The 59,194-nt window shown below is 46.4% G+C and overlaps 3 protein-coding genes and 1 long non-coding RNA gene across 5 annotated transcripts in view; 1 reads left to right on the top strand and 3 right to left on the bottom strand.

Annotated features, from left to right (window-relative positions):
- Positions 1-7,896, top strand: part of TCAF2 (TRPM8 channel associated factor 2) — a 15,116-nt gene extending 7,220 nt beyond the window's left edge. Inside the window, exons 5-9 of the mRNA XM_066177368.1 lie at positions 811-1,024; positions 2,703-2,942; positions 4,797-5,134; positions 6,677-6,799; positions 7,685-7,896. Coding sequence (XP_066033465.1) covers positions 811-1,024; positions 2,703-2,942; positions 4,797-5,134; positions 6,677-6,799; positions 7,685-7,696 — 927 coding nt within the window. The 3' untranslated portion in view covers positions 7,697-7,896. The remainder of the gene's footprint in view (positions 1-810; positions 1,025-2,702; positions 2,943-4,796; positions 5,135-6,676; positions 6,800-7,684) is intronic.
- A 3,000-nt stretch (positions 7,897-10,896) lies between these two features.
- On the bottom strand, positions 10,897-13,513 carry LOC136285858 (uncharacterized). The gene is made up of 3 exons (XR_010719577.1): positions 13,361-13,513; positions 11,708-11,750; positions 10,897-11,050 (listed from the first exon to the last, which is right to left on the bottom strand). It is a non-coding gene; the product is annotated as an uncharacterized lncRNA (long non-coding RNA).
- A 2,651-nt stretch (positions 13,514-16,164) lies between these two features.
- LOC136285857 (C-type lectin domain family 4 member E-like) lies at positions 16,165-20,114 on the bottom strand. The gene is made up of 6 exons (XM_066177367.1): positions 20,064-20,114; positions 19,048-19,143; positions 18,497-18,589; positions 17,342-17,493; positions 16,987-17,117; positions 16,165-16,712 (listed from the first exon to the last, which is right to left on the bottom strand). Exons 1-6 carry the CDS (start codon positions 20,101-20,103, stop codon positions 16,553-16,555), a joined length of 672 nt encoding a protein of 223 aa, XP_066033464.1. The 5' UTR covers positions 20,104-20,114; the 3' UTR covers positions 16,165-16,552.
- Positions 20,115-49,239: 29,125 nt separating this feature from the next.
- LOC136284877 (terminal nucleotidyltransferase 5C) lies at positions 49,240-58,795 on the bottom strand. 2 transcript variants are annotated; one of them, XM_066175344.1, is made up of 2 exons: positions 58,775-58,795; positions 49,240-56,222 (listed from the first exon to the last, which is right to left on the bottom strand). In XM_066175344.1, exon 2 carries the CDS (start codon positions 56,194-56,196, stop codon positions 55,021-55,023), a length of 1,176 nt encoding a protein of 391 aa, XP_066031441.1. In that variant the 5' UTR covers positions 56,197-56,222; positions 58,775-58,795; the 3' UTR covers positions 49,240-55,020. The 2 variants fall into 2 exon arrangements, with proteins under 2 accessions (XP_066031441.1, XP_066031442.1); XM_066175345.1 differs by lacking the exon at positions 58,775-58,795 and adding an exon at positions 58,014-58,076.
- Between the last annotated feature and the right edge of the window lie 399 nt (positions 58,796-59,194).

Below are 59,194 nucleotides of genomic sequence, written 5' to 3'. Positions count from 1 at the left end.
GGATAATTGAGTGTGGCTGCTGCTTGAGGGCTATTGGGTTTTGTTTTGCTACAGTGCAAAAAAAAAAACCAACCAAACTGATCAAGGTGATTTTCAGGTCCAAGATAAGCACTTGGGCCCTTCTGTGAACCAAACTTGATTCCATCTCTCCAGATCTCTCATAAATTCCTTTGACCGTGCTGTCACTACTGCTCATTTAGATGTCTCCAGATGAGACAGGCACTGTTACTTGGGATCCTGTTCTCTGCAAAATACAAACACAAGAAGCAAATGCTTACCTGCTTGGATATTTTTTGCAGTGACCTCCCTGCAGCTGAAATGCAAAGTTAACTCTGGTGCTTCTGTCTGATCCTGCAGCCACATGGTGTCAGTTTTATTATAAGAGCTCTAAGAAAGAGGCACAATAAAATAAGCCAGTCATGACCACATCTCTCCAAATCATGTTATAGGAAGTGACTCTGACGCTGGGCAAGGGTGGAGGAATCATCAATGCAAGTGCAGTGCAGTGGAAGAAGTAACTGTAGTACTCTGACCTGCTGGTGATGATGCAGTTGAGCCAGGAATACTGGGAGTAGAGCTGTAAGACTGAGATAGGGACAGCATGAACTTTACCTTTGTTTTTTACTGTATTTACTGCCTCTGGTCACCACAGACTCAAAACCTGAACTAGGCTGGAGTCAGAAGGCTGCTTCTGTGTGCGTGCTCTGCAGGGACAGTGCTGCAGTGGGGAGCTCAGTGAGTGCCGAGGTCAGTCTGTCGGGTCACACTGGCACAAGTTTGACCAGCTGTTCCTACACTTGTTCTTGCCAGGTGCAGGTTGGGTGTCACACGGATGACCTCTCTAAAGCCAAGGAGCTGAAACGGGCGCCAGTGGTGATACGCACCTGTGATGTTGCCTGCCAGAAACAATCCGTTTCCTGCCTCTGGGGTGGCCTCATTTACATCATAGTGCCAGCAAAGAGTGTCCTGGGGAACGTGCCCATCACGGTGGAAGGGGCAGTCAGAGCTCCTTTCTTCAAGCTTGGTAGGTTTTTTTTACCTTGCTGCTTTTTGTCTGAGGGCTGCTCGCAGATGGAGTTGTCCCAGTGACTGAAAGGAAATAAGGTCCTGTGCTTAGGAAGGTCTTAGAAATGCTTGGATTTGGGAATACCCAGATTTATTTTCCTTACTATGTTGTCCTCTGGGATTCCCATTTTTCTACTGATTTTTTAAAAAGGGTGGAAGGGAGGTCCCCAGGAATCACCGTCCTGTCAGCCTCAGCTCTGTGTCTGGGAAGATCATGGAACAAACTCTCCTAGACGCTGTGCTAAGGCATGTAGAGGACAGGGGGGTGATTTGGAACAGCCAGCACAGCTTCACCAAGGATAAGTCCAAGAAAGATAGGAACAAACCCTTTAGCAGGACCTGTTGCAGTAGGACAAGGGGCAATGGTTTTAAACTAAAACAGGATCAATTCAGATTATGTAAAAGGAAGAAGTTTTTTTACAATAAGGATGGTGGAACACTGAAACAACTTTCCCAAAGAGGTGATGGAAGCTTCATTCCTGGAAACATTCAAGGTGAAATTGGGCAAGGCTCTGAACAACCTGATCTAGTTGAAGATGCTCCCCCTGCTCATAGCAAGAGGGTTGAAACACATGACCTTTAAGATCCCTTCATCCAAACTATTCTACAATTCTATGAATCTTTGCATCTGGTAAGTCACTTAGTCGCTCTGAGCCTGCTGTGTGGCTGGGAGTAAGTGAAAGAGCTTTCACAAAATTGGAAGGGTTTGTCCACACCAACATTCTTGGAGGCTGGAGTTGTTATTTCTGATGGAAACGGTTGTGCTGGGGAGGAGACTGATCTCTGACAAGGCAAAGCATGCTTTGTGCTCTGCCTGGTTTACTGTGCCCTCATATGGCCATCTCTAGATCCTACAAGACATCACTGCTGAATTTCCCGTGTTTCCAGCATTCTCTTCTCTTTTTTCCCCTTTTTTTCCCTTTTCTTCCTCCTTTTTTCTTCTCTTCTCTTCTCTTCTCTTCTCTTCTCTTCTCTTCTCTTCTCTTCTCTTCTCTTCTCTTCTCTTCTCTTCTCTTCTCCTTCTCTTCTCTTCTCTTCCTCTTCTCTTCTCTTCTCTTCTCTTCTCTTCTCTTCTCTTCTCTTCTCTTCTCTTCTCTTCTCTTCTCTTCTCTTCTCTTCTCTTCTCTTCTCTTCTCTTCTCTTCTCTTCTCTTCTCTTCTCTTCTCTTCTCTTCTCTTCTCTTCTCTTCTCATCGCTTCGCCTCGCCTCGCCTCGCCTCGCCTCGCCTCGCCTCGCCTCGCCTCGCCTCGCCTCGCCTCTTCTTTCTTCCTGCTCTCTGTCAAACTGAACAGAACCAGCATTGCTATGTGAAACAGTAACTCTGCTGGACAAAAAGAAATGAGACACTGGAGAAACTTGATGCTTCTTGTTCTCTGATATGAAACAGGGATCTGTTCTTGCTATGCTACTCTGTTATAGGTCAGTCCTTTTCTGTTTCCTGCCTATCAAAGAGCCTGAGGAGGCTTCCCAAGAACAGATTGAGGACTGGCTATTTAACAGCCACCACCTGTGGTCATGCAACTACCACAGACTGTTTTCCAAGAAATTTTCATGACCCGGTCTCTGAGCTTGACCTCTGTGAGCATGCTCAACAATCAGAATTGTGCTTTGACTGATTTTCTGTGTTGTTGCTGTAGGGGAGACCTGTGAAAGGCAGTGGAAGGCCTGCATCCGGCACTACCCTGCTCCCTGGGCAGAGCTGGCTGTTGAGAATCTCATCCTGACTGTGCCTTCGGACAGCATCCGCCACATGGAGGACCCTCGGCCGCTGCTGGCCTTGTGGAACAAGATCATGGTGGCCATCAGCAAGCTGGCAGCCGTACCAGCAAAATTCCCAAGGCCAGAGAGGATTGTCACAGATGTCCAGATCTCATGCGGTAGGTGCACTGCCATATGGCCTTCTCCAGGGCTAAGAGGCAAGTGGCCTCTAGCAGCAGTGTCTGTTCCTTCAAGGTTATTTTGCTAAAAGCAGACTGGGAACATATGGGACGTGTTCAATGACCGTGACCCTTGCATAATTGTGAGCTACTCCGTCAGGGTGGAAATGTGGTAAGGCAGGGCTTGAAAAACATACTGATCTTTCCAGATGCCTCCCTGCTCTCAAAACTGCTGGTGTCTCCTCAGCTGCTCTCCTGTTGGGGTGTGTTAAGATGCAGAGCTGCTGACTGCAGTGGCTTTAGCTCACATGTAGTTATTCATTCTCCCTCCTGAATGCACTGCATAGCCAGTACAGCTGGGAAGCAGTGACCTGATTTCTATTTTTTCTCTGGCTCAGCCCACAGGACTGTTCTCATGTGTTCAGTGACAACTTTTAAATCTCTGTGTGCCTACTTCCTGGAGGTGGGCTCCACAAAGGTTATTGTGGGCAAAGTTTAGCCTGAAAAGATGTGTGCCTGAGATCATGGCAGTGTGGAAGCAGATCCAGTATTGCTGTCAAAGCCCAAGAGTATTTTTGCAGCTCATGTTCCCCCAGTCCAGCTTTTCCAGTCATGAACTGAGTGCCTTTGATCAAGAATCAATTTATATAGTAAACATGGAACTTTGCAATAAAAATTTTGCTCAGTTGCTTTTCAGAATAAACTGGTTAAATTCATCATCCCACAATGAGACAAGGGCTTGGCATGAACCCTGATGCTCTAAACTTTTGCTAAGCTACAATGGAAAGAAATTGTGGCACATCTTGGGAGTGTTAGGTTCTGCTGTGCTGAGCAAATGCCAGTTTAAAATATCATAGTCTACAGAATAAAATTTCTTTTGGCTTGGGTGGACTAAACGGTTTCACTCAATTTATGGATCTGAATTTTTTGGGTGCTAGTGATTGCTAATTGCATATATCCCTCTTATTAAAAAAGAGTAAGCTCAAGATCTTCACTAGTTCCTGCAGAAACTAGTTCCAGGCCATTCATGTTCATTTCACCAGTTCCTGCAGGAAGGGGATTGGCATTCCTGTTCATTCACCAGGCTCCCTCTGTGTAAAGGGCTGCTTATCCCCTGCTACAACAGGTGTTTGAAGTTTGGGGCATTGCTCTTGCATGAAGCTTTGGGAATCATGAAGGAGGAGCAATTAGGGAAGAAGACACCAAGGAGGCATGAGTAAAATCCCTTGCAGTGCATGTTTCTTGCCTAACAGCCTGCTGGAGAGTTGTTTGTGGAATAGCCATCCTGCTATTAAGAACAGGCTTAAGTATGACAGGCTTTGTAGGCCTTAAGCATGACAAACTGTGTTTTCCATGTGTCTCATCCACACCAGTGACCACTGGAGTGCAGGCCTGCAGTATCCACACTCTGCACAGGAGCACTCAAGGAGTGCCATGGTGCTGAATCACATTATTGCATGGTTGGTGTTGACTGTGCTCAGCCTGTGGGAGTTTGGGTGTGTTCTGGGCAATGGTCAGGCTTTTCTCCTCATCCTAAAACCTCAACCTCAGTCCAACCATGAGTGTACATTCATATATAAAAAGGGAGAGCAGGCAAAACTGCACTTAACTGATGGTTCAGTCCTACCTTTATTGTTTGACTGTTGTAAGGGTGACTATCTGTTAGTGTAAAACTTGATGTATTTCCTTACATCACACTGGGAAAAGTTGGTCGTTCATGGTAATAAATAGTGTTATTTGTGAGATGGATGGAAGGCACTAGAGAAATGAAAAAAAAATACAGTAATCATTTACATCTAACAAGCACTGAGGTGAGCACTTAATGACGTGTGTTGTTACCTGTCTCTCCTGCAGGCTGGATGCATTCTGGCTACCCCATCATGGGCCACCTGGATTCAGTGAAGGAGATGATAAATGTGGAGCACATGCAAACTACTGGTGTTTGGGGTCCCATCCATGAGCTGGGACACAATCAACAGCAGCAGGCATGGGAGTTTCCCCCTCACACCACAGAGGCCACGTGCAACCTCTGGTCTGTCTATGTTCATGAGGAGGTGCTGGGCATTCCCAGACATCAGGCCCATCAGGCCCTCAAACCACAGTGCCGGCAGGGAAGGATAAAAGACTATCTGAAGAAAGGTGCTCAGCTAAAGAACTGGAATATGTGGACTGCTCTGGAGACATACCTGCAGGTAACAGGGAAAAGTGTGTGTGTGTTCTTAGTGCAGTCACTGAAGCCTGTGTCAGAGGGATGTCTGCAGCCTGGTGACTGTGAAGCCTTGTAAGAGTTTCATTACTGTCAGGGTTTATCTTGGGCCCAGAAAGCACCTGAGAGGTAAACAGGCAGAATGCCTAAAGTTGGTGTCTCCTGAAAACCTTCCTTTGCCAGACTTGGGCTTAGCCACTCAGGGAGATAGCTCAGTGCAATATTTCCCCCTGGAAGAGAAACAGGAACTGCTGCTTTTTATACAACACGGGAAATGGAGGCTCAAACTTGGGCATAGCTCTTTAATCCACAGCAGATTTCCTGTGGGACAGTGGGCTAGTTGTCAAAAAAACCTTGGCACTGTAAAGTGTCCAGAAGAGCCAGGATTTGAACAGTCTCCTGGTGAGTTACATGGCCTTTAAAAAATGCACAGAGAGGAGGGTGTTCATATCATCCAGTGCACTGAGTGAAGTCAGTGTAGTCCATCAAGTGGCAAGAGGATGGGCTCAGCCTATCCTCCTCCACTCAGAACTGGATCCCTCACTGTGGTTGAGACTCTAAAACATGAACCTTGTCCTAGATTAAAGTGCATTCTCTTGGGAAGCATGAAAGAGAGATTTTCCCCTTCTCTTAATCCTCCTAGAAACTGTTAGCCTAATGGAGAGAGCACTCAACCTGATTATAACTGGGGACTGCAAAGCAGATGTCCATTATGATGGCTTAAACTACTGACTGTTGTGAGGTCAGTATCCCTCAGCTCCCTTGTCTGAGAGCTCTCACACTTGATATGAGGAAAAGAATATTTACTGGAGGAGTATTGATCCTGACTTTTCCACATCCCAGAGTAGCATCTGAATTGTCCAGCTGAATAGTCATCCTCTGGGGTTTTTTGATGCAATGAATAACAAAATATTTATACAGAGGGGAACAGTTTTAAGAGGAGAAATTTTCCCACAATACCTTACCAGTTTGGCCACTGCCTCACTGCCTCACCCACGCTTGTAGGCTGGGATGTCTCATCTCTTGTCTGGTTACTAACAGGACTGCTGGAATAAATGCGGCATGAAAGAACAGTTCTAATTCTGTAGCAGCAATCTTTCTGTATGAACTCCTTTTGTTCTTATTCTTAGGTAAAGCATGCCCGGTTCATAATCTCTCCTTCCCATTTTCTCAATACTTGTTCTCCTGCGCTCCTTCTTTCTAGCTATTCTGTCAGTGTCCCCTCTGATACTGTTTTCACTGTCTCCAAAGCAGCAGCTTATATAATAGGTTGCTGACACTTCTGGCTATCAATGTATCTTTGATCTCTGTTTGTTTTGGGATACCAGTGTAATGGGGAGGTATTTTTCTGTACTTTAGTGCTGTTAGTTATGCTCTGAAGCCTGAAAGTTGGATGCTTTCATCTAAATTTACATTCATTCTAAAAGATACTGCAGAGACCTGAGGAATTTTCTATTGTGTGTAACACAGGAATAATGCCAGTGAAATGACAGCTTAATTGTTTTCACACTGTATTCTTTTTCATCAGTTGCAAGAAGGGTTTGGTTGGGACCCCTTCACCCACCTCTTCTCTGACTACCAGAAAATGTCCAGGATCCCAAAAGACAACACTTCTAAGATGAACTTGTGGGCGCAGAAGTTTTCTCAGCAGGTGAATAAGAATTTGGCTCCATTCTTTACAGCCTGGGGATGGCCTATCAAGAAAGAGCTCTCTGTGGAACTTTCCTCTCTACCCAGCTGGGAACAGGATCCAATGAAATCCTATAGACCATAAAGGAAAACTACCTAAAATTTGGGGTTTGTACTAGCTATGGCCTATCTTTTTCTCCTTGTGTGCTACATGATAGCTCACTATGTGCTTGGATTTATCCTGGTTTCTTCAGCTTCTTGCTGCCAGTGGAGGCCAACCCCAACAGAAATTCATCAGGGATGAGCAGATCTGCAACCACCTAAGCTATCTTCTGAGGGGTTAAATAATCAATGAGCTTTGTTCCAGGTTCTTCACCTCAGGAAGAATGTAATTCTGAGTTGAATTAGTTCCTACAGAACCTTTCTCTGATGAAACTGAAGTTTTCTGGGTGGAGCAGTCCCTGGATCAGTTTCAAGGACTTTACCATGGGAACAGAGGTCTTTAAAGCAAATAGTAGCCTCCACAATGTTGTATTCTTACGTTACAATCTCAGTAACATGAGATTCTCACAATTATTTTTGTTACCCTAAAATTTCTAATTTTTAATTCCTCTAATTATGCAGAACTTCCACACTTGTTGTGAAAGTGGCCTTACAATGCTTATATACAGGCTATATAATGCATAGTTATACTGAAGTGCTGTAGATTTCTTCCTACATTCTGTTCTGTGTGTGACCCAAGGTCCATCTTTATATGAATAACTCAGTTATAAGTTGTAGCTGTCCTTCAACCATAGCCTGACAGGAAGATACATGCCAATGAAGATGAGAGAGTGGAAACAGAGAGGTGACTTGATGGTAGTCAGTAATGGTTTAACTCATGGACTCATCAAACGTTAAAATACAGGCACTGACCTGACAGCCTGAGGAAGCAGAGAAGGAAGACAACAGTTCATCAGGACAGAGGACCAGCCTTTTCAAGGTGCAACAAAAGTTCATGTTACTCCCAGCTCTTTCATAAATGCTCAGCCATTATGAGTCCTGGAAAGCATGTTAATGCTTAGCGTAAGAGCTCACTAGTCCCAGCCTATTCCTTACGTATCAGTAATAAATAAAAAATATCACTGTAGACTTGCAGGTTTTGTATGTGGTCCTATTTTCATGCCTCCATGCCCAGTAAAAAAAGGCCTAAATAGAAGTGACCTTCTATTTAGGTAAAGTTGTTCGAAGCTGAAAAAAACCACCATGGAAGCCTCTAGTCTGTGGTGTGGCCATCATATATATATATCATAGTGCCAAAGGAGAGCACATTAGGCCAAATATCAGTCACAGTTAAAGAGGTTGTGCAGCCTCCATTCTTCAGGCTTGGTAAGTGGTCCCAAAACCTAACTGGAGCAGGGGAATAAAGAGGCAATTCTGCATTTACGTTTTACCCATATTTTCCTGATTTTCTGGGGGTTTTCTTTTTGTGGTCATGTGTGTAGAAAATGTCAAAATATGTAATGTCCCAGAAAAGTATTTGCATTTAGCTTTACATTTCTTAGCCCAGAAAGTATATTGATATTCTTTCAATATACATTCAATAAGTATATTGATTCCTTCAATTAGGAATTAGTCTCTTTCCATGTTCCCAGTATAAGCATGTCTGTCACTTTAAAGTGGCTTGATATTAAAAACTGAATCATCAACTTGCAGCAGCAGCAGTTGTGGAGTCACCAGAGACAACTAGAGCCCTTGCCAGCATCCCAGGATCTCCCTGTGATACAAGAAAACACAGTTCCATCCAGATTAATTTATTGTTTCTGAGGCCATGCAAAGGGGTTTACCTGTGGTGATTCTCCTCTTTCTTCACATTTAAAAGTTCTTTTTAAATTGGCTGCCTTTTTTGGCCTGAATTCTGGATTAGGGGGAGCTGACATCTCTGCCTGGTGCTGGACCATCTGTCAGGACCAGCCCCCCGGGCTGAGCTGGCCACTAGGATGTCATCCTGACAGTGCCAGCTGCTGATGTACGCCACATGGGCAACCCAGAGAGTCTGCTTCCTGTCTGCACCAAGAGGACAAATGCAATTGCCAGGCCAGCAGCCATCCCAGCAACTTTTCCAAGGACAGAAAGGATGGTGGCAGATGTCCAGATAGCTCACGGCAAGTATAACTAGGATGTTTTATCTGTATCTGTGATGGATATTTGTAAGGGAAATACAGAAGGCAGTAAGGCCATCACAAGACCACGCAGATCCTCAAATCAGCAGATCAATTCCACCATATCCAAGAAGACTGCTGGAGACAGTAAGAATCTTCTGTGAATGTCAAGAGCTTGTATGTAAAAGTAACATACTCTGCTGCTGAATTTGACACTGCAAAATAAAACCCAGTGAAGGGAGGCTGGCCACCACATGAGATGTGTACTCTGTCATGTTGATCTTGTTGCTGTGGGAGTGAATTTATGCCAATTGCAGCAGAAAGAAGGGAAGCACAGGTAGCTGGTTTAGGTGAGACAAAGGAGATTTTGAAACTTGAATTAAGGCATGCAACAGACACACAGGTGGCTGACTATGTAATAAGACCCTGGTGTTAGCATGCATAGGATTGCTTCCATCAGTGGGGAAGTGAGGGCAGTGGTAGGGGGAAGAGTTGGTTGTAAGCAGCATTTTTCTGTCTGTCATTTAAGAAATCTGCTGTTGAAAGACAATTCACTAGGCCAGTGGAACTGAAGTTTGTTATGGGTGATGAGGAAGCTCCTAAAGGCCAAGTCTCAGCATTATTTTCAATTAATCTTTGTTCAAGTATTGCACTTTTCTCAGTAGGACTGGCAGGTTCTTTCAGCTCTACTTAACTGCAGCACTAGAGGTGCTTTCTACCACTTGAATTGATAAATTTGTCAGCTGCCCGCCACTACCCAATAATTCACATCTCTAGCAGCTTGATTCACGTGGTGTATCTGCTGTCAGCCAAGTAGAACTGATTTAAGAGAGGCTGGTCCAAGTGTAAACACTGGCACAGGTTGCCCAGAGCCAGAGGTGGTTGATGCCCCATCCCTGGCAACATTGAAGATCAAGGTGCATGGGACTCTGAACAACCTGATGTGATGAAGACGTTCCTGCTCAATGCAGGGGAGTTGGACTAGATGACACTGAAGGTCCCTTTCAACCCAAACCATCCCATGATTCCATGAAAAGTGGGTGTTGTGTTCCCATACTGCATTTGCTCCTCCAAGCATGTCTTAGTGTCAGAAGGATTTTATTAATCACTCATTACATCTGGCCTCATACAACTCTGAATCCAACAGCGAAGTTGTAATCTGTCAGTGGCTCTGCAACAATTGTGTTGAGATTACCTATCAGTTGCTTCTGGATTGATTTACATGGCTCCTTCTCATAAGATAACCAGCCCACTGCACAGACACTGCAGATCCTGTGCACAGATCCAGGCAGCACTGTCCACCAGAGGCCACACTGGTGGAACCCAACAAATAAAAGTCTTCCTGCTTCTCTCAGCTCTGCTAAAACAAGGGGAATGTAGCACCATTTCAAAGATGGGAATGGCTCTGTATCCCTCCTGCACTACTTTGGAGCGGTAAGGAACCAGTTCAGCCTGTTGAATTCTTCCTGAAGGAAAAAGAACCAAAGATATGAAAAGCTACTGGAACATGACCTTTAAAGCTGGTTGTGATTGTCAGCAATACTGAGAAGCTCATGGAAGATAAGGAGTACAGTAAGTTTGTCTTTTCTGAAAAATGAGGCCTTTTACAAACAGCATGAAAAACAGTAAAAATGGAACCAAAGCAATGACAAATACAGTGAAGAAGTAATGGTGGTCATCAGCAGCAAATTCTGCCCAAAGCTGAAGTGAGGTGTGGAATAATCCTCAATAGTAAAGAGCTACTTTACTAAAACAAACCGACAAGAATCTGCCTTCCCAAAGAAACTGACAAAATAAAATAAATCCCAGTTCACTATTTGCTTTGTGGTGCACCAGACACTGTCAGGGCACAGTGGAGACGTCTGCTCCAGGAGGGTCAGTGGCCAGGAGCTAGCTGCAGTAACAGAGCCAGCAGGACAGCTGGGGACCAGCCACAACACCTGGGTGAGGAAAGCAGGTCACACCTGGCACAACATCCAGGGTCCAGATTGCTAGGCAAGTCTTCAGGGATGAGGAAGGTCTGAGGTCAAGCATGGAAATCAGTCCTCAGGTCATTTTTGGGTCCAGTGATGGTGACCAAGTTCAGACATATTCCAGAGGTTGCCAGGCAAGCCCATTGTGATGAGGCACATCTGAAATTGAGTGATGAAGTCAGACCATGGATCTGCAGGCAAATTAAGCTTGCAACACATTTACAAATTCATTATTTTAATCCAGGGAAGCTTCTTTGCTTTCCTCATTTCCTGAAACCATTCAATCCCTACCCCAGATCATCTCACTCTGTTGACTCTTAGTTCCAGCACTGCGAACGTGTGCCAGCTCACAGGATTCCACAAATCAACATGAGTCAGTTCTGACCTGTCTCCAAATAGCACACTTTAGCAAGAGAACCAGAGCTTCAGGGAAAATATTTTGAGGCAGTCCTCAGAAAAATGTGCTTATTTTGAATCATTTGTGATCTCAGCACAGTGCAAGGCCCATTGGTCTGTGGAATGCACCAGTTTAAGATGTCATAGTGAACCACAGCCTTTGGGCAGTACCAAAGTTGACTTCTGATCACTGAAAATCGTTCTTTTTCTTTCTCTTTCTCTTTTTCTTTTTTTCCCTAATACTACATTCAAGCCAGTATTTGAGTGTTGTGGTGCAATACTCCATTCAGCAGCAACCAGGGTTAATTTACAGTTCAAATATCAACTGTGCAGAGTATCTAGGCAGGGACCCTGAATTTTGTGCTGTGAGAGTCTTATGTATTGTAAGTATGAAGAGATATTTTAAATATGCATACTTACAAGCATGGAGAGGTGGGTTGACATTTCTTCTCAGTCTTGAACACTTGTAACAGTCGGGGGAAAAAAAAAAGTAGGAATCAAGCCTGGGACCACAGCCCTGCCCTTCAGGATGAAGAGCACTTATATAAGTACTTGATTTTTGGTTTTGTGTGAATATTAGAAAGATGAGTTTGCTGAATAATCTGATGGTGTTAAAGGGCTGCTTTGGTTCTTCAGTAGGCATTTGGAATTTTTGGGGTAGCTACACTTAAAAAAAAAACAAAAAGGAAATACCCTGTGAAAAGATCAGTAACTCAATTTAATACAAGATTTTGTTAAGAATGCAGGTAGAATAATTCTAAACTTCCATAATGTATTTTGTACTATGTCACTTGTGATTCATAGTTGCAAGAGGTCTTTGGATAGGAAGCCTTCACTGAAATATTTTCTGAACACCAAAATATGACTGAACTCCCAGATGAAGATGAGTCAAAAATGAATCTGAAGTCAGAAACCTTTTCATATCTGGTCAGGAGGAATTTGACTCATTTTTTAAGGCCTGAGGATATCCAGTCTGGGAGAACCCTTCCCAGCAGCTGGCTGTTTCTTTCCCCATCTGGTCAGATGATCCCATGAAGCAATATATCTCCCAAGCAGGTTTTGACTCATGAAAATGAGATTGTCTGTCATAAAGCCAGTGCTCTGCAGTAGTTTTAAATGGTGTCTGAATGGTGTGGTGTTCTAATGAATCTGAGAAGCGCTTCTGCATTGTACATATGATAGAAGAGTTCGTTCTTGGCTTCCTCCCAAATCTGCCATTTTCTGTGTGGGTCCCACCACTTCCTTTCCCAACAGGAGTAATTTTAACCACAGAAGAGGAAACATTGGCTCCCTTATTACCAATGAAACCAAGCAACCCCTTCTCATTTTTTACTTTCTCTGTTTGCTTATCTCCAAAATGTTCTCTGTTCCAGATTTACTCTGATTTCAGGTGTGCAAAGTTTGTTAATTATAATCATTAGGACAAGAGTTGGAAGGGGGGGGTGGGGGGGGAAATTTCACTTAAAAAACTGAGACATGTTAGGAGATAATAAACCTGGAAATAAATGGAAGAACTCAGGTGAAATTATGGCTATAGCAATGAGAAATGAGGATGATCATTTAAAGGAAAACCTTAATGGACAGCACAGGAAAGACCTTGATGTGTGTTTAATTGTTCTGAAAGAGGTTGCCTTCGTGCTCTGCTTTCAGAGTTGGCAACTGTGTAGTGAGAAACAGCTGCTTTTGCTCATGTCAGAGGTAAAAGAGTGTTCAGGCAGTGAACTTACCTCCTTGATCCTTAGCTAGAGTAAATTTGCAGATGAACTTGTGCATGTAAAATTGTGGCAACTCAGTCTGCATTAGGATGTAACACAGCAGGTGCCTCACCCAGCAGGATTGAATGTCATGGCAGGAACACAGCACTGGAGTGTGTTTACAGTGGTCTGTTTTGATCTCCACTCTAAACAACCAGATCCATGTCCTGTTCTTAAACACTACACCGAATTTCCCTTATTTAAAACACAGACTAGAGCACAAGCCAATTTTTATGGTGCATTTTGAGATCCTGAGTGAAGCAATTCCCTGTCTTATGGCTGTGTTTTCTTTTTCTAGTGAATGTTACAGAATTCTTACCTTACTGTAAGGCCATTGATGCATCACAACGGACTGCAGTGACAGTGTCAGAGGCTCTCTGCGTCTCTTCTTGATCACATGAATGTAGATCACAGTGACACTGAGAGAGTGCAGGTGACTTGCTGTGAGCAGGAGATGGTGCTGAAGTGCTGGACCCCATGATCAGCTGAGGCATTTCCAGGAAACCAGCAGATTGTCCAAAAGTCTGTCAAGATAAATGCTTTATAACTAAGCAGCAAGGTGTGAAAAAGCTTGCTCAGGTACGTAAACTGATTCCATATAAAATAAAAAAGTGTTTTTATTTCCTTGTAAGCAGGTAGAGACATAAAGGCTAAAATCATAGGATTTGTCTTAGACAATGTGAGATAAACAATGGTCAACCAGCATGAACTGGACAGCTGAAGTGGGGGCTGTGGATCTCTTGGATAACAAAAACTTTGCAAGGCCAACACTACCTGGGTTAGTACTAATACCTTACACAAGACCTAATACCTTACACAAGACTGCTTAGGAAATAATTTCAGAAACATTGAATTTTAAGAGACAGAACAGATGAGTGTCCCGAGCCAGAACTCCTTCAAATGCCATTTCTCTCCTTTATTTCTCCCAAACAACGTTGTATGCTCTTCATCTGTGGTCTAGCAAGAAAAGGTAAAAGGAAACAAAATTTAAAAGAAAAAAAAAAAGGAGTAAAGGGGGAAACAGTGTGAGAGAAACACAGCAGGAGTGCAAAGAAAATAAAGAAGTGGAGAAATAAATGTTGTAAGGGAACATGAAAGAATCTGAGGTGGGATAAAACAGAAAAAGAGAAGGAGTAGAGGTGTAATTCTCTGCTTTGTCTAAAAAAAGAACAGACGCCTTTGGAGGAAAATTTAAATCCTTATAAAAGATAGTGTCTGCCATGAAAAACACATACATTTCACTTTATTTCATCACTTGGCTTGACAAGGATCAACATTTATTAGAGAAAGTCAGGTGTATCCTATAAAGGAAGACTCAGCTGTCAGTGCTGAAAATAAAGACAGCAGCATGCTTAGTGTACAGATGTAATTAATAAGTCTGACCATAAGAATCAACATTGGATGTCCTTCCAACATGGCTCTAATGATGTTCTTCCAGCTGAAGACAGGTTCTCAAAGACTGGGCATCATGAGCTTTCTGGAGGAAAACCAGAAGCTAGCTCAGGTTTGAACCATGAGAGAATTTTGCGGCAGCAGTCAAGGGTACCTGCACTCTACAGTGTGTGTATTCTCAGAAGTGAATGTCACTGTGGCTCCTTTCCTCAGACCTGAGTTCCTTTCCAAAGCAAAAATTAATGTGCCAAGGAGTGGTGAGCATCCAGGTCTTGTTCTGAGAGGCAGCTGGGATGTGGCCAAGATGTCCACCTGAAAACAAGGACTGCAGGTGTCATCATGAAGAATGCTATTCTGATAAACTTGTTGTCCTTCCCACCCAGCCCCTGGGTTCAGCATGCAGGAATGTCCTTTTGAAGCTTTGTGAAAGTGCTGTACTGTACCTAACTGTCTATCTTCAGTTGTCCTCTGCCTCTTGCTGTGGCATCTGCTGCCTCCTGAATCAAGAGAGACTTGAAAGGTAAAGACTGATTCTTATCTGTTTGAGATAGGTACCTCTGTCAGCCAAATCCATATTGAAGAGGGGATCAGGAACCTCCCTTCAGCAATTCTGTAAGCAAATGCAGCATCATCTCCCAAGATCCCTCTTTTGTCATGACATCTCAAGAAAACCTTTGTTTTCTGAATTTGGGGCAGAGAGACTGTTTCCAGCAAGTTACATTTTCTTGCAAATCAATTTCCTATGTGAGTTTTGCTCTGCCCCATCAACCTTCCACGACCCCCTAAAACCACTTGTAAAATATTAGTCACTCTCTGTATGTCTATCTGCCTCTTTTTCTTCCTCAAAACTCTGTTGCTGTAAGTTGCAGAACTGAGCTGGGGGAAATCAAAAAGAGAAGTCCATTGCAATGCTTGAGTTTGCGGTCATGTTGGACAAAAAATAAGTTTTCTCCATTGTGAAAGTATCCAGCAACTCTGGAAACTAGGAGATAAACACTTTGCAAGAGCACAGCTTTTGGTCCAGCGGCTAAACCAGAAACATGGAAAATACACTTCTTCAGGCAGAAATGACAAAAATTTGTACTCAGGTTTCTGATGGGAAAAAAAAAAAATCACCCAGAACTCATTTTTCAGGTTGTATTTTTAGTCCCAAATGGGAAACTCCCAGCTCCTCAAAGAATATGGATATCATTGATGAAAGGGAGGAACATACAGACTGGAGACTGGGAAATTTTAAGGAAGCAGGACATTGCTTAAGACTTCTGTGTATCTGATTTGCCTCTGATAGGGGTCTTCCACCCTTCTCTCACATGAGAAATTTCTCCTTGGGGGACTCTGGCTTTTATCCTTCCTGTTACATTTAATTGCTTTCTCTCCCCTTCATTGTCATGCCTCATCCTGCCACATCTCAGCAGAATCTCCAAAATCCATCTTTTTTCTGCTACATCCTGGGCAAACTGTGGCTGGCACTGAATACTACACAGCCTTATCTGTTTCTGTCTTCACAAATGATTCTCCAAAGTGTTCAGGACCTTCCTCACACGCTCTACAGATGAACTTTACATTGTTCCTGCTCCCAGACAGTCCAGCACACTCAACAGTATTCTCATCTACATGTGCTGAACACACTGAAAAGGTAAAACCTCTGTGTTGGGAGGCTGGATTGTGGGAATCTGGGACATGTCATTCAGAAGACATCCTCATGCAAAGAGCAGAATTAACATTTATTAATTAAAAAAAAACCTAATCAACACACAATGTGCTAAGGAGAATAAAACACTACAGTCATAAATAATTTTCCCTTCAGAGGAGGGACAAGGACACTCCACTGAATGCTCTTCTTTCAAATTCCGCTCCAGTGATATGAAGGACAAGTAAATTTTCATGAAATGGTGATGGTCTTTTCCACATCATTGAGATAGTGGCTGGACCAGGAGTCAAGGGAAGTGACAGAAAATTAGGACCCGTGTTTGTGAAGAAGGAGACTGGAAAGGTTCACAGTAGGTCCTTGACATCAGCCTGAGCTATTTCATCCAGGACTGATCTCCAGCTTGTAAAGGGATGAAGAGGTACAGTCTGGGGACTGACATACTTTGAAGCTCAGGTTTTATGTCTTTCCTCAGAGAAGTTTGACTGCCTGTTCACAAATTCGATAGCAACTTGTGAAGCAAAGTACATTATTCCAGTTACTGTAAGTGTTAGGCTCTCTTTTTCCCTTGACATGAATTGCAGCACATTTTTCTGCAAAGAGTAAATTGGGTTCCCCAGGCTTCCAGAACCTGTAAAAGAAAGTTCCTTTATTGGAAATGCACTAGCATGCCTGACAGAGGATGTGGAGTTGCCTCAAACAGTTGTGGAAGAGAAAAGAAAAGTCACTGTGACAGAAATCAGGAGCCATAGTTTTGACTAGAAAATTAGTTAAGTTTTCTGACTTGCAGAGCAGCTGAAGACAGAAATCCCCCTCTTGACAAATACCTGCCATACACAACGTATTGGTCACTTGGACTGAGGGCATGAACTACAGGGCTCTCCTCACTCCACCAGCATACTCACGTGGCTGTGTTTTCATAGGGAGTCTGATCCACCCACTGCCACTGCCCATTTTCATAAGCAGCTAAGCCTATGTAGAATTTTGTTTCATAGACGTTAGTAACTTTTTCTTTTGCCAAGTTGAAGAGGAATTCCTGGAAAAAAGCACAATGTCCATGAGGGGCAGGAGTGAGAACAGGGAGGCATCAGGAGGAGTCCCTGTGGGGTGGGGCTGGTGGCAGAGGGAGGGGCTGGTGCTGCAGAGGTGCAGACAGGACATTCCCCCTCCCTGCAGGACAAGGAGGGGCTCTGAGTCTCCTCCAGGGCCCAGCCCTGTGGCTCTGCCTGCTGGCTCCCTCTTCCAGCCCTGAGCACATACCTGCTCTGCCTTGCTGTTGATCACCACCAGCTGGGCGCCCATCCCAGTGCAATTTTGCTCACTCTCAGCCCATGACATCGTGTCAGGGGACAGGAAATAGCAGCTTGCTTGAAAGAATCTCCACCCCTTTAGGCAGCACATCCAGCCATCCACTGTGGGGAAAAAAAAATCCTGCTTTTGAACAAGATGTGCTGTCCTTCATGACTGTGACTTCAGTGCAGGGTCCCAGGTGTTAGGAGTGGGGTTTGAACTCTTCAGTCTGGACAGAGGTAAATGCTCTCTTCTGCTCTCCACAAGTAAAGCTGTCAGCAGCCTGACAGGCTCCTGTCACAAGGCCCCTGCCTGAAGGGGCCCCTTCCCTTTCTTTGTCTGTCCTGCCATGTCTCTCCAACCTCTCTTTGGTGAGAGACATGGATTCTGCCTTACCCTTTGTGAGGAAACAAGATGGGAAGTAGTTGGCTTGTGCTTTTCTAGAAACTTTTCCATCAGAGCAGGGTTGTCCAAGCTCTCAGCTCATGCACACTGAGAGACTCAGAGCAAACTGCTCTGACAGTCTTGCTGCCACCACAGGCAGCTCCTTGCACAGCCAGCTTAGCCAAGAGATCTGGCTTATGCTCAGAGATTCAAATGGTGGATTAAAAGCTACAGATATATTCTCACAAAGCTGCATCAGAAGGGATCTCTGACCTGAGTTTGGGAACTTGCGCTACCAGCATTCCAGCACTCCACATTACCATCACTTCATGTGTGACTGCAGCTCAGCTCCCCAGCTATTCCTAAACATTAGCCTCCCTCTTCTGTCCCTCACAATGACCATCATGGGAGTGGAACTGGATTGAACCAGCCAATGTAAAAGCACCATCATCTAGATTAATAGACCAGACTTGCATTTGAGGAGTTGTGTGAGAGGAAGAGTAGAAAGGTTGGTCCAATGCAGATATGGAATGACCCACCCTCTTTCACTGGCCTGGAGCATGTTTTCATAGCATCCTAAGTAAAAATGTACAATACAGTGTCTCCTTCCCTCAATTCCTTCCTTAAGACAATCCACTTGTGACCAACAATGTTATTACCCACTTCAAAGGTTGAGGGGAAACCAGACTAAATTTGGCTGAAGTTCTTTCTGTTGCTTATGAGGCTCTCAGCATCACCCACTTTTTTGTGCAGAACTGCTGGGGACACAGTACCACTCTGTAGAGTTCTGGAAGAGGGTCTTGTACTGGCTGTAGCTTCCATCGAGTAAAACCACTGAGAAGAGAGAAGAGCAAAGAGCAAAGGAAAGTGCTATGGTCATCCTTTCCACCTCACGTATGAGCAACCTGTGCTATCTTCTACCTTCTGCTCTGGAGCCCTAACAGAGACTTTGCTATGTTAACAAGCTATGAAATCTGGATTGAGCAAGGAAGTGAGAAAGCAGACCACTTCTCCCACTACCAGTCATTCCTTCCCTTGGATGAGCTTCTCTCAGGTCTGCTGGCTGAGAGACTCACTTTCCCAGCTGACCAATGGGGATTAGAAATCCTCTGAGGATGGGGCGAGGAAAGGTACAAAGAAGTCATGGGACACACTGATAAGAGAGGAGAGGCCTGTTTTGGTGAAGGGCATTTGCCTGCTGGCAGAGGGACCAGGATATGGGATTTCCACCTGACCAAAGGCAGTCACATGAGACCTTCATCTCAAGGGAATTAAGACACCCTGGAACTCACCAAGGCAGATGGTCACAAACACAGCTTTGAATGCAAGGGCAAAACTCAGGAAGAGCCAGATGTTCAGCCAGGGGCAGCTTCTCTCTTCTGCTGGGGCTGAAAAACACAAAGCAAGAATGAGCATGTCCCAGCCCAGAGCTGGGGGCAGGATAACCCACGGGGCTCTGTACCCCAACACCCTGCTGGTCCCTTGTTCCAAGAACTGAGGAGCCCCACAGGTACTGGAAGCAGGTCCTGCTGCCTGTCACTAGCAGTGGCTCAGATCCACAGAGTACAGTAACACAGGAGCTTCCCTGAAGCTGCTTTCTTATTTCCCTCTTTATCACAAGACCTACCTGCTTCTGCCCAAACCTCACTCCCTCTTTGTCCTATCGGACCTCCTTTCCCCTCCACACATCTTCCTTGTTGCCTTCCATTCCCCGTCCGTCATTGAATGCTCTTTCTGGATCTCCCTCCTCTTCCTCCCTCTTTAAAGCTTCTTTCTCTCACTCCCTGTATTTTGCCTCTGTACCATGAGCCCCTTTCTGCAATGGCACAGTTCTCCAAAGGAGTGACTGCCCAGCTCAGGCTGCGCACAGCTAGACACATAGAAGGGATTGTTTCCACAGGGGAAAAGGCTCTTGGGAGAGCCCAGGCTGAGTTGTCCTTTGAGACACCAGAGATGGGAGCAGGGACTTGTGCTCAGTGGGATGCAGAGGAATCACAGTGTATCAGGGGAATGACAGAAAGATAGCAGCCTTCAAACCCACTGTTTACAGACAAACCACTGAAGGCAATAGCAGGGCACGGTCTGCCTGCACTTCCATTCCCCCTGGCTCTAGGATAAAGGTCATTCTGCCAGCCTGGCCACTGCCCACTTCCCTCATCTGTTGCTTTGCTCCTGTTGCTTTGCTCTTGTCCTAAGCCCCATGTCGTGGTAGGAGGCCACCACACCATGCCCAGGATCCATGGCAGCCCTGTCTTTCCCCCAACTCCTTGGACAGGAGGACAGAAAGGAAGGAAGGTTTGGGGGTTACCTGCAGTTCCAGGACTGACTCTCCCTTGCTCATTCATCATCTCTACAAGAGGATCACTCTTCTCCAAGGGTGCCAGTTACTAGTGTGGTCACAAACACAGCAACACAGCCTTCCTCCTGCACAGGGCACCTCCCACACTGGTGGCTCTAATGTGATGTGCTGAAATAGCCATATCCTGGGTACACCCCATAGCACATGGAGATTGGGGAATTTTCATCATTTCCCTGCCAGGACATTTCACAAGATGCTCATTGCAACACAAATTCATTGAGGCAAATGAAAACAGATGAAGGGGAGCATCCCTGCAACTCAGTGTCCCTTTGCACAGCCTCAGGCACTTTCACAGGTCATCCATGGCCTTCCATCTCTGGTGCCTGCTCTTTCCTGCTGAGGCTCCATGTGTGTGAAAATACATACACAGGCAGGTCTATTTGGCATTTGCTGGCAAAGGGCTAAACCCACTGAGCACAGCCTGCAAAAGGGAACCAAAAATGACAGGAAAGCAGATCTGTGACTCAGTCTGGGCAGTGCCCATGTACATCCTGAGCTCAGAAACTGAGAGCACAACAGAGGATTTGCCAACACTGTTTTGTTTGAATTCCATTGGAAGGGAGGCTGGGGCTTTGAGCAAAGGGGTTCAATATGACCTGGCACTATGGGGCAGAAGGATCACTGGGCAGTGCCAGAGTCTGTGTGCAGGACACATCATGAAGTCTTACTTGCTTGTGACTGCAAAAGCTGCAGACAGACGTGTAACAGAGATAGGAACACAGCCTTTGCTCTTGTTCCATCACAGGGTTCCTCCCTGTGGAGAGGAATGCATGGATGCAGTGTCACAGGAGTGGCAGAGCTCCTAGCAATAGCACAGGCTGAAGCAGCAGCAGATCAGGGCACAGAACTGCTTACAAGTGAGGAAAAACCTAAGCTCAGTGTAGAAGAGATGCTCTCATTCTGTCATTTTGTGCACAACAGGCTGCAGGCAGGGTCAGACCCTACATTTCTAAACTTTGTGGAAATTAAATCTTTGTGGAACTAATGTTCACAAGCTCTAAGCCCACATAAAAACACATTCACAAGATTTGGACAACCTCCAGCCTCCCACCAGCCCCCCAGGAACTGCAGCTGCAAGAACACATCCCCTTTGTGGAAGCAGGGGTTCCCCGGGTGCCACACACTTCCCACTGGAGATGTGGGGTTCGTGTGTATGCACACCCCTCCCAGCAGCCTGTGAAGCACAGGTGAAAGCACAGGGTGACACTGTCACACTGCAGAGCTGTGGTTCTGGGCCTGCTGCACCCCTCAGTGCCTTGAGCAAGGTCACCCATGGCACTCAGCTGCCAGGGAGCTCCTTACAGACACAGGTGGCCAAGCTGCAGAGCAGCCTGAGCTCTATGGCCACTTCCTTCCCACTTCTCTCTCCTCTCTCTTCAACTCTTCTTGCTTCTTCTAAACTTTGTTTTCAGACAGTTTCTTCTGTGCCTCAGAAGCCTTTCCCTAATGCTCTGGTTATTGTTAAGCTGGTGCTCATGTTCCTCTTTAACAGCAGTGGTTTGGGGAGAAATGTCCCCTCAAATAGTTGCAGGTATTGAAGCCACACAGCTACTTGCACTCACACTCCTTTTTATCTCTTGCTGCTGTCCAGGCCACTGGAAGAGGGAAGAAGCATCTCAGCCCCAAAGAGGCTGGGAAGAGCACAGTGGTCCTGTTACCACCCCAGGACACCAAGGAACATTAACTCAAATGGCATCAGAGAAGGAGTTAGTTCTATATGAGATACACATCTGCACTGTGAAGCTCCAGAGGACCAGGACAACAAGAATGGGAAGGGAGGATATTTGCAGCACTGCACTGCTCCAGTTCCCTGATATCACCACAAGTCTCTGCTGACAACTGCTTTCTCACAGCTGCCTGAGACACTTCTGCACATCTACTTGTGTTACTGACTGTATCCTGTGGAATGGAGTCAAAGCCCTACAAGTGTCAATACTACAGCAGGGAAAATAGCCATGTTCAGAGGGACTTCTTGCACAAGAATGTAGTGATAGGACAAAGGGGAATGGCTTTAAACTGACAGAGGGAAGGTTTTGATTAAATATTTGGAAGGAATACATTACTGTGAGGTAGGTAAGGCACTGGAACTAGTTGCCCATAGGAGCCATGTGCCATCCCTGAAATGTTCAGGGCCTGTCTGGATGGGGATGTGAACAACCTGGTCTAGTGGAAGGTGTCCCTGCCCATGACCTAGGGGGCTTGAAACTGGGCTATCCTTAAAAGTCCCTTCCATTCAATGATTTGCAGATTATACTCCCACAGTTTAGGGATGGAAGAGGAAAGAGATATGCACACAGAGCACAGGTCTTTTTTCCATTGGTGTGATATTGTATTTTCTCTTGTCTAGGTTTTCAGAATTTGTTCAGCAAAACCAGTGCAGCTAGGGGACATTTTGTGTGTGACTCAACAAAACACAAACAGCTCTGTTCAAGGAGACAAAGGAAACTGAATCTCTGCATATCTGTCTTCCATTCCTGTGCCTTCCTCCTGGACAAGTCCATCTCTTTTCAGCCAGAGACTCCTGGACCCACTCAGAGAGAAGAGGACTCAAGAACACAGGACCTTTCTTTGATGAGCCTGAGCCTTCCTGTGTTCCCTGAGCCACCACATGCACTGAGGATGCTGGACGAAGCTCATTTCACTTCCACACACATGGTCCCACCCCGCACAGTGAAGATGGGTCAGGGCTCCCCACCCCTCCCAGCACAGCCAGCCCTGTTTCCAGATCACTGCTCAGCTCCCAGCTTGACTCAGGACAGGGATATTCCCATCACACAGTTACAGCTGCAGCTTCACATATTCGATGATGGCCCAAATCTGATTTGACATCACTCCAGTTTTTCGGAGTTTGTTCAAACACATGGATTACAGTGCAATTTTCACCAGTGGAATAACTTGGTTCTCTTTCTTGCCAGAACCTGGGACAGAGGCAGGCTTGTTACTCCTGAGCATCTCCCATATATATACCACTGCTGGAAAAAGCCACAGTGGGATTGAATTGAAGGGAAAAGACAGAAATTCCCAATGCTGATTCATGGACAGAAGCAGTGCCCTTGCTCCCACCCCGCATCCCACTGGCACCAAGGTCACATGGAAACCTGCCTCTCTCCTACAGCCTTCCAGCACAACAGGGGCCTGCTCCATCCTGCTGGGGGAACTGATCACCACCACTCATCCCATGCACCTCACACCCAGCAGAGGCCCGTGTCAGCCTCCATGGCAAGTTTGTTCTCCAGAAGAAGACACAGCAAGGACAGTGCTGGTGCTCTCTCCCTGTGCCCCATCTCCTTCCCTGCATTTCAGCAGAGGCCATTTTGTGCATACAAGGGCAGTGAATGGAGGTCAGGCTAGGCTGCCCATCAGGGTTCTGAAGGGTTCTTGCTGCCAGCAAGTTGAAGCTTTTTCTATTCCTCCAGCATTGACTTCCATGTCACAGGTAGTGAATTCATAACCAAAACCAGCAGAGATGGGGCCATGTGAACCTGGTGTCCTACACAGCCCTCTCCTGCTGTATCTTTGATCTCCCACTAGCAAGCAATCTCTCACAATGGTGACAGCCCCCTCTCATGCACCAGCTGAACCTCTCACATCTGGGAGTTCCTGGGAATGAACTGGGAGTTACTGGGAGAGAACTGGGAGGGAAATGGATGTTCCTGGAAGTGAATGGGGAGGGAAATGGGAGGGAACTGGGAGTTACTGGAAATGAACTTGGAGTTACTTGGAGTTATTGGGAGTTGGAAATGGGAGGGAACTTGGAGCTACTGGGAGGGAACTGGGAATTACTGGGAGGGAACTGGGAGTTACTGGGAGTAACTGGGAGTTACTGGGAGTAACTGGGAATGACATAGTTGTAAGCACTTCTGTGCCCTGATCTTCTGCTGCTTCAGCTGCAATGCCTGTGCTATTGCTAGGAGCTCTGCCACTCGTGTAACACTGCATCCGTGCATTCCTCTCCACAGGGAGGTGCCAGATGATAGAACAAGAGCAAAGGCTGTGTTCCAATCCCTGTTCCATGTCTGCAGCTTTTGCAGTGACAAGCGAGACTTCATGATGTGTCCTGCACACAGACTCTGGCACTGCCCAGTGATCCTTCTGCCCCCACTGCCAGGTCATATTGTGTTGCGACAGGTAGAAGAATTATAAAAGAAAGGCCTCATCAAATCAGGCCTGCTCTATTAAATGAATAGCTAGCCTGTCACCTCTTCCAAGTGTAGGTAAGCAATTTGCAAGTTCCCATGCAAAACCAATCTTGGTATGAAAGGTTCCTTAACACAACCACCTATTATTGGGTTGAAAAAGAAGTGCATCTGTGTAAACAGTAAGATCTGTTCCAGGAGAACCCATCAAGGAAAAATGTTAAAACCTGAATCTTGGCACGTACACACAAATCACCTTCTGAGCAAAAAAATGAAGTAGTAAGAAAACTATCAGCCAATAGGTGTTGCACACGAGGTCTGTGAAAACTGCATCAAAGAAGTGATGTGAATAAAGAATTGGCTTTTCCCACATGAAGAAAATGGAGTCTCGGCGAACTTTTCCAATATCTGATGAATCGAGGCGACGCCGGGAGGCGGCGGCGGCCGAAGCTGCCGCGGAAAAGGAGGCGGGTCAAGGCGGGACAAGGCGGAACGGGAGTGGAGAGACGGAATCCACCAAGTGGCGAACGCACAGCTCGCAGCTAAAGGAAATTCAGGCAGCGAATCCACAAAGCAGCGAAAGGCTGCGCCTCCAGGCGGCCGCGGGCCGGCCCCAAATGCACCAAGCCAAGAAGCGGCGGTGGAGCGGGAGGCGAGCGCGGAGCGGCCGCGGAAGGCGCGGAAGGCGCGGAAGGCGCAGAAAGCCCCGGAGCCAGCTGGAAGGCGGCGCCCGGGGGGCAGCGAGCACGGAGCGCAAAATGCACTGCGGCCACTGAGACTGGGGGGGCGGGGGCGTGACAGCGGAAGTTTGGCGCCGCGGAAGATACGCGCCGCACCGCGGAATATGAATAATACGCGCTGCGCGATATTAAACTACGCGCCGGGCAGTATGAATAATACGCAGCGCGCCGCGGAAGATCCGCGCCCGGGGCGTTTAGGCGCCAAAGTCCGCACGCCGTCAGGAGGCGCGGCCGCGGGGCGAAGACTGGGGGAAAAGACGGGGAATCCTACAGCCACGAAGTTCAGCTGACGAAAAAGCTGCAAGACGTGTGTGGGCACCGGTATTGCGCAAAGAGCGGATAAAACAGGAGAAAAGGAAATGGCGAACTTTATTGCTATGGCGTAGAAAACAACGTGAGAGTAGATGGACAAAATGCTTCTTCTAGCGAAAGGTGGGACGAGTCGGGGCAGTTTTTGTGGGCAGCGGCCAGAGGGGAGGAGATGGCAGCCACAAAATCGTTACGTACACGGTCTTTTATTAGAAATTCGTTCCAAAAATTACAGTCTGCTGAAGGGACCGCAGCTGCTGCCGCAACCGCCCTCCCCCCCCGCCCCCCGCGGGCTCCAGAGACCTCTCGGTCACTACCTCCCGTGTCTGCAGGTCCCTTTCTGTTCCCTCTACCCACGAACGATGGAAAAGCCACCTCGCAATTCCGTTTTTCATCTCGAAAACCCCAGTAAAAAAATGTTCTAGCCACTTGGAAACTGCTTTCAATCCAAGCCATGCGCAGACGCCGGCAGCACGGGGAAGCCAACAAAAAGGCAGGAGCCGGGATCAGTGTGCCTGCGCCGGTGTCCAATGGTTCCGGCGGGACACAGTCTCCGCAGGCGGCGATGCGGGCTGGCGGCTCCGCTCCCCGGCAAGGCGCGGTGCCGGGCGGGCAGGCGGTGGCCGTGGTGGCTCCGCGCGGGTGACTTGGATCCTGCAGAAAGCCCCGAGCCCCGGGCACCGCTCGCTCCGCAGCTCCAAAGGGAACGCGCCAGCTCTACAGACGGCAGGAGCCGGAGCACATTTCCTGCTCCCAGCTCTTCTCCACAGCTGACACTTCCAAAGCCGTTCCCTCCCGGGCTTTGCGCGGCCTTTTCAACAGCCCCGGGGCTCTGCCGGGCCCGGCCCCGCACAGGCGGCCACTGTCCGCGGAGCTCCGCGGGCTGCGGGGCAGGAGGTGGGAGCCACAAGTGCTTTGTGCCTTTTTCAACTTTTCTGGATTTGTCTGCGGTGTTTTTCCCCCTTTTGCTACATGCGGCCTTTGGAGGGTTCTTTCACCATCTCTGGTGTCTCGAAGGACATTAACTCCCAGTTCCCTCCCAATCACTCCCAGTCCCTTCCTAGTAAGTCCCAGTTCCCTCCCAGTAACTCCCAGTAATTCCCGCTAAGTCCCAGTTCCCTCCCAGTAAGTCCCGGTTCCCCTCCAGTAATTCTCAGTAAATCCCAGTAAGTCCCAGTTCCCTCCCAGTAACACCCAGTAACTCCTGGTTCCCTCCCAGTAACTCCCGGTTCCCTCCCAGTAACTCCGAGCCCCTCCCAGTGCTCCCAGTTCATTCCGAGTTCCCCCCAGTCCCTTCCAGTGCTCCCAGTCCCTCCCAGTCCATTGCCGTGCATTGCCCGCTCCGGGGCTGTTGCCCGGCCCTTGTCCAGCCTAGTGCCGCAGTCCCTCCAGCAGGTGGCAGCACTCACCTCTCTCTGTCCCTGCGCTGTCGCTGTGCCCGGTGCCCCAGCCCGATCCGTTCTCTTTCCCCAACAAGCAAAGTTGCTACTGCCCCAACTCTGCTGCCTTTCCCAGCACTGGATCAGATTCTGCTACAGTTTAGGTTGTCCACGTCTGCAGCAGCATGAGCAAAAGCGTTTCTTTGTTCCTTTCTCAGGTCAGAGCTGTCAGGAACTCAAAGCTCTGCTTTGCAGAGAGAACACTGCTTGCTGCTGGGAACCAGAAAGCCCTGCAGGGGCTGGAGAGTGTGCAGGGAAGGACAACGGAGCTGGGGAACGTGTGGAATACAAGCCCAGTGAGGAGATGCTGAGAGAGCTTTAGCCAGAAAAACTGCAGGCTCATTGAGGGACCTTCAGGCAGACTTGCAGAAATTCCTAAATTTCGTTGAATTGTGAAAAACGAGCTTCACTTTCTTAGAAAAAAATTTAGAAGCTCAATAAAATAAAAAGACAATTAGGAGACAGAAAAAAAAGCAAAAGGTTCTCGGCTGAGGGTGCCTGGCATTTAACCAGAGAGCACCTTGCCCCTTCAGGTAGATGCCTTGTGTTTAAGGATCAGTATGTTACATATTCAACAGACCCTAATGCAGTATTCAAACATCCCTTTGAGTTCAGATGTTCTTTTGGTTTTCACGCCCCCATCCTGTCCCATTTCACCAAATTCACATTTTATTACTACTTGTAAATAAAGTTCTTTTGGTTGTCCCGTGTCCCATTCTTCTGATACCAGGAGATCAATAAATTCCTTCTCGTAGCTTTGGTTCACTGCTATCTTCATCTGGTTAATTCAGTAGAGTGGGAGGATCCCCTCTACCTTCTACTCTGGCCTTTACTTTTAACACTGTGCTACAACCCCAAAAATATACATATTCATCACACCACTATTTCTAAACCCTGTGAAAAAGAAATCAGAGAGAGAGGGGGAAAAAAACCTGATCCCATTATACATATAGCATTCATTTCAATATTTGCCAAAAGCCAACTTTATGACATGCATTAATAACAGAATGAACTGAGTTCCCTTTCCTCCCTACTTTTTCCTCCTGGCTTAGTGTGGTGTTTATCCTCAGCACATTGGGATGTCTGTTGCTATGTCAGTCACAGATCACAGTAACCCCTTGCCTGGACTGTGACAGTGGTGTATATACAACATACAAAAAGCAAGTGGGTTTGCTTTCTTAGTGTCCCTCAGGGTCCTGAAGCGATCCCGTAATCTCACCCAAGGTGCTGCTAAAACCTGGAAACTCCAGCGCAATGGAAAACTTCCTTAGTGCTAATGGGTGAGAGCGGTGCGCCTTATGCTGCGTTCACACGGGACTGATTCAGCACTTTTCTGATGCCTTTGGAGAAGGAAACAGCAGCAATTTGTACAGAGCAGCTCCCACGTGTCCCTCCCGCCTCTTTTCACCTGGCTGTTCACAGCTGCCCTTGTCTAGTGACTTTTATAGCCAGCACTGAATTTTCCATGCTTCTCTAACGAACGGAGCAGCTTCCCACCCCCGTTAACCATCTGCTGTTTTTCACACCCGCGGCATTTCCAGCGGGGCTCTTGCACTTCATGGGCAGATTAAAGGTGACTCCGAGCTCATTGTGGAAACCAAACCCGCAGCTTGACAGTTTTTAGATGGTTTCTGTCCCTTTAGCTCGCGGATGACTCAGAGTCATAAAACCTAAACAGTTCTTGTTCGGACTCAGTCTGCACGTTTTCCAAACGTGCAGTCATTTTCAAAAATTATTTGGCTCAGTGAAGTGTGAATGTGCCTCCAGAGCACTTGCAAAGCAGAAAGGAGATTTTGGCACTGTTCATCTTATTGTGTATATTTTTCCCTTGAAAGACTTTGCTTTAATTTTTTTTTTTTCCCAAGTCTTGCAAATCTCAGTGGCAAGAGAGACCTGCATTGTTCTGCACAGATCCTGCATTTTCCAGCGAGTCTGGAATTGTGACAATTTACCAGTTTTATGTTTTTAATGGAGACATGAAAATGTAATGTGACAGTGAAAAAACGTGAAAATGTAATGTGACAGTGAAAAAAACCCCAAATCATTGAAATGCTCAGGATACTCACTGCTATTAAGATGTTTTCTTGTTTAATTCTAAGATGCAAAAAACTGCATTAAACCAGCTGAGCTTCATTTGGTTTAGGCAGTGATAAACACTGGCCTGCCCTAGTTAAGGGTGGACACAATGCTTTCCTCTGGAAGGTGGCCAGGGAGGCAGTCTGTGCATGTCATAACTGCATTTTATCATCCCTCCCCACTGCAGAATTAAAAGTTCTGATAAAGAGTTTGTTGTCTTGCTTTAAGACATCTCACACCATCTGCAGGCTCAAAAAGGGGAGTCTCCTTAGAGAAGTGTCTTAGTGAAATTATGAGGGTCATTTTTCACCTTAGCATGGCCCAGGGCATTGCAGTGGTAGCATTGCTGTCAGTAAAACTGAGCTGTGGTGCCCTGTGTTCTCTCAGGGGCACTGCCATCAGATGTCTTAAATCTGACCATGGACAGGTGTCTCACAGTGTCTGGGCTTCCCTGTTCTCGTTTGCCCAGGCTGAGTTTGGAGCAATTGCCTAGGCAGTGACAGATGAATTTCCTGGTGGCTGCTGCTCTTGTTGTGTGTTGTGCTGATTTCCCAACTGCATGCTGTTGGGAAGTAGCAAGAAGTTGTGGGTGAAGTCAGAATGTCTACAGGCCTTTGAGCCAGGGTGAATTGATAGAGTCACAGAACGGTTTGGGTTGGAAGGAACCTTAAAGGTCACCCAGTTCCATCTCCCCTGCCATGGGCAGGGACACCTTTCACTAGATCAGGTTGCTCAAAGCCCCATCCAGCCTGGTCTTGTACACTGCCAGGGATGAGGCATCCACAGATTCTCTGGGCAGTTTGTCCTTGTGCCTTGTTTGCTATGTACACTTGAAGCTGAACTTTTTCCTGTGGTTTGTTTTGTTTTGGTTTGGTTTGGTTTGGTTTGTTTTTTTTTGGTTTTTTTGTTTGTTTTTTTTCCTGTGCTCTCCTGCTCACAAAATCTGAGGATGAAACCAGAGCGGCTGAGTTTCGTGGACATCTCTTCCCCAGTGGTTCCCTGTTTTTCCTACTGCAGAGGCCTCTGTTGCCTCAGCTTTGCAGTGAACAAGGTCTTCTCCCCAGCCTGTCCCTGGGCACCCCTGTGGCTGCAGTGCTGCACAGGATTAGCATCCTGCTGCTGAGAACAGACACTCCATGTGAAATTAATTTAGATGGTTCTGCTATTCAGCAAGCTGATACCAGCCCTTCTCCCCTGTGAAACTGAAAAACAAGAGCAAAAGGAGTTATCCCCTTTCCTTGGCCCCTCTGGGATAAATCTCCTGTTACATTTGTGACCAAGCAACCAGCTAGTCCTGGTCTGAAACTTGTTTGCACCTCTAAGTGTAATACAGGAATTCCTGACTATGTTGATCCTGGCTAAATAGGAACTGATCCCAGTGACTTCTGTTAGCAAGTGCAGTCTTGGGAGAGTAAGGGAATTGTTTCAGCTGTATTTGGGGAAGAGGGCAAGAAGAAAACTACCTGGAACAATTCAATTTGTGTCCTTGCAGTGCCAGGGAGGACTAACACCAATATATAGCCAGTACTCCTACGGCAACTGGCCCACTGGATTATCTTCAGCCTCCCCAGGAAAGCAATAATCCCCAAATTAGAGGGATGAACCACTGAGTTCAGAGACCAGCAATGTGCAGTGTCCAGTCTCTGCACTAGGCCAAGGTGAGGATGTGGGTGACCTAAAGCAGCCCTGAGCCATACTGGACATGCTGGAGCAGGTAGAGGTAAGCAAGCCTGCCGTAGGTGCTGTTTCCTTCCAAAGTGAAATGAGAGGAAGATGTTTCTTGACTCAGTAAAGCAATACAGAGCTGCCTTTGCTCATATGCTTAAAATTAAAGCAGTGTGTGAGGTGGTGGGGAGGGTACTCCTCTCTGGTTCCAGAGCCGATACAGCTCCCTCCTCCAGGAGAAGCGGGGAGAGTGCTGTGTAAAGGTTAAGGACTGCAGGGATTAAAATGCTGCAGCCCTGAGCCCCCTGCAGCACGGCCTCTGCCTCTTGGAGCACCAGGTGGATTTCTGACAAGCAGTCTACTACTTGATTCAACAATCCCCCTGAAATGTTTTAAACAGCAAAACCACTCTCAATATGTATAAATGAAAAAATGCCAAGATTCCTAATGCAATTTAGACATAGCTATGGAGGAGGTGGCTTTGCTTGGAAGGACATTATGTACAGAAACGAGGGGAAGGGGATTGTATCAGATGATCCACAGCAGCCTGTCTGCCAGCACAGCATCTGTTTTTAATCTCTCCATCAGATCCTGTTTGAAGCCTTTCTCAGCTGTGCTTCCCTTGAAAACCAGATTCCTCATCCAGATGTGGCAGGACTGCTTGCCATTACAGTGTGGTTAGCACAAGAGCAGCAAAACTCAGAATGTTACTGCGTGTTCAACACTTTCACCGAGTTGTTACGAGAAGTCCTTGCTCGAGGGAAGATGTAGGGACCAGAGCCTCTTCTCCTTCATTCCTCCCATCTACCATAGTTTATTCCTCTCCTATTCTTGAGGGGGGTAGCAAGGAAGGTTCTTAAATCCCTAACCTTGTGCTGTGGAAGGTGTCAAAAACAGTTCAGTGTCCTCAAATACTGATGCTTCTGAGTGGAACTGTTTTTTTGAGCAGGATCTGGCTTTGTATCCAGGTAGCCAGTAATGGCAGGAGTATCCTGAGCCAGGTCCTGCAGAAATGCTCAGGATCGACTGCTCCTGGACTAGAACCAGTTCTGCACTGTGTCAGTCACTGTGGTCCTGCCACATCTCAGCCTAGTACCTGCAGATCATTTGCTGCCTGCACAGCAGTGCAGTGCTTTTACAGTGTTTTTCACATCCATCCACTAAGGAAGCTGTGGGCAAATGTGATGGGCTTAATCTCAGTCCATTGGGAAGGTTCTGTAACTCACTGAGAACTGACATGAATGGCAAACAGAGGAAAAGCTCGGCATGATGATTTGCTCTTGTTGCATTGTTATTTTTCAGAATGCAAAAGCAATTTGTAAGTAGTTGATAAGAAAAAAATTATTTAATTGTTGATGTTTTAATGAAGCACCGGAGTGATGTACTCAATGCCTCTGCTGGGACCAACTGTATGGCATGTCACAAAGCAGTAGGGATGATTTTTTTTTTTCACCAAAATCTCCCATATACCTGGTACCTTCAGGAAAGCAGATTCTGGATATGACTGAGGAATGCTTTGGGTGAGAGGGTCTTCATGATTGCCACAAACCTGAGCTGCTGCCCAAGCTGCAGCCCTGGCTTGGCACATGGATACTGTATGGTCAGTGGCCTTCTGCTTGAAGAAAGGACTGAAGATCAAGTTTCAAATGTGTCTGTCGAGCTACTTCATCAGCAGGATCATTCACAATTGAGTCTTGTTTGTATGTTTGGTTTCTAGCATGACACTATAAAGCAGTGCTGCACGGGAGCAGACAAATATTGGTATGTGAGTGTCCTGCCTTGGGGGTGGGTGCTTGTCCCACAGAACAGACCCAGTGTCTTCTATCAGTTTATTGTGCTTGTTTCAGTGAAAGAGATGTTTGCAAACCCTGATTCTCATTGTCACCAGAACGTTTGTGCAGCGAAGAGCTCATAACTCCTGTTGTTTAAAGGTTTAACAGCAGCACCTGGCTGCCATCACAACTTGGACACACTTAGGTGCTAATGGTTTGGCTGGAAAAGCCATTTTTACACCATCTGAACAAGTTTACTTATTTGCAAGCAAGATGTTACCCTGTCTGCCCAGAAAGGACATTTCAAAGGTGGGTTTGCATATTGAAGACTAACCCTAATGGACATCTCCAGAAGAACAGGGAAGGTGAAAAATGGCCCCTTGACTGAATTAATAGGGGTAGTAAGGGATGGCTGGGATTCATTATCTCTGCTAGTTCTCTGGCTCATTGATCCATTGGCATCTGCTTTATGGGATACAAATCATGCAGTTTGGGGCAGGTGAATCCACAGCACTGGGAACCTGTTCTCTTCAGTAGCAGCCAGCAGCAATAATGAGTGAAGAATAACAGAACTGTCCTCAGAGGAGTGTACATCCTATGTGGATTTAGGAGTTCCTAAAAGTTTTGGGCCACCTCCTCAGCAAGCTGCCAGGCCCCAGAGGTGAACTAGTAATGGGAGATCCCAAAAGAGAGTCAATGACCCAGCTTGGCAAGTGCTTACCTGAGCACAGAAGAGTGGAATAAGAAACTGCAGATCCTGAGGTCACTTGGACCTGAGGTAAAGCCCCATCAATCCATCCCATCCAACCCTTGGAGTCTGACAGCAAGGGGAAAACTTAAAGAAAACTGCTGGGCATGGCTGAAACTCCCTGACAGTGCTCTGCATTGCAGGCCAGGAGCAATCTTCTCTTCTGGTCCCAGTGGACTTCAGAGGGTTCTTCCAAAGGTGCTGAAGAGTACTTTTCAGTAAGGTGAGCCTCTCTTATTTGTTATAAAAACACATGCAGCAGCTTGCACACACTGTCAGTAGGAAATTGGAACCTGGTAAGAGGCTACTGAGCTGGGACCAGTTAATGGTCAGTGTCATGGTCTGAATGATAACATTGAACAAGAATTTTTCTAAGGCCAGAGCCATAAAGGAGAGAGCACTAAGCAGAAGAGCTGCTCTTTATGAGACCAGACAGGAGCATCTGAAAAATGCAAACATATTTTATGGTAATGGTGGGATAGCTTCTTTTGGCAGATCCCAATGAAGTAGTTGCATTGAAGGGAAATGCTCCATGTCCTGTTGTGGTGTGCCTTTGTTTGCACTTGAACATCTCTTTGAACTGGACTGTTACAGCCATACACCAAAACATTTTTGAGGGGCTGATCCAAGAATTTAGAAAATAATAATAATAAAATATTAAACCTTCAGAACTCACAACCACAAAGAAGAAAATGCAGAAATGTTCTGCAGCCTGGCTGGTGCAGTAGCAGCCATCAGTGGGACCTGCTGATGTGCCAACTCAGGACAGCAGGGCCCAGGGGTGTGGAATGGGTGCTTTGCCCACCAGAGCACACTGAGACCCAAAGGAAATAGTGGAGCCGGTGGAGTTTTTTGCAGATGGAATGACCATAAATAAAGATGCCATTTTAGACATTTTCAGAGCCACTGGTGCAGTTAGGCAAATTCTCTTCTGTTGCATCACATTTAAATGTCTCACTCTGTGTATTGTGATCATCACTGCTACCATTAGCCAGCAAAACTGGTTACACAGTCATCACAGCCACAGCACAGAACTAATTTACAATCAGCAATGAACTTTCAAAGTGAGTTACCAAAAATAGATGTTGGGGCTGCCCCCCTGCAAAACCCATTGCTCCCTCCTGCCCCATCTTCCAGTGGCCCATTTTCAAGGGGCTCAAAATGCCCCTATTCAGCACCTGGTTTGGAAAGGCCTGATACTGTTTGCTGATGGATTTAAGTTATTTTATTGATTCAGAGTGGCAGCAAGTCATACAACCAGAAATAGTCCTTATGCCTGTGGAAAACATTGTAGCCAGCAGCAAGGTTTTCTGATGCAGGGCTACTTCCTTAGGCTGGCCTTGCAATGTACCTCAGCTGGCCTGATGAAATTCACCACAACCCTGGAGCCACCAGCAAGGATGACAGGGGCAGCGAGCAGTTCCTGTGCCCCCCCACCCACAGCTCACTGCAGTTTTAAACCACCAATGCTAAATCAAACATGCTGACTCCAGACACTTCTTGAGGGGCTCTCAGCTGGGGTTTTTGGGGTGAGGAAGAACAAAGCTGTTTAGGAGCCCCCTGGATTCTCCAGTTGTTCTTTGATGCATCCCAGCCCGTGACTGGAGCGCGTGCCTGCACCTCGGCACTGCTGGGGAGGTCAGTGCCGTGCCCGTGGCTGCTCTGCACAGCTGGCAGCTCGTGCTGCTCCCAGCCCTCCATCTCCAGCTGCCAGCACCCCATGCAGTCAAAACAGCACAGAGGTTGCTGTGTCTGAAAAATCCCAAGAGCAGAGCAGCTGCAGTCACTCCAGGATAGCGGGAAAGGGACGTGCACATGAATCCAGAGAGAATTATTCCATTCTCCTGGCACTACAGCAAGCCCTAACGAGAAGCAGCCCTCACAAGCTTTTGAAGAATGAACTCACCAGGAGACTCCTCTGCTCTGATCAGCCTCCAACCCTCTCATCTGCTCAGGAGAAATAATAAACTGGGACATACGAGTTGTTTTCATATGCACAGTGGAGTAACCTCACATGGGGAGGACTGGCAGGGAGCATGGGGGCAGTGTTGGAGCTGCTCTCCCAAGGATCAGGCAGTGTGACAATGAGCAGAGCTCACAGAAGCCTCTCAGGCCCTTTGGCAAGATGCAGGAGGGGCTCAGGGGAATGAGGTGCTCTGTTTCTCAAGGCCAAAAGAGCTGTTGTTTTTTAACCTGGGCTCAGCTCTGGTTCATGCAGGCCGATTGCCCCAGGACAGATAAACTGCGCGGCCAGGCACATCACAGGTCCTGGGCATCTTGTGACTGCCCAGAAAAAGAGACAGAAAGAACAGGGTTGTCTTCAACCAAAGAATAAACTTTGAGGATATTATTTGATGTCCCAAACTGTGTTACTAATGGGGGTTTCCTTTTTTTTTTTTTTAATTTTAAATATTTCATTTTTTTAAACCTTATTTTTTTTTCTTCAGCACTTGCTTTCCTGCTGGCAGACAATTTTTTAAAAGGTCACATCCATTTAACTTCCATCCATCCTACTCTTACTACTTTCCAAGCCACATAATGAGTAATTAACTTTTTATTCTGGAAAACAAATTTATAAATAAAATTATAGGGACAGCCCCGAACCCAGCTGCACACAAATGCATGCAATTGAAATTGCCTCTTTTTTCCAAGATGAAGAGCAGCAATGCAGCTGTCTCCCTTTTTCCCCACAAAGTCTTAGCAACTAAAGCTTCATTCATATTTTGCAAAAGCTCCTCAGCTGGGAAACAGGCACAAGCTTTTCCAAAGAAAATTTCAATCCTTCCCAAGAGACAGTGCATGTCAGCTAAGCTGAAGTGTCCTCCCCAGGTAGAAAAAGGGCTCTTCCTGTGGAGTGAGTCAGCCCTTCGCAACATTGCTAGCCGAACAAAGTCAAGGGATGGGTGACAGTCTCTTGTGATTTCTAAAAGGTCACAGGCAATTTGTGGCTCTGGTGAGTTTGAGGTGTTGTAGAGCTTTTGCTTTCTGATATATAAAACTCCCACAATAGACAAATGGCTTTGGGGTTTTTTTTTTTTAGAGATTTTTTAAATATACATTTGTTGTTTAATCCTGAATTGAGTTCTCCTTGTATAATATGCTTACCCTAAGATCTCTCTCACTCCTGTTTCCCTCAGGAAGATGGTCAGATAAACAGAGATGGAAACCTTGTCCATTGCTAGCTGAAGCAGTGACCACTCTTTGAATTTTCACATAAAGTGCTTCTTTATGCCAGACATCTGAAGACAAACAGCTACTCAAAGGAACCAATATAAAACATAGATGTTTTGAATTGTTTGTTTGTTAAAATATTTTTGAGCCTCTTGGTTGTTCTTGTTTTTCCCCTTGCTTGAATTGTGTCAAAAGTCTTCCAGGAAAAAGAGAGCAATCAAGATCTAATTTCCTAAATATAATAAAATTTAAAAAAAAAAATAATCACAAGTCTGCCAAAGTTGCAGGTATTTGTATCTGCTTCTAAATAAAAAAACATCCAAAACCATCCCCCAAACACAGCAAGTGTCCTCCCTCCTTCCTCTCACATGATGGGCTAGAACTTCAACTCTCTTTTCTGGTTTAATGCCACTTTTCCAAGAGCAAAGAAGTTTCCAAGATGGAGACAGAATGAAATGGGCTAATTTATGCCAGCCATTTGTGCTGAGACTTCCAAAAGCTTGCCCACCAGCTTACAGAACTGTAGATCCTTAGGGCTTAAGCCCCTGCCTGGCAAATCTCTGAAGGCAAAAAATAAAGAATAAGCAAAGACACATTTAGAAAATTCATAAACCCACTCACTGCAGCCTGGAACATCTGCTGCAGAGCAAATACCATCATCTCACAAACTCAACAGAACGGTCAGCTGAGTCAGCCAAAATTTGACAAAAAAAGCACCCCCAAAAACCTGATTTGGACTTCTGGAGGTTTTTAACAAGGTCTTTTCTAAGGTTATCTGCAGACACAATGTATGGATATAGGCTTGTGGGGTTGGGTTTTTTTCTTTTTTCTTTCTATCCATTCTGCCTTGCAGTATTTAGCTTAAAGATTATTAAAAGAGATAATAGAACCTCCCTTGCTCGTGTCAGGCCATATGGATTTGTTGGTTCCTGTGCTGTGTGTTTAAGAAGGAGTGAAGATCAGAGTCCTGCCTGCTGTGGTAAAAGGGGAAAAGTTCTGCCTTGGAAATCAGGCAAAGGGGTAGAAATGAGCACGAATATTTGATCAGGTTTCCAGGGTGGTGACTTAGATTAGGGAGCCTAAAGATGAGGTTGATTTGGGTTGAGGCTGAGGCTGGAGGGACACTTCCCTGAAAGCACCACCCAGTTTCTCTTCCACACCACAGAGTCTCCCATGCTTCTGCAACTGGACTAACCCCTTCCTGCCTGGGAACAGCAAACAGCAGATCACTAGACCCCATTCTTTATTGGTTTTGGCCCACTTTAACTGATGGTCCTAAATGTTGGGGTCAGCAGCACCCGCCCCAGCAGCCTCCTCAGCAGGCTCTGCCATAGGAACGATGCCCGATGACACCGGCAGAGCCAGGTGCCCATCCCTAGAGGTGCAGGCACAGCCCGGGATGCCAGCGCCCAGGAGAGGGGTTAGTGCCATCACTGCCTCTCTGGGACACAGCTTCTGCAGTGTCCCAAAACATGCTGTGACTCTGGAGCTGCAGCACAACCTCAGGGATTTTTTCCCCTTTCTGGGATAAATGCCCAAGTCACACAAGCCTGGGGATGCACGGCAGGGCAGTGAGCACTGCAAGCAGCTGGAAGGTCCCACCCAGGGCCTCTCCAGAAGGGCTGTGGCTGGGACAAGGGTCTCGTCTTGGCACAGAGCCTCACCTCACTGCTTCCTCAAGGCCCTTTCAGGATCTTTTCCTGCAGGACAAAATGTCAACAACCTGGCGCAGAGCTGATGTTTAGTCTGACCTCACTGTGGTGTCTCCAGCGTGCTGCTGCCTCGCAGGGATCACTGCCTCTCAGGCATTTTGCACTGCAGAGCTCTCAGGGAGCGACTGAGCAGCGGGGTTACAGCAGCTCCTCAGCACCAGTGCTGCTCCCCTGCAAAGATGAGGGGCAGCTCCTGGGGTCCCAAGTGCTGGTCCAGCCAGGAACACTGGGGTACTGGCACCCAAGATGGGACGAAGCAGTCAAGAGGCTCAGCCAGCACCATAAACTCCATCAGATGCACCACATCTGCCATCCACAGCCGCCAAACTCCAAGAAAAGCTCTGACTTACCTTCAAAGACTCCTTTCCTGTTGCAAAACACAGGTGTTGGCCAAGGAGCAAGTTATTCATTTCATCCCTTGTGCTCTGTCACTCAGACATGGGAGCACAAACCCTCCTGACATCCCAGGGACCTTTTGGTAAGGATCACACATTGGGCTTTTCCACCTTCCCAAAGGAGCAAGCACCTCTGGGGACCACACACTGATTTCTCAGATTAGTTACTGAGGTGGACTATGAACAGCTCAGAACCTTCCTAAGCTGGTAACCAGGTTCACCTACACATTGCTTCTCCAGGGTGGATGGGAACATCCCCATCCTGACACTCAGCAGCCCCAGGCTCCCCAGGATGGGATGGGGATGAGCACAGCACCTCATGCCATGGGTGGCACTGAGCACTCATAGGACTGAACTCAGGGCTGGGAAGCAGCACTAAAGAGCCATGCAAGGAGCAGGGACTGCATGAGCCACAGACCTCATTGTAGGGCACCCCTCCATTGCCAGGTGCTCAGTTGGTGCTGGGATCCTGATCCATCAATGGGCTGGGCCAGGGAAACAGCAGCACATACAGGATTTTGTTGGTGTGTGGCATTTGGCTTGCAAGTCACCACCCAGCTTCCCCAAGAGCTGGGCGGTTTGAAGGCATCATACAACACCTCTGCCTAGAGACCCTCACCCAACTTACCCAGGCTGCCTGAGTGTGGATCAACATGCCTGTGTCAAACCCTGCAGGTCACCACACTCACAGGGATGGATGGAGGTGGAGCAGAGTCCTCTTCTATGGGCTCCATGCCAGCCATGGCCACCACCTACCTACTGGTGCTCAGGTCAGAGCACAAAAGCTGGGGCAGGAGTGGCTCTGTGGGGTGTAGGAGTGCAGGAAAGCAGAGGGACAAATTCTTTTTCTCAGGTGCAGAGAGGAAGCTTCAGTTGCCATGCTGTCTACTGGCATGAGGGGAGAAGAGGAGGAAGATGGGGACCAAAGCATCTTGCAGAAAGAGGGTATCCACAGGGCCCACTCACTCATACACCCAGGAAAAACCTGCTTTAGGCATTTGGCTGAAAGTCCAAGTGCATGGGCAGGAGGATGCAGGAGGTTTCTCTCACCTTTTATTATCATTACCAGCACCTGGGACCCTATGAAAGCTTTCACGCTGCATCTGGCCCTCCAACCTCATCCCATTTTAGCTGCTGTGTCCTCTCACAAAGCTGCTGTTTTGAGTCAGAAGAGGTCATTGAGAGAGCAGCTGTTTCCAGCCACAAGCCCTGCTGCACCTTTACCGGGGTCAAAAGCAGCCAGATGACGGAGAAGGTCATGGGAGGATGATCCAACTTCACAGGATGCTGACAGCCCCCCAGGTGTCCTGGCTTTACCATAATCTTTTCCTTGTGGCTCTAACTCCCCAGGAAACCTGACCTCTCCTCCACAATGGTCATAGAACCTGCCACCCACACTGCTGTTGTGACAGCAGGGAAGCCAAGCATGTGAAATGTCTTCAACAGAAAGGGTCTTCTCCTGGGATGGCTGATGTTCTGGTGGTCCATACTTGAGCACAAGCCAGGTTCTGCCTAGATCCAGCCCTAGGAGAGCTCTAAGCCTGGCCCTGGGTTCGAAGTTTACCCTTTCCGATTTCTCAGGCCACATATGACACACAGGTAACTCATCCCAAGCCATGCCCAAGCCCACAGGTGGCTCTCCTCATGCAGAGCCTTGTCTGGGACAGCCCAGGAGCAGAAGCCCATCTCTTTCAGCTCCCTGGGGCTCAGAGAAGCAATAACACAAGCATAACCCCCTATTAACCCCATGTCAGCTCAGAAAGCCAAACCCCACCTGGGAGGGGGATGAATTTCTCTGCTTCGCTTTGCCATAGTGTAGGCCTTGTCCCCAGAGAGAGGTGAAGAAACACACACTGCAGGGCCGTGGCAACCTTCCCCCCAACTTCTTCCAGGGACTGAGCGAGACAGGAGCCACCCTGGCCCACATCATGCCTCACCAAACCAACCTTTCCCCCCTGTGAAAGCTGTGGCCAGACCTGTCGGAGAGGCCAAGAAGAGGGGTACAGCCCCTCAAATCTTGGCTCTTAAGCCAGCTCCAAGGCTGCTCTGAACTGCCAGTGGAATCGTGCTTGGCTGTTTTCGTAGCAGCAGCAGAGGCAGCAATGGAGATGGGGAGGAGGTGAGGGCTCTGGCAGAGGCAAGGGACTTACATGGCACTGTACATGCTGCCATGCAGGGCACAGTAAGGCTCCTGCCCTACATAGCAACAAGGCTGCCAGTGACAGGCTGTTTTGCTGTCTGAAGCCTAAATTTGGCCCTGAGGCCAGCACCAGCTTCAACTGCTGAGAAGCCAAGGTAAGGGGAAGTGAAAGCCACAGGGGCTGTGACACCTGTTCTGCCTCGCTTTTTCGCTTGTGTCACTCTCGGGAGACCTTGAGTTGCTAAATTTGAGCACTGATTACATCCCAGCTCTGCTCTTATCCTTGTTTGTGAAGTTTGACTGAGTTCACACACTCTTGTGTACACAATGTGCCACCCTACGGCTGCCAAGGAACATTCACAGCTGGCTGGGGCTCCCCACCTCCACAACAGGGACACAGGCTCCTGAGGAGGATGGAAATGCTGTCCCCAGGCCTCCTGCACCACCAGCATCCCAGTGCAGGTGGGAAACCAGAGGGAAAGCAGAGGGGAGCTGCTGAGAGTCCAGGCTGGGTGTGGGCCTGTGATTTGACCCCCCCATGGCAAGAGGTGCCCAGAAATGGCAGGTACTGGCTCTTGTCCTGCAGAGCACCCTCTGGAAAAGCCAGGACAGCTGCCACAGACATGGGGGTCTGCCTTTAAAGAGGGAGAGGACGGGGACCTTTTTATTCCTGAGGGTGATGATAATGGTTCTTCCACTCGAGAAGGGCTGCCAGCCTAGGTCACAGTGTTCTACAGCATGGCTCCTTTTCCCTTCAATCCCATCCCATGGCACCTTTTCCTCTCCATCTCTTTTTCTACTGTTGGAGGGACCTTTCATTCTCCTGGGAGTCAAAGACCACTCAAAACAACTCAGGCTTTCAAGCCAACCCCCAAAGCTCTTCACCCTTCTTCTCCCCAGCCAGGGAGGCATCACTGGAAGGAGGCAGCTGAGTCCTCTGTGACGAGGGGCACCAGCACAGCAGGACACACACCCCAGTCAGAGCTTTCACAGGCAGACCAAGATAAGTCATCTGTGTATTCCAGCTCCTTCCTTCCACTGGCACTTCCCTGGTCAGGCTGATCCAGTCATGACCTCCCTCTCCTTAGTTAGACACTCTCCTCCTGATATTTTCTTTCACACATTGGTATCACATAGATGTTTCCATGCAAATACCTACAGAGGAACCCATACAACATGGCCTACCCTTTTCTTTTCTACCACATGGCAAAGGGATTAGAAGTCACAAGTTAAAATACTGCCCAAACTGAGCTGTAAGATTCATAATGTGGTCTCAGGCCCCAGAGCAAACAGCCTGAAACAAGGCAGGGAGCTCAGAGTGCAACATAGAAGAAGAAGGGGGAATCTACTGTTCAAAACCAACATCCAGGTAATTTAACGATTCAAAACTCAACATCAGCTGCCTTTTGAGGGCTCTCAGCTGGCTGGAAACAAGTCCCTCATGGATTTTGATCAACATCCACTGAGTGTAAGGTGGGAGTTAAGGTGGGAAAGCTCTTCTCACATTTGTTCTATTATAGTCCTAGACTTGAATCATCTCTTCTGTGCAGCTGTCTGCTAAAGAGGATTTGTCTGGAGACTGCATGTCTGTGCTTTTTCAGGAAGAGGCAAAGAAACCCTTGTGAGCCAATGCTGCAAGAAAAACTGCTTCGTGGGAAGTGTAGAAGTGAGCCTGAATGGACACAGAATAGCAAGTTCCAAAAAAAAGGGAATTTCCTGTGTGACTATTTCCATTTTCTCCTACTTCCTTCTCTTTCCAGGTCTCTGTCAAATAAAACTCAGTTTAAAATAGTTTCTCCTCTTGTGCTGAAAGGCAAATGAATTGGTCCTTATGAGACCCTCAGAGTGAAAGGATTACATAAAACAGAATTAACGATCTGTGGCTATGGAACTGCTACACATCTGCCATAGCTGTGAGCATCATGGAATATCCTGAGTTGGTAAGAAGGCACAAGGATCACTGAGTAGCTGGATGCACAGTATTTGTACAGGTGACAGGTACAAGGAAAGCCCTGAGAAGATTGGACATGAGGCTCCATCTGGAGCTGAAGAAAGAGGCTGACTACTGAAAGACTGGTAGGAATAGCTCCTGGAAAACAGGCTCTCCCTCTAGAGTCTTCCATTCAGACCGGGATCACACGGAACGTCCGTCCCCATCTCCTTGCCGCTTAACTACCCTGCAGCATCTTTGCCTCATTTTTTTGGAGATTTCTCCATCAAATGGGGGAGTTCCTAAAAAAGTTAACAAGCTCTCTTAATTAAAGATTGTGTGCAACACCCAAACATCCTACACACACAAACACCTCCCAGACCCGCCCGTGTGACCGCGGCAGCCTCCGGGGTCCCTGCCGGTGTCCCGGGCTGTCCCCTCCGAGAGCCGAGCGCCGGGCAGCTCCGGGCGCTGTCCGCGGTGCTGAGCGCTCCGCGCTGCTCCGCGGGGCTCCAGGGCCACAGCGACGTGTCTGCTGCCCAGGCGAAGCTGGGTGACAGCTTAGGGAAAAACCCAAACAGCCAACAACAAGGCAAAAAAAAAAAAAAAAATCTAAACTGGAATTTAACATTGGAAAATGAGTTTGATGCATGTCTCTCTCCACTCCCTAGAAGTTCAGGGATATCATCATCCTCCAGTCTCATTGAGCTCATTACAGTGGCTTTTAGCTGAAGCTATCATAGACACAGCTCTTTGTCTATCTTACATAGTTCTCCTAGAGAACTTTTCCCATTTGAAAATGTATTTTTTCCCCACAAAGTTGTTGTTCGTTTTTTTTTCCTATCTGTCTTCCTCAGAATTTCCTCCTGTTGAGATATTAGGCTTTTAGAGACTTACAACAATATACCAAACCATTGGCAGGAATACTGTTTCATATCCTAAAGGTTCTCATTTGGATACTCCAAAACCACCTTCCAGACCCGTGAATGCCTCCTGGCTGAACCAGTCTCAGGTGTGTGGTCATCAGCACAGACTCTGAACTGACTGGTTTTCTAATTCTGGCTCCTGAATGGTTTGGAGTAATTTTCATTTGGAAAGGAGGAAGTCCTTGGAGTTTGTGGGGCTGACAGTAACTTTACCCAACCAAAGATAACGGGAGAAAAATGGTTAAGAGCATGGACTGAATGTGCTTTAAAGATGTGAATTGTTCTGTGATAGAGCTCTGGCCTCTGAACCGGACTTTTCCCCTGAACCTCTGCTCCTGCCATGGCAGCAGTACTTCCTGCCACATTCAGACATGGAGAAAACAAAAGCTAGGACAAGTGGGTCACTCAGCTTCACATGAGAAGATGCAAAGGCTCCTTATCCCTGCAGGAGAGTCTCCACCCTGACCCCTGCAGACCTTTGGCTGAAAGAATCGCTAACACCCAGCCTGACAGAGAGGAGAGCAGCCTGCAAGAACGGACCCACGTCGTTATCACAGAGCCTCAAGAAAGGGTGACACGTCTCCACTGGGCTTGAAAGAAAATTCCTGGTATTTCTGTCATATTTCTAGCAGTTTGGGATAAGAAGAAATGCTGTAAGGGTTAACCAGAGGCTGAGTTCAGGTCCCAGATAACCCGAAGCCAAAGTACCAAGGAGCAGAAAAACTCCAGACAGGTTTTGCAGCCAGGCACTGACACCAGGGGCTGCCTCGCCTCACAGGAACCCCCGGCACAGGACACAACACTCTGTGAAATGCCAATGCAGATTATTTTAGGTGGCTGTAAGTCAGGAACCCTCAGCCAAAATAAACCCCTAGGCTCACTTCAATGCATCTTTTTAAAGAAAAGAATTTATATAAATACTCTTTTGTGAAAGAAAAATATTGTTGTGAGTCTGTGCAATATTTCAAGAGGTTTTTCTTTTTTAAATTATCTTCACTTTGGAGCATAAGAAGTAAAACATTAGCCTGAATAACAGTCATACCTACATTTTGCTGTTCTTATCACCTGTGACAGGAATCTCCATGTGATATCTGGGAGCCAGGCTACGACCAGCACCTACCTGAAGAAAAATGAAAATGGCAACTATTTAATGAAAATAAGATTTTATCTCTTTAAAGATATAATAAGTGCCTAACAAAAATAAAATCAGTAATAAGGGTCCTCTATCCATTAAAACTCACTCTTTAAATATTTGTTTCCAACACTTATAGAGCAGTTACACCTTGTTTACTCAGTGCTTGTGTTCTCTGTTCACTCAATACTGTGAGAATAAAGATTTGGTTAAAGTCTAGGTAAACTGCCAGCACTCTGGCATGTCTGGATTCTCAAGAATCCATTGCTACGGAAATAAAAAGGAAATTAAACCACAGGAAAAATTAAAAAAGTATGCTAGGTTTCTATGGAGCCTGATTGAATGTGGGGGCAAGGTTTAACTTGCCACTTAATTCATGTCATTTAGAGATGAGGTTTAATTGACACTTACTTCACATCATTACGTAGTGACTGCAGGGCACTGAAGACCCCTGTGCTGCTGCTCAGTGCTCCGCAGCACCCCAGACCCTCTCTAAAATGCCCCATGCACAGAAATCCTTTCCTCAAGATACACTGTGGGCACCACTGCCTTTCAGACAGCTCTGGCCACATGACCATTAAACACCTTTCTGCAGTTTCTCAGTCCTTTGATACAATTTTTAAAAGTAGTGTCATTTCAATGGATGTAAAATTCAGCCACTCAGGCTGTCAGACTGTTTCAAGCAGTGCCAGGAGCCAGTGCTATTACACTGCAGCCTATTTGTGATGTATTACAATGCAATGTGTATAGAAATGAACCTCCTCCTCTGAGATGGGCGCTCTCACAAATTAAACATGGCTTGCAATCTATCAGGCATGCCTGCAACAGCCTGAAGAACAGTCATCATAAAAAGAAACAAAAACAAAACAAAACAAAAACAACCCAAACCCAAACAAAAAACAACAAAAACCCCAACCAAAACAAACAAACAAACAAACAAAAACAACAAATGCCAACACTCCTCCCCCCCCCAAGAGATTTAAATTGTTTTTTCTGCAGTTTTTCTCTTATTCAAGTCTAGACCACTATAGTGCATTGTAACAGCACTTTTCCATGAGGTCTGGGATCTGGACCTTTTGGCTGTAGTGAACAGAAACTCTCTGATGATGATCTGATATTATAATACTGCAAATCAGTCAAATGATCCCTGACGTGATCTAGAGACCCTTTCATTATTCATCTATTCTTTATTAGCAGTAAGTAAAACCAGCAAACAGGCAGCAAACACTAGCAAACATTTTTCAAAGTAAAAGCTGCTGTTTTAGACTTAAAGGTCATAACTTCACAAGCAGTTTAACAGCAAGACACTTACAGTCAAGTAAGTCATTGCTAGTAAATGAACTCTAATTCATGAAAGAAATTTCCATTTTTAAAGAACTAAATGTTCTCACCTGGTACTTCAATTAAAACAAAAAATTCAAGTCCTGGTCAACTGAAATTCCTAACTGCAGTTGCAATTATACCCATGCAGAAATCTTTTATTTCTAACTAGTCAACAAAAATCTGGCTGAGCATTCTGAAGGCCACAGTTCACACCAGAAGTGCTGAGGAGAGTCACGTGTTGCCCATAATAACAGAAGAGCACAGTTTATGTTGCAATTGAGTATTGCAAACAGGTGCAAATTATATTTGTAGAGCATCCTAACCATGGGCATAGCACAGCCCCACTGCAAGTTCTGCTGGCATGCTGCTGCACTTTGAAGTCAGACCAGCTTGTAAGAAGATGGAACACCTCTCTGTCAGTTTCCTGGTTCATCTGTGTAGGTTTTTAAAAAACCTGAATCCTTCTATTTGATTTCTGAAATGTCCCAATACCATCCAGCCTCCCTTTCCCTCCCCACCCCATCAACAGGCAGGGCTTCCAAAACATCCACTCCTGGCCCGGCCAGCAGGTCTCTCTGTCACCAGATGTAAAATGTGCTTTTTCCTCTCTTCAGAGCCCGTGGTCTGGGAAACAGTATTAAATAAGAGTCCTCCTTCTACCAGAGAAGTTCTGCAAGGAGGGAGGCTAACCACCAATTTGAGGCATGCACATCTTTAGCTGGAACATTACTCCACATTCAAATTTTCCTCTGCTCCAAAGCAGATGCTGGGGGTATTTTTTCCTGCGAGCAGAATTTCTCTGGAGTAACTCCATGAATTTGATGCCGGAGGCTGAGCTCCATCTGCACTTGTTGCTCCCACTGATCAAACAGGGCTGGAGAAGCACAGCCCAGTACAGCTGGGCAACAGGAGAGCTGTAACACAGGAGACCATGTCACTCAGGTCTGCCAGGCTGTTAGCATATCCCTCACAGTGCTGGAAAAACTCCCACTGGTGTCACAGGGAATTTGGACTGTGCCTATGGCAGGCTCTCAGCCCCAAAATAGCTTACTTTGTCCCAGCCTTAAGAAAAGCTGCCCAGGAGGACAAAGTGGAAGGGAACTCATGGGGGTTAAGAGATTTACATCAGTCCTGGCAATTAGTCAGGGCTGTGCAACATTTGGGGAGCCCCACACGAGCAGCAAGGCAGGCAGATGACTGTGATGAGTTACAGATGTGATGGCAAGAGCAGAAACATGGAGCTCTTCACTTCAGCTGTGCCAAACCAAAGACCCTTCGACTACTCATCTATTCCTATTAACAGTAAGTAAAATCAGTAATTAGATTGAAAGCCCCAAGGACACTTGTAACTGCAGAGTTTTAGATGTGGGGGTGCACAAGGAAAGGACTGAGGAGTTGCTGTTAAACACTGACAATATGAGGTTTCTTTGCGGTCTCTACTCTGTATTTGTAGAACAAATAAAAACTCCCAAAATAACCTGTGTCCAGTACCTCTGTGCTGGTACTTTGTGCTGACACTGGTTTTAAACCACCTGCAGCTTTCAAAGTGCCCACAACCATGTCATGTACCCTTCAGTGTGCAAGAACAATGCAAAACTGTGAGAACCACACAACACTGAAGACAGCATGGTAGGAAACAATGAAGACGAGTTACTCTGTCCATCCACTTTGTGAGAATTTGCCCATAGAATTCAGACAAAATGTTTTTCTAATACTCCCAAGTACAAAGTGCTACATCTGGAAACCAGGAGCACAGATGTTGTTGACAGCAGATGGCAGAGGCTGCCTCAGAAAGCAGCAGATGGAATTTGAAATCACTGTGGATAACTGACCTGGCACAAGCACCTGGCACACCATAATGCTGTGGTAAAAATGGCAGGTAGAGGTTGTAGACACAAACACCAAGAGGTTGAGAAGCAATCTGAGCACCATTTTTTGGGCTAACAACTGGTGCAGGGCCATGAGAAACAGGAACAATGAAGTTACAGAAGAAAATATTTCCAGCTTCTGACTCCAATGTATACAACATAAAGCTTCAAGCGCCCATTTCCTGCAGTTCATCCAAGAACTGAAGAGATTAGTGGATAGCAGGAGACTGTCTGGGACTTCTCAGCCTGGTTGATAAGGATGCAGCAACCCACAGGCTGAAGATGAACTTCAAAGCTCAATGTGAAAATGCAATTGAAGTTCTCAGTAATGACCACAATCAAATATTAGAACAGGTTCTCCCAGCTCAGAATGAATTGCCACTATCTTTAGGGCAAGCTTAGGGCACTAACTTTCAGGGGGGAACATTCAGATATAGCTTTCAGAGTAACTTTTTCAGATAAGCAATGGAGAGGGGGCAGGGAAGGGAATTGTTGCAGGTGGACAGTCAGTTCTGAAGCAAGAAGGGCACCCACAAAGGCACCAGTCTGTAGGTGCAATTCACATTGCACATACCTGGCACACTCAGATTTGCCTTGCTGCATGGGGACAGTGACTAAATTAGAATTCTCACACTTCAACCCTTCTCTTTCAAGAGGGGACATTTTTCCCTTTGCTTGAAGTGCAATCAAGCCTTGGGAGTCTCCTGAAGTATGCAGGAGCTTCTACAGAGGTTTCTCAGTGACAAAAGGTTATTGGAACAGACTAGACCAGTCCATCCTGTGTCTTGGCCAGACTTCTCCCACAGTTTGCACTACTCCATTCTGCAAGCAGTGGGGTGACATGGATTGTCCTCTAATCTACTTACCAGTCAAAAAAACAGCCCAGCATTTTGCAGCACAGCCCAGGCAGCTCGTTCCTGCTGGTTAATTAAACCACTTGGCCAACGGTCAATGGGTTAACACTAACAAATGTATAGGATACCTTAATGTACACACAAACTACCAGCTTAGGCTCTCACAGCTGCTTTGCACAGTTTTTGTCACGACTCACTTTTTCCAGCACAATGACTCAACCCTTTCCTAGGAGGAAAATCACTAAGGTTTGGCAGGCTAAATACTCCTTTGGTTGGGCAGTCTTGCCTATAGGATATGGAATTCATTGAGATGAAGCAAAACAATCTCAGCACTGCTACTGCAGCAGAACATGACTGCTATCTTTGTACCTATATCCAAGTGATATGTGCTGGATAAATAAAAATGTTATTTTACTCCTGAAAATGGCAACTGCAGGTACTCAATGTATTGATGAACTAAATACATTAATATGTAATAAGCAATGTTAAATATGCAGGAATGAACAGATTTTTTTCTCTCATAGGACCAATTATTCTGTCTCTGTAAGGGCACTTTGAATACTCTGATGTCAAAAATACTAATTATTCCATCAGAGAAGGAAAGAGAAAATAAGTACCCCTGACAGAATAATGGCAATAATACAGAATACCATATGTCTAATGCCTCACAGCCCATGACAACACTGAGCTCACCTTTCACAGCATGGAGAAGGCAGAGTTCTAACAGATACACCAGAACAAGGTATTTATTTTCACTAGCAATACAACTGCAATAGAGCAAAACCATCATTCTTTATTTCCTCTCAATGTTTACCATTATATAAGCTCTATATGGAACATACAGAGTACTCTGGCACCTGTTTTGTTGTTTCACTATCTGACTCTGAGAAGCTGAGCTTGGTATTCTAGAAACATAAGGGTGGTACCCAAAATAACTCAGAAGCTTTCATGATGTGACAAACAGGAGTTAAGGTAGGAGAGTTTCAGGTGACAAGCAGATGGCTTGTGTTGCCCAGCTGCATTATCAGTTCTCTGTTTAAGTTCATAGGGAAGCAATTAGATCTGGAAAAGGGACTACACAAGGCTCATGATTGCTTCCATGGGATCACACCACCTCTAAATTCCACAGAAGTTTCCACTGCAGGTGTTAGAAGGTCCTGGAGACTGGAATTTCTCCAGCAATACTTAACTGAGGCTAGAGTTTGGAGCTCTGGAGAGAATTAGAAGTAGGCACAATTTTTAAGAGCATTTATTCTTTATTCTAGAGCAGAAGCAGCAAGTGGACTGCCACACAATCCTAGCTTGTACTTAGCTTTGATCTGCTCAGCTCCCACTGACCATTGGTAAATAGTAGCATCAGCATTTAGGACAGTGTGAAAGCAAAGGTTTTCAACTGTGAATAACCTGAAGAACAATTGCTGACTTTGTTTCTTGCCCCCTTGGGTGGTGAGTTGAAGTTCACAGTAGCACATAAAATGGAGTGTGTCACAGAACAGACTGGCAGGCTTCAGTGCAGACCAGACCCTACCTAACAGGTCCAGGTCTGTGTTTCATCATGTCTTAAAGTTGAGGCCAGATGATGGTCAGACAGGGAAAAAATGGTTCTCTAGAAGCTGTCTCTATAATGAAAGAGAAAGATTAACCATGTCTCACTTATCTGACTAATCTTCAATAAGTTGAGGCAGATATGAAAAAATGTACCTTGAATAACATCTAAAGCAAGCATTACTGTGTACCCCACACTGCTAGGAGCCTCACAAGTGCACCTGCCCACCCACTGGACAACAAGCTCTACAGATACTTTGTCAGCATTATTTAGATGCAAAAATAGCTTGAGGCAAGGGTTGTTTAGCATAAGTTTATTTGCACAAGAATTTCAGCATCATTAAGGACCAAACCCTAAATTCCAAGGATGACAAATGAATACCACAGTGCAGAACAGTAGACAAAGTTACTGTGACTAGTCTCACATTTAGGCTCATCACAAATTCAAATATTTCTAGTTCCCTGTTTTGCCAGCTAAAAGAAGAGGGAGGGGGGAGGGGAAAAAAAAACAACAACAAAAAAAACAAAAACAAAAACACAAAACAAAAAAAAACCAACAAAACAAACTTCTTCCAAAGAGATGAGACAGGTTTTCCAAGAGTTGACCTCTTTTAATAGTAAAACATAATAAGATAAACACAGGAAAAAAAGGCCTTTGAAATTTAAATCGGAAGTGCAGTTTTATTCAGAGACAAGCCCAATCCAGACATTTAAGTGAGAAAAACCAGAGTGCTCCAACCATCCCCCCCAAAGTCTCTACTAGACCAACATCCCACTCTATATCTATCTTCACTGAAAATAAAGATCATTTATGAAATACACTTAACTGTATTCAAGAAACAATTGAGTATGACTTTGATGTGAGGGCAAGAAGTTTTATTATTCATTTGGCTTTCCCAATGCCCAAATTAGACCGAGCTGCCGATGACTGTGGTCAACTTACTTCTTATTCCTGTGCCTAACAATTACAGAATCCTGAGAGCTGAGTGAGAGGACTAGGAAACAAGTACCATCAGTAGTACACTGACAGTTTAGAATTGGGGCAATTTGTCCAGGTTCTCTTCTAAGAGGCCTTTTCCCAACTACTCATCTAGTGACAAGCAGAGATCACTACCAACATCAGTGGTTATTCTAGGAATCAGGAACCCACAAAGCCTAGGCACATACCAAATTTCTTAACTCCAGAACTCAAGTCCAAAATACGGATCTTGAAGTTTCAATAAAAAGCTTTAGGTATTTGGACTAGATTTCAATACTACCTACTGCTTTGTAAAGGAGGTGATTAATGTGAAAGCATGAGGATCTCTCAAAAAATGGTTACTCAGAAGCAAGCAGTAGTCTTAAACCCCCAGCGAAGTGATTGATTGACTGAGCTGAGGACAAACACAGCAATAATTAAATCTTTAGCACAGTAAGCACAAACTACACTTTAGCTTACAACTTGTCACAGTGACCATGGATCAGCACAGGGATTTCTCCAAAGTGACTAAAACACAGTCTTCTACCAGGTCTCCTTGGTAGCCTATCAAATAAAAAAGTCTATCTTGCAGTGAGGAAGTCACAACAATAAACTGCAAGTCAAGGGGAACTTGGCACTAAATACTGTCAGCAGGTGCTTAACCTCAGACTGGCTTTGTCCAGCAATGGTTACAAGCTACACAAAGAAAACAGCTATTTTATACCATAGCCCAGTTAGTAGAAGCTTGATCCTGAGGAATGATGCACTGAGTGTTCCTGCAGCTTTGTTTTAATGCCACAGCCCAGAGGGAATGTACCAGCTAAGAGTCTGAAGTACAGTAGTCTCTCTCTAACCCCCACATGGCACACAAGAGGTTAGTACAGGTTTGCAGAGGCATTATTAGTGCTCAGCGGTGACTGAATCAAGCAGGCATCCTAGACTTGGCTTAGGGTCATCACTTTTACCTGGTGCTCATTCTCAAATTACCCCTTGCTATGGGGGGAATCATAAACCTGAACTCAAACCAGCTAACCCACATCAAGCTGCCAGGACAACCCAGAAGAGAAAAGGGTAGGCTGCCTGCAGCACAGTGATGAAAAGCTACCAAGTACCCTAGCTTTACTTGCCAAGCCAGGATTATTTTGAAGGCAATGGGACAAGCAGCGTCCCAGCAATCCCTGGCACTCCAGGGTCAATGCAGCAGGCAGTGTGCAGCTTCAGGATACAATTTAACCATTCTAGAGTTTAGTATCAAAGAGCCAGGTTACAAAGCATCAATATTTCCCACCTGCCAGAGCATCTTAACCAGACAGGGAACACAAGAATCTTGCAAAGCTCAGACCCAGGCACTCAGCTGTTCAGAGAGCAGCAATTCAACGTGCAGCTTCCTCAGAGGCCTCAGCATCAAGTTACATCAGCAAAAGCACAATACTTATGGCAGGAAACTTACCTTCCCCATAGCTCTATCTCACTAGGAATCCAATTCAGCCTTTTTTCCTACTCTAGCATTTCCTTTTCCAGGAGATCCACCTGGCCTGATGTTCAGCAGCCAAGGCATTAAAGACTAACAAAACAAGCCTGTGTTTCCAGCTTGTGAGGACTCCTCCCAAGCACCTCACCACTTCACAGAAACAGTTCCTAAGGATCAGCCATGACATCACAGAAGGCAGACACCTGAACCTAAGCCCCTCGAGGCAATGGTTCACTTCTGCAATGACTATAGCATAGGTTGGCTTCAAGCACATCTATGCAAGAGATGACAGCAATTACAAACTCTTAAGTCTTCTTTCTAGTGACACTCTATACTAGGCCAAGTATTGCTTTGCATGCAGGAGTTATTCTTGCCTAGGATAGCATTCCAGCAGTGATCTTGCACTAAGTTTAACACATGCGACAACACTGGCATCATGTTAGTTTTAAAAAAGTCAAAGTCTTGGATGACAGATGTCTTGTCTGTAAACCACACCAAGTCCAAGCCACAGTTAATGAAAAAGGCTGGGTTTGCTTTCAACTTTAGCTCCTCTGGCCGACTAATCAGGAAGCCTTTAATGAAAAAAACCCACAATATAATCCACCAAATTATTTGTGTTTTTGCTGCCGATGTTACTATCAAAACTGTTCAGGAAATTAAGCTAAAGCCTGCTTGGCTACATACAGTCCACTTTGTAAATTGCATCTCTCCCTGCCTTCCTACACTAAATGAAGTCTGAAGAGAGAAGTAGCCTCACTGCTCTGTTGAGAAAGTCTTTATGAAGCAGTTATGAAAAGTGGAAAGGACTTGTTGGTCTTATGAGGAGCAGGCAACTTTTACTGTCATTTAAGCACAGCACTGCTGCTTTTTTCCACCTTGAATAGCAACCAAATATTGGTGTTCCACCTGCTTTCTGCTTTACCTTCTAAGCCTTAATCATTTGTTGGATCAGGCACTTTGGTCTTACAAGCTTGCAGAAAAAGCAATAAATAGTTATAGAAAGAATAAAAAAGATTCAGTGAACAAGCATTCTTGAACATTGCACCAGCACATAATAAATAGCTCTAAGATTTGCCTTTCTAGTCTACATCTCTGGTTAAACAACAGGAACTCCAGATCATTGCTATATGTATTTTACTATTGTAATTCAGTGAAAATCATCTGGTTAATAACACCACTATATAAATGACGAATTTTCAACCTTCCTTATAAAGCCCACGAGTCTCAAAGCAGCAAGTTCAGCCCCTTGTACTTCCAAGGGACTGCATACTCTTCCAGAGACTATTCTGAACTCAGGCCCAGACTTTCAACTCATACAGCTTCTCTGAGAGAAGAGAGAGAAGGAGAGCTCTGCTTAGGGCTTGTACACCTCTTCAAGTGAGGGTTAAGAGCAGTAAAAAGGAAGAATTTTACCCTAACCACTCAAAATGCTGTCTCATGCAGTGACCAGGTGATAGTGATAACCCAGTAAGCTCAACCCTTCAGTGGTGACAGAAAGGCAAACCTTCAGGACCTGCCTGAAGTTGTACAGTAAGAAATTCATTTTAGGAGGCGCTTCCAGAATCTCAGTACTGTGGCAGGAGTGCACATAATCCTGCAATTTACAGTGGCTTGGGATTTTTGTTTAGGGTTTTTGTTGGTTTTTCTGTGGACCTGTGAGGAAGAAAATTCGGTCAAACCCCCAAGTAAGAGCTGTGCTACTTCCCAACTGTGCCAAAATTGTTTTGAAAGACAGTCAGAAAGGCTTTAGCTTCATGCTGGACTCAAGAATATTTTTCCAAGTTAAGTGTTCAAACTGTGGCTCCAATTCTATTTAAAGCTTCAATTCCTCATTTCAAGGGCTTTTCACATTACCAAGTTTTAGACTGTGTTTTGGTATGCTTTTAGAAATGCCACTTTCCAAGTTTTTGTCGTCAAGAAAATTTTAACCAGCTTATGCTTTGTGAATAGACTTACTAAACTATCCTCAACTTCCAAGAAATTAATCTTGAACTCAAGGCAGGACCACATATCCATAGGCACTACGAGAAATAACATTTATGTCCTCTACAAGACAGACAGTATCCATACCAGCTCTACACAGACACAAAGTAAAAGAGACCCAAGCATAACATGAGCCCAGTCTTGGCACAATTAGTTCAAGAGGAATTCCGCCACAACTTGGACTGAGGAAGAGTAATGAGGTTAGGGAATAGAAAGCAAAGTTCTGCTGCTGCTCCAGGAGCAGCTTTTGCTTAAGGCATTTTACAGTCAATTAACCAACCCAGTTTACTGAATACTCCACTTCAATCACACATTAACAGCCCCATCCAGAACTAGTACAAAGTTTCTTAACTGGTCCTCTTAAACGTTTGGCTGCTGGTTCTCTTCTCCCAACGAAGAGGTAATAAGGCTTTTTGGCATTTGTAGAGATGCACTTAAAGGTTCATAGCAGGTCACCTGGCTGCATAATCCTGCTGCACACCAGGGAATGGACAGTCTGATACAGTCACATTTCCATTAGAGAACATCCAGCTGACAGTTATTACTTGTCTATATTTACACTCAGCTTCCTGGCTTTCAGTAGCCTCCACCCCGGAGCACTGGAGGGAAGCGATCAATTGCAAGGCAACCAAGTGGGGTAGGACTGGCTGTACAGCACAGGGGCACTTGCAAGGTAGTAATTGCTGAAGTTTGCATCACTGACATAAGGTGCTGGCTGGTAGTAACAGGTTACATTAGTGGCGTTAGGGATGACGTTCTGTTCTGCCAGCACCTTGAGCGCCAGCAGAGAAATCAAATTGAGAGTCTGCCTTCGCTCGTGTCCCATGAGGCAGACGGTGCTCTCGTTCACCACCCTGCGCAGGATCATGAGGTAGTCATACTTGCTCCTCTCTTCTTTGGAGAAGTGGTTCTGGAGGTAGGTCTCCAGCTTGCGCTGCTGATCCAGGATGTCTGGGAAGTCTATGAAGAATCGGGAGCACATGTAGCGCTCCAAAGTTTTGATCTTGTCCTTATCCATGGGCCTGAAGTCTCGTACTAAGAGGTTACTGTACTTCAGTAGCCCCCCACCTCGGATCTCTTCAGGGTTTTTGGTAGCTATCAGCTTGTTCTGGAGGTGATCAAAAGCTGCTTCAAAGTCTCCGTACATGCTCTCCCCGATCACAGTTGGATGGAAGTGCTCTGACATGGGCGTTTCTGAGTAGTCATAGTAGAAGAGCAGAGAGTCCAGAATGATCTGGAACGAGTCCACACTGAACTCAAACTGCCGCCGTATGCAGTCTACAAACTTAAGCTCCACATTTTTGCCATGCTTGTTGGAAAGCGATATCAAGCTCCAACGGTCAGTCTCCGTGTACACTTTGACCAGCTTCTGGATATAGGCTTCCTTCAGTGTTACGGGACTGATTTTCAGCTTGCTGACTCCTTCCGGCAGGAAATTCAAGAGAGATCGCAAGACCACGTCTCGAACTAACTGAAACTCTGCCTCACTTAGAAGAGAAACTTGGAAAATGAGATCCAGGTCTTTGCATCCCAGCCCATTATCCTTGACCAGGACGTGACCAGCTGCAGAACCATTCAGCCGGACATCGTGGACCACAATGCCCGCTTCGCTCAGCCGGCCCCGAACCGTCTGGACAATGTCCTTCAGAGTTATCTTCAGTGTCGGGAAGTTCCCACGCCCGTGGATGGGAACCACCTCTGTCAGAACCTCGTGCAGACGGCTGACCTGCTCCCAGTTCAGTACACTGCAGGACATGGAGTCTGCTCTGCTACTTCCTTTGCCTGCCATCTCAGGGCTTCTCTTCTCCAAAGAAACTGTATGGAGGTAGAGTATAAAAAGAAAAAGACAAGTCAGAGCTGCTGTTTGTGCTTCCTAGATTTATCCCTAGGCTCTGTTCTTCTGTCCATTCACAAAGACATAAACTAGAAAGAAGTAATTCTATGTATTAATGATTACCAGCAATCCTTTCACCTGAAATGAGACACAGCTTTTCTAATGGTATAGGAAAAAAATATTAGCTGTCATTGTTTTGTTGGTTTTTTTTGGTGAGGTAGAGTTACTTCAGGAAAGTAGTTTGTGTCAAATGGAAATTACCAAAGATGGCACAAGGTTTATCTAAGGCTAAAGTCATCAGCAGCACCAGCAGAAGTGAGATGAGCTGCAAAGCACTTCTGAAAGTTAGGCTTTGAAGTTGTTTCATGATGCAAATAAAGCTCAAACTGCTGTCTCCAACTAACACAACCATAGAAGACCCTCAGGTGTTAGTTTCAGGGCTTAGACATCCAGCCCACTGATAGTTCTTAAAATATGCCAGAGATACAAGATTTCTTCATTTTCATAGAACTCTTTCCTTTCTGAATGATCCAGCATCTATCACTCACAGGATAAAGGCCAAGTACATCTTGCTCCTGCAAAAAGCTGTAGTTCTTCAACATCCTGGACAAAATTTCAGCTGCAAAGTCAGGTAACAGCATTCAATGGGCACTACAGTCTTTGTGAGCAACTCTTTACCCGTCTTCAGAGACACTGCCTAACCAAATTACCTCTCTGGAAATATTCATCCTTACCCCAAGTTCTGCTCATTTGTGAAGGGCAAACAAGCTTGTAAGATCTGGGATAAATTCAGATGATCCATATCAAGTTCATGTTACACTTTTAACACCCAGAATCTCACTAACCAGACTTGGTCACTGCCTCGTCTGAACATTTTAAGCACAAGAGAATGATCTGATTAGCTGTGACAAGACTTCTTTAGTCAATTGTCTTTTGTAGCATGTAGATACTTACAGATGTTCTACAGTCATACAACTCAAACTGATGTTAATACCCTTTTCTTTTTTTAAGTGTTCCAGGTTTCTGTGTAGCCAGGTGCTTCCTGACAGCTACAGACTAATTGAGGACTCATCTTCTTCTGCCCCAAGTGCTCCTGAAGACTGCACCTGCCTAGTCAAGCTTAAGCAAATTAACTCTTGCCTACCAAGAATGAAAAAAACAAACCCTATAGTTTCCTAGCATGCAACAGCACAGTGCATGGAACATTTTTAAGCAAGTTTCAAAGAACAACTATTGCCATCTCAGACCTCTTCTTTTCCAGCTTTTTGGTTTTGAGCAGCTTTTTGACCTGCCACCTCTTCGGATGAAGAGAGCCAAATCCTAGAGCAAGTACACAGTGAGGTTAAAATGTGTCTGGGGAAGTAGCTTCTCTTCTTGAGCATGAGCTGCTGCATTACAAACTGTGCTGCCATGGATCACATCAGCACCAGCAGGCATGAAACAAACCTGTGGTTTGCAAGATGATCAATCTAGGACAAATCAAGAGGTTCTTCAAGCTCAATCCTTAATGCTCCAACACAGCATAAACACAAAAGCATCAAGCCTGCCAGCAGCTGCTCTCAGGCAGTTAAAGCACATTAAAGTATACTTCCTTTGTAAACTCACTGTACTTCCATTAAATCCTTCAGATCACTAAAGAACACAGAAGTTTACCTGTGACTTCTAACTGAAGCTGCAAGTGCTTTCAGCTACTATCTCTGAGACTAATCCCTCTCCTCCTTCCCATTTGCAGCCCTCTCTTGCAGCCAAGACAACACACACAGCTCACTCACCCAGTGACAAGAAAGGACTTGGACCAGTGCTTCCAACCCCACCACACACACTTGGTTCTGCTTGGTGACCCTCACCTAGGAGAGTAATGCACGTTGCTGCCCTTGGGGGGAGGAAGACAGAGTATTTAATTTCCAGTTCAGTGGAGAGCTTAATTCTCAGGCTGTCAACCTCCAAAGCCTCCCACCTCCAAATCACTTGTGTTTGCCTACTCGGCAAGGTTTATGTTAATGACAACAGACTCCTAGCGACTCCAGTGTTCTTTGGGATGCTAACAGCTCAAATGCCTCTTGTTTCACTGGCAGCCATTCCCTTCACAAGATCGGACACCTGAAGTTGCTCGCTCCTCGGGAAGAAAACCACTACGGAGGCAGGAGACACTACCTATCTTTAATACCGAGTGTAAAGAGCGTTGTAAGCAATACTCAAATCAGAAGCAAAAAAGAGCGAGGACTACACACCTTCACCTCGGTCACGAAGAGGTGCGCTACCCTGCAGCGGCAACTTTCTCCCATAAGACATATAATTTGACACAACACCCAAAGAGCTCCACAGCCCCGTCCCCGTGGAGCCCAGCGGCGCTGCGGGCGTGCGGTCCGGCTCCCTTCGCGGGACGATCATCGCCCCCTCAGCGAGCAGGGAACCCGCGTTCCGCCGCCTCCCACACCCACGGCCCTGACAGAAGCGCTGCTCCCAGGAGAGCCCGCCCGCCCCGCCAGCTCAGCCCCGGAGAGGGGAAAGGAGCCCCGGCCCCGCCGCTCACCTCGGCCTCGCCGCTCACCCCGAGCAACCGCGCCAGCTCCGCTCCGGCCCGCGACCGCCCTTTATGGCCCTCCATGGCCGCCCCGGCCCGCCCCGGCCCGCCCCGCCAGGCCCGGCCCGGCCCTCCCGCCTCAGCGGGGGCGGCTCTGGCCGCCGGGGCGGCCGCCGGGCGCGCTGCCCGGGAGCCCCGCGGCGCTCGGGGCCGGGAGCGGACGGGCGTGGCCGCCCGGCCCGGGAACCCTCGCCCGCCGCCTCGGGGGCTCGCCCCGAGAACTCCACACGCAGCGCCCCAGCGGCCGCTGCCCCTCTCCCATAGACATACAAACTGTTGGAAGGACCTCTCAGTTCAGGAAGGACATTGAGGGGCTGGAGAGATTCCAGAGAAGAGCCACGAAGTTGGTGGAGGATCTGAAGCACAAGT

The sequence above is a fragment of the Chamaea fasciata genome, unplaced genomic scaffold (genome assembly GCF_029207755.1).
Source record: "Chamaea fasciata isolate MVZ Bird 193981 ecotype frontalis unplaced genomic scaffold, bChaFas1.0.hap1 SCAF_2, whole genome shotgun sequence".
NCBI lineage: Eukaryota > Metazoa > Chordata > Aves > Passeriformes > Sylviidae > Chamaea > Chamaea fasciata.
This window is presented reverse-complemented; position numbering and strand designations above follow the sequence as displayed.

Bases quoted from the DNA above. Each gene is read 5' to 3' on its own strand.
- LOC136285857 (XM_066177367.1), bottom strand. From the start codon at position 20,103: ATGATGAATGAGCAAGGGAGAGTCAGTCCTGGAACTGCAG. The intron at 17,494-18,496 runs GTGGGTGATGCT...TTTTCCCCACAG, and splicing joins CAGCAGTTCTGCACAAAAAA to TGGATGGCTGGATGTGCTGC. The intron at 16,713-16,986 runs GTGAGTATGCTG...TTTCTTTTACAG, and splicing joins CCCTATGAAAACACAGCCAC to GTTCTGGAAGCCTGGGGAAC.
- LOC136284877 (XM_066175344.1), bottom strand. From the start codon at position 56,196: ATGGCAGGCAAAGGAAGTAGCAGAGCAGACTCCATGTCCTGCAGTGTA.